A 69,940-nucleotide genomic window follows, 5' to 3' on the forward strand; every position below is an offset into this window, starting at 1 on the left:
CTTATCATAATTGTCAAACTACATTCTCATACATTTTTCCCATAATTTCACAACTTTATTCTTGTAAAATATTGACTTTTTCATAATTTTACAGCTGTTTCCTTGTAAAAATTTGAGTTCTTTTTTATCGTTTTATGACTCTTCTCATGATTTTACAACTTTATGCTCAGATGCTTATTTAGTTTTCCTTTATGATAGCCCTGAATTCCATTATAAGAATCCAAACCTTTTATTTCTTTTTACACTTCAGTTTGAAAACAAAAAAGCAAAATATCCTGCCAGGATTGATCTGTTTGCATCTGATCAGTTTGTCTTCATAAATCAATAAAGATTCATCTTGGTATTTTTTTTATATAGCTTTATGAAATAAAATCTCACTTTGAATTAAAACTAAATTGAGTTGGAATGAAAAATGTAACAAAATGGGGTGAAAGGAGCAGAAAGGAACTGAAAGGCTCGAATAGAGAATCCAACTTTAATCACCTAAAGATGCAAGTATACATTTCTTTATGTTCCCGCAGGTCCACATTATGATAATCTGTAAAAGATGTTTTCAGGAACTTTTGTCTTCATGTGAGGAGAGCAGATGGAGGAAGTCCTGAAATGCATCTCCTGATGGGTGGAATTCTATTGTCACTGATCTGGATAGTGGATAACGTTTTAAATAAATAGACTGGTTGGGGCAGAAGTCTGTTCACTGGGTCTTCTGGGTGAAGGACTCCCACAGAGCCGTCAGCTGAGTCTGCAGGTCCTGAGCGCCGGAGTCAAGCCTGGCCCTCAGCTCCTCTCCGCTCTGCAGCAGCCTCTGCTGGATCTCCTGGGCCTTCTGGTTCAGCTGGATCTCAAAGGTTTGGGTCAGGGGCACCATGTTTTTCTGAAAGTCCTCCAGGCTCTGCTCCATCTTCTCCCTCATCTCCTGGGTGTAGGGGGTGGCCTGGACGTGCAGCTGGCTCAGGCCCTTCTCCAGCTGGCCCTTCAGCTCCTGGCTTTTCTGCAGCAGGACGGCCTTCAGCGCCTCAGGGTTCATGGCCTCGGCCAGGGGGCTGACCTCCCTCTTCAGCTCCTCCACCCGACTGTGGAGCTGAGCCACCAGCTCCTCGGCTTGAGGCTGCAGCTTGTCGCTCACCGCACTCAGATCTTTGTCCAGACGGATCTTCAACTGCTCGGCCTCCTGGGTGATGCGGCTGATCACATCCTGGGTCACAGGAGCCGCCTGCGCTTGCAGAGAGGCGAAGTACTGGTTCACGGTGTCGGTGCTCTGAGAGATTTTGGAGCTGTTGGAGGAGAAGCTTCTGGTTACACAGGTCTGATTTCCAAATGAAGCGTTCTTTTTCGTGACTCTTACTTCAGGTCCTGGCCAAGATCCGACTGTCGGATCTGCTGCAGAGAGTCCTCAGCAGTCTGCGTCGCCTTGGCAACATAGTCCCAGAAAGCCTCCTTCACCACATCCAGATTGCTCTTGGGGGGATCAGGCCAGATGAGGTTTGCACTGCAAACTGTGGGAGAAGATTTGTTTCAGCTGGAGTTGAAGCAGCATTTGAACATTTTTAGGAGAAGGCAACTCACCAGAGATGAGAGCGAGGACCACCAGCAGCTTCATGACGGCTAACGTTTGGCTTCAGAGTAAACCACAGGAACTGGCTCCTTCAGAGTCTGACGATCTCCTGCTGCTCCTTGGCTTTTATAGCGGCACGGGGGGTTAAAGTCCTGCTGAAGCTGCCCCGCTGGACGCTTCCTGTCACCGCTGCCTCTCCACATCACCGTGAGTCATTCAACCCTGACTGCACCGGCGCTCCTTCACACAGGATCATAAAACTCTTGTTTTAACAGGCGCTAGTGCAATCATGAAGCTGGAGAGAAAGTCAGCACTCATCTGACACTCTAATCAGCTCCTTTTCCTCACTTTTATTTATTTGGATTTATTTATTTGGATTTCTTGGAGTTGTCCTGGCTGCTTTCTCACCTTTGACCCCCAAGTTTTACTTCCTGTTTTATTTTGAAAGTCAGTCTTCTCTCCGTGAGTTCACCTTCCACCTGTTCTCCAACCGTTTGTTCCTTCGGATTAGATGTTATGTCATAACATAAACAAAGATTAACCGATTATTTCACCTGAGGGGGTGAAGTGCCCAGGGTTGGTCAAAATTTGAACCCCTGAACCTCTACCCTCCACAGGTATGCAAAAGAGAGAATATTTATTCAACTAGTCTATTATTAAGGTTAAAAAAGGGCGCATGCCCCGCCCCTTACCCAAGATCACTTCAATTTCTCTGAAGGCCTGAGAGACAAGTTCTTTTAGAATCATCTTCACGCCACAATAACACAGACAAAAGGGAAAAAAACATCAACTTCAGCTGAATAAATCAAATCAAATCAAATCAAACTTTATTAATAAAGAACTTTTTAACAAAACATGCTTTGGTGAAGAATCTTTTTTTAAAACTAATCAAAACGATCAAATGGCAAAGGCATTTGCAAAAACTGAATTTTGTCATCTTTGAAATATTGCTTTCTTTCTCTCCAGAGCCAGTGCTAAAATAATAATATACGCTATTATAACTTCTAGAACAGATTATTGTCATCGGCTTGTCCATAACTCAGCTGGACGCCTTTGAACCAGAACCAGACAGAAGGAGCAATGTCTGCACTGGCTCTCAGTCAGCTTTAGGATCAGGTCTACAAGCCTAACTGCACTGAGCTGCTGCCATGTGATTGGCTGATTAAAATGAAATGTGCGTTAATGAGCAGTTAGACAGGTGAGGAAGGACCTGAATCGAAGGACGCTCTGTGTTAGTTATCCGTGAGAAAAGGCTTTGCAGGTCCAAAAATGATGTAGGAAGACATGAAAAGACAGACATGTTGCAATTAATGTTTTCTGAACACGCTGCAGCTGTGCTTTTTCTGTTTCCCCCTCCCTGTAGAGTTCACTGCATGTGTAATTTAGGGAAGATCCAACAAACTTAATAAAAGAGGAGGCGACAGAATATGCGCCAGGGCGGAGAGAGATTGTTGCTGGGTAATATCTCTGTCTGTTCTCTTCATACAAAGGTACCTTTGGTCTGTTGTCGTTCTTTCCTTATTTTGTTATTCTTATGTTGCAGGTTGTTTTAACCCAACATTAATAAAGTGGCCAATGAGTGTAATTTATAAAAATCAGAACTGCTTTAAGTTTTTGATCCCAGAACCCTCAGGTCCTCCGGTGCAGGTCAGCTGGTGGTCCCAGTATTTCAGGACCTCACCTGAAGACCTGAGGGCTTCATCCACTGTGGAGGTTCTTAAGAAAAACTTAAAACTCATCAATTTAAGGTAGCTTTTAAGTCGATTTTACTTTTCCTCATGTTTTTATGGGTTTTATGGACTGTTTTTTTTTCATGTTTATGTTTGTAGAATGTGTTTGTGTGTTGAGGGCTTTTAACATGATTACTATTTTTACCATTATTTTTTTATATCTATCAATTTATTTTATAGACAGGACTTTAAGGTGTTCTGTTGCAGGAAATATGCTTTATAAATACAGTTGACTTTGAATATAAAAATCCCAAAAAACAAAAAGATTGAACGCATAATGCCCTCAAACCCACTCACCCGCACAACATAATATGATATAACATATGAATACGATTGGAAATAGCAAAACGAATAGAAACTCGTTTATTGTGAACCAATTCATGTCATTCCAAACATCAGAAGTAATTATAATCCATATTAATTCAAATTGTTTGTAACTGCATTTTGATAACAGTCTACATAAACAACCGACACATTACATGGATTCTTCAGGACTCTTCAGAGAATTGAAATCTGTCGTCATAATCTTCCGGTTCAGAGTCTTCCTGTGTCTCCATCGAGGCCACGGTCCACGTCACATGAAAACAACGGCGCATCTATCAGCAGTTTCTTCGGAAGGAGACCTTAGCTCCTCTGCTTTATCAGTTTGTCGGGTTGTATCAGGACGCACAGCGCCCTCCATTTAAGATAACTCCTGGGTCAGATGGCAGGGCTGGTTCAAAGTCTGACTCTCCTCTCTGGCCCACAAAGGAACAGAGCTTGTGAGGAACTGTCGAGTGCAACGTCCATCTGAATCTGAAAAAAAAAAAAACAAACAAACAGCATCTTATCCTCTGGGCATTCTTATCTGCTCTCAGCTGTTTCTCTATCCGTAAATCCTTAACCCACATTTTCCCAAACAGATCAGCATCTCTTAGAGAAGGTTTCCCTCCATCAGCCCACCTCTGTCACCTCATGGTTGAGGTGACAGAGTACATGTTCTGTGTCTAAAATCTGTTTTTATCTGGTGCACAGAAGTTGGGCCTCTGACCGACAGGTTCCAGTTCAAACACCTACTGGATGTTTGGGAAGGACCCCTAACCCCCTTCCGTGTGTGTGTGTGTGTGTGTGTGTGGAGCTGGGAAAGGAGCTGTTAGGTTGTTCTGACGAATGGAAAGCACTTTGTGCTTAAAGATTGTTAGTGTTTTAAGATTGTTTTAGAAATAAAGTTTGGTTTGAATCTTTTGGTTCTTTTGCTCATTCTTAGGTTCTCTTTTCTCGTAGAGTATTTGGTCTTACTGCATATTCCTGCATATCTTCCATTGCAGCAAATGTACATCAGGACAGAATGGTTTAGTTTGGAAGTAAATGACATGAATCTGGCCTGAAAGTGTCAAGGCTGAGATATTTTTTAAACACTGTGACACAAATGACTCATAATAAATAAAGATAAGTAAATGTAAATCATATTTAATTCATTTTTTTCTTTTTGTTGTTTTATTCTGTTTTCACTTTTATCATATAATTTTTTAAGTAGTAGTTATTTTGAATAAACACTGTGGTATTTCCTAACCATTCAAAATAAAAGTACTATTAAAGGAAGAACAATGACTGAAAGGTAGCTTTTAATTCACTTCAACTTAAAAAATGTTCAGTTAATGTTGAAGTTATCTTGTTTCTGCTTCCTGAAATCCAAAACAACAAACAAAAAGAAAAGGAAAATATGTCAAATAAGCTTCAAAAAACAAAACAAAGTCACTTGCTTTAAAAATTCAAGAAACTTGGTGAAAACGTTTAAATGTTTGCAAACTTACAGGAAGGGTGAGAAGAACATCATGTTCTTAACCCTTGTGCTATCTTAGATGACCCCACTCTTACTTTGACGTGTTCTCCCTACCATGACAAAGGTGGATAAAGGTGGATAGATTTCAGATAAAAGGTTCAGAGCACTGTCTAGTGGGTCTAGATGACCCAACTCCCAACGTTAAAGTGCCTAGGATAGCACAAGGGTTACAGAAAGAAGATGATGTGAAAATGTGTCAGCAAAGCAAAGTTGAGTGACGGGATGGATGATGAAAAATGGAAGAGAATAAAGGAGATTATTTTTCTGACATAAGTGGAATTCTTGTCCCTTGATAGCTGAGTAACGTTAAACTTCCTGGTCTCCATCCATACATCCTATGTCCTTTCTTCATCCTAATTAGGAGATTTTTGGGTGAAGGTGGGGTTCAGCCCGGTCAGGTTGCCAGTTCATCGCAGGTGCACAACCCCACACCGCCTGAGGGGTTTTTAGAGTCATCAGTTCACATGTGTAATATATGTTTGGACAGAGTCCTGCAAAAAGACTCGAATGAACAGAGAGAACACGCAAACTCCAAGTTCTCAGATAAATAATCTATTAGGAGTCACAGCAGCAGAGAGACATCTCATCAGTTTGTTCGGTTAGTGAAGATAAGCATGATGTTCTGTAGGACCTGCATCAGAACGTCAGACTCCTGCTGCTATAAAAGCCGCTCTCACTTGGTGGGACAGACATTCAGCAGCTGAGCTCCTCGACGAGCCAAAGACTCAGGACCGACTTCTCCCAGGGGCGAAGCTTTTGCAGTAGGCACCATGAAGCTCCTCATTCTTCTCGCCATCAGCGTCCTCACAGGTCAGAGGCTCTTGTTGACATTCTGAACGCTCACAGGAAACAAAACGCTGTAACTGATGTTGTGTCTGCAGGCGTCTGTGCGAACCACATAATGCAAACCCAGAATGAAGCGATGCAAGCTCAATGGCACCTCGAGGACCATCATCCTGGTGACCACAATCATCACGGTCACCACCATAATGGTGGACACCATCACAGTCACTGCCATAGTGGTGAACACCATCACGGTCACCACCATAGTGGTGAACACCATCACGGTCACCACCATATGTTGGACATCCATCAGATCACAGAGATGTTCCAGTAAGACAACCTCTTTCTTAAAGATTTCCTCTCAACTCAAAGCTCAAGTCTATTTATGTTTCTTGTAAACTTTTTTGTTGTAGTTTTAAAAATAATCCTCCAGCGGTCAACCCTTTCACGCAGTATGATTTAGAATGTACTATTTAATCCAGGACTCTACTTAATTTAGCATCAAATTGAAAGACAGAAAAAATAATAATTTTTTATATAATTGAAAATAATATAGAGATGCTCACAAGTACCTTTTTGTGCAAGTTCAAGTCAAGCCTCATGATTTGAGCTATTATAAAAAGTCAAGTCTCAAGTCTTTCAACCGACAGTCAACCAATAGTCAACCCTTAGTCGACCCACAGATGACCCACAGTCGACCTACAGTTAACCGACAGTCAGTCCTTAAGCTGCATTCATGCAATTCGCACGTCAGGGGCATTGAGTTTCATTGATAAGTCAATGTACAGATGCGGTCTGAGGCACGTCGAGGTTGATGCGGCCCGTCAACCAATCAGGGACTCAGCTTTGGGCACGTGAAGTTTTCAGTGACTCGATTAAATCCAATATGGTTGCGCGATGCTTGGATTTTTGTCGGCAGATGGAGAGCACGTGCCGCAAATTTGATGCTCGGATTGCGTCCAGTGTGAATGCAGCTTTGGTCAACCCAAATCTACTCACAGTCAACCTAAAGTCAAAATGTATCCCTACACTACTTTAAAAAAAAAGTTGTGGGGGCACAGTAACAGGCAGCTAATGTTTCTGCATTAACTAAGCAAAATCATTGTAAAGGGACTTTACTTGCCTCAAGATTGGGAGGTTAAGTCTTGAGTCAAGTCTCAAGTGCTTGAGGTTGGGTCTCAAGTCAAGTTTTTAGTCCTTGAGATTGATTATCAGGTCAAGTTTTAGTCCTTAAAGTTAAATTCTAGTAAAGTCTCAAGTCTTTACATGTGCAGCTTGAGTGCGACTCAAGTCTTAGTCTCAAATCCAAGTCCCCATCTCTGTGTATAGGAGCTGCAGAAGGATGTGGGGTATCACCTCTGCTTTAAGTGTCAGTTCAAAGGTATTCCTTTTTTCATTTTGTTGTTTTTATTTTTGCAGGGCCTACCTGCAACAAGGCACACAATCCCTTGGCACGTTCTATCAAGATCTAGGGGAGCGGTTGAGTTCTTTGACCAAGAATGCCCATCAAACTTTTGAGGAGGAGATAGCTAATCTCAGCAGATACATCAATGAGAATCTGGAGAAATTTAGAAGACACTCCTTTTTCCACAAGCTGTCTGCTGAGGTCCAACAAAGACTGGAGGCCATCAGACACGACATTGCCCAGCACCTCAAGAACTTAAACCCCAGACTGCTGCAAGAGGTTGTGGGGGAGAGGATTGGAGAACTGAGGGACCAGCTGGCTCACACCTTCAAACACCTGTTGCAAAATAAGATCGAATACGCCCAGGAGGTGGGTGAGAAAGTGATAAATAACCTGGATGAATTCAGGGAGCACTGGGGATCCCTGGTGAACTTGTATGACACTATGCTGCATCATTATAAGAACATACAGGAAGTTGGAATAAAAATAAAAGGAGAACGCAAAGGAGTCATTAAAGGAGGACATGAAGGACACATGAAAGGAGGACGCAAAGGAGTCATTAAAGGAGGACATGAAGGACACATGAAAGGAGGACGCAAAGGAGTCATTAAAGGAGGACACAAAAGACACATGAAAGGAGGACACAAAGGGAGAAGATCCAGCGAACGAGACATGAGAAGACCTGTCAAGGGAAGTGTGAATATGTCCGGCAGAGGAGACATCAAAATATCCAGCAAAGAAGGTGTGAAAAGAAGAGGCAAAGGAAACAAGAAAGCAGACAAGAAAGAAGACTGTGATGAATCCAGCGAAGAACATGACAGACGACACACCCAAAGGAAAGTGCAAGCTTGGCTGAAGGCTTTTTCCAAATCCATTAATCAGCATTCCCACTGAGAACTTCCCCATCACAGAGCTCCTCTTCATCAACCTCAGACCTCCTTCTGAGCACAAGGAGACATCTGTCATTTTTATGCTTTTATTTATTTCATCTGACTTTTTCCCTCAATTAACTCTGCCGGTATGTGTCGGTTTGAGTCTGTGCTTCGTTCACTAAATGTTGGGATTTTCTTGCATGGTCAGATAAACACTTGAAACAAAAATCAGAGAGATTGTTTTTTTCTAGCAAAGTTTTTGTCTGGTTTCACTTCAACATCAACACTGAGAAGCTATGGAAGCATTTGTGTAGCATTAATAAAAATAAAAGTCAATACCGGAAATGCTTTTTCATTTTCAAAATGAAGCTGCATTTGTTGACTCAAAATTAAAAAGAAAAAGCAATCCGCCAAACCGCTTTTTCTTTTTCTTCTTTAACACCGCTTATTCTGTCACTCAATTAAAATGATAAAGAAAATGGTATTCGACATTTAATTTTCAAAAAGTTCTCTGGTAAATGTGTAGCAAAATTAAATTAGAAAAGTCTAATTTGACTATTAAAATGAATTAACAAATGCTTTATCATTGTCACAATGTAACTGCACCAAATGACTCACAAATAAAATAAAAAAATCAATCCTTCAAAATGCTTTTTAATTTTCTACTTAAAAACTGACTTATGCAACACCTTTCACAGGGTGGACATGAAAACTAACATGCAATCCCCTCTTTGCATTTTCGTTTTAATTATGACACAGAATAAGCGTTTTTTAAGTAGAAAATGAAAAAACATTTTGAAGGATTGATTTTTAATTTTACTTTTGAGTACGACGGAGTGTTAGGGCCACCAAAAAAAAAAAAAAGTAAAATTACGAGTTTTTATCTCGTAATTTTAGGAGATAAAAACTCGTAAATTTATGAGAAAAAACTCGTAAATTTACAAGATTTTAAGTCGTAAATTTATGAGAAAAAAACTCGTAAATTTTCGATATTAAGTGGAAGTGAGCATGCAGAGCAGCAGGTGAACGCCGCGCAGCAACAGAGTAGACCGACTAAACTCAGTTGAACAGGTGAGCTGAATGAGCTTGAACGTTCCAAATATCTGGAAGCTCATTTGTTTGATTTACAATTTATTCAAGTTTTATTTATTGATGGTTGGTTTGCAGGATCCCTGCAGCCCGATGAAGCCATCGGTGTCCCTGCAGCTTTCCACTTCATTCCGTTCTTCCTCCACCAAAGACAAGATCTCTACGTTTGTGTGACGCGTCCGTCTGAGGAGGAGGATCACTTTTTTTGGCATTTTCAATGTTCTAATGCTAATATAATAGACTTTTTTCATTCATCTTTGTTGTTTGATGATATAACGGGACGTTTACTTCCACATTGGTGTTCAGATCTGATGACAGGTTCATGACGTAAGGTGACAGATGAACTTCAGGGTTTGTGAATGAAAAGGAGAATAAAAGCTGCAGCGATCCTCTACTCCCAAACGTGTCTCTGAGCTCCTTATTTTACATTTGAAACTCCGCTTTACTGAACCCCGGAAAACCGGCTCCACTGACAATAATCTGATTTTGACTCGCCATAGGTTCAGAATCTCTTTGTTTTAAACTGATAATAAACCTGGAAATAAAGCTTCACAAAGGGCTCCACATCTTTCATCTTCAAGCGATGCTCAGATAAACGGACAACTTCGGTGTTTTCTCCTTGTTAATCTCTGAAAAAAACTCGTAAATTTACGAGGTTTTTTTTCTCGTCAATTTACGAGATAAAATGTCGTAATTTTACTTTGTATTTTGGGTGGCCCTAAAACTCCGTCGTATTTGAGTCAATTGATGCAGTTACATTTTAAAAGTGAAAACGCATTTCTACGTTGGCTGAGAGGTGCAGGACACGCTTAAGATACAACAACAACAAATCCCAAAATGAACAAATACTTTAATACACCACAGCAAATCACGAAACATAACAGCAATTCACGAAACAAATTACAGAGTCCAGAAACACAACAACCAATCGCAAAACACAACAGCAAATCATGAAAGCTGTTAGCAGCTGATCGCTTTTGTTAATTTTTTCTCCTTGTTTTGCTGTCGTGATTTTGCACTTACTGGCCATCTTAACGGAAAGGGAATACTCTTAATACTGGAAGTGATGTAAAAAACTTTACCTTGCTAAGCATTGTTGTATTTTTTTATTGTAGCAATACAATTAAAAAATGCTTTTGGACTGTCTCGTGTATCTAAAACGTCGACATCAAATAACAGTAATAATTGAATGTAAAAAAATCATAAACAAATAGATTTTGAGATTTTGAGGAAAATTAATTTTGCGATTAACAATTCAAAATACAAAAAAGTACAATAAGTTCGGGATATTGTGAAAAACTGAATGGATGTCATATACACAGTTTTTGTTTCACCTTGTTGAGATAGGGAGTTCAATTGTATTGGGGGAGTAGACACACCTCATTTTGTGCTTTCCACATAATGGTCTCCCTGTGTACAGTGTGTTACTTACTGGCCCAAAACCAACAATTTTGAAAACAATAATAATGGATTGGATTTATCGGCGCGTTTCCAGACGCTCAAAGCGCTTACAATGTGTCCGTTATTCATTCACTTCTCATTCACACTTGGTGATGGTAACTACTGATGTAGCCTCAGCTGCCCTTGGCAGACTGACAGAGGCGTGGCTGCCAGTTCCCGCCTACGCCCCCTCTGACCATCACCAAGACATTCATATGCAAGTGGAGCCACACTGGAGGCAGGGAGGGTGAAGTGTCATGCCCAAGGACACAACAACAGCTGGCTGGGGAGAGCGAACTGCCAACCCTTTGAACATTGGGCGACCTGCTCAACCGCCCGAGCCACCGCCGCCCAATCATAAAGACAAACCTTTTCAATTTCATCAATTTTAACAATCTGTAGATATGAAAAAGCTGATTTTGCCAGAAAGTTAATTTAAGTTAAGAGCAATGAATACACAATGTTGCTTAATGGACAAGCACCCCCCCTGGTCATGATGCACCTTCGGGTTGGTAGTAGGCAGTCAGATGTTGCAGGGTGAAGTTGTCTCTGAGTGTCATCAGCAGGCTTGCATCAAGACAGAACTACTGGCGGAGTTTGTGCCAGAGCCAGGAGTTACAGACCACAACCATGACTAGTACCTGAGGACCTAAATGCATTCAGACATGGTTTTGGAGGAGGTGCAAGTCAGTTAGCGCAATACCGATTTGGTCAATGTAACTGGCCCAGTCACTGCACGTTCATACCTCAGAGACATCATAGACTTTCTCATTAAGAATGATAACCCTCCACCACACTGTAACCAGAATTATCACTGATGGACTTCAGGAAGTGGGAGTGCCTCATATGGTATGACCCCTGACATAAACCCCACATAGCCCATTTGCGACCAGCTGAAGCAGGGACTGGATAACCCCCCCCCAAATGACCATGCAGAACTGCATGCACCACTTAAAGAGGGGAATGTATTGCCTCAGAACAACATTATGAGACGTCACTGTCAGTCTGTCATTGCAGCAAATGGTTTAAGTACCCTCTATTGACGTGGCCATTTGTTGTTTTTGGGGGGTAGTAAATATTCAACTAATGAAACCACATTTTTTTCTCAATCATTATTAGTAATATCAAAGGGAATTGTCATTCAAATTCAGACCAAATAGGAAGTATTGTGAGTAAATAATTCCTATACTTCTGAATGTAAACATTTTGGTTTTCTAAATGTGGACTCAGAAGTTAGTCAGACTTGATTGACTCTAATCCAGGATTAGATCTAAACACTGTGTCCTCACAGCAGATTGAAGTGGTTTCTAATCGTGGAAAGAGGACCTTGGACTCCTTCTGTCCTCCAGGTTCCATAAATGAAGCTCCTGTCCCAGTGGCTCATAAATCAGGCTGATTTGATAGCGGGTTAACCTCTGACCTCTCGCCTGCTACGCTGTCCTGCAGCCTGGTGACATCACGCCTCACCATCCCACAGTCGTCTCGTCTAGACCCGCCGTTCCTCCTAAGGTCCAACAAGGGAGGGAGGGGCTCCGCGGGAAGCAGGCGCGTGAGGCGCACTAGCATTGCTAAGGTGCAACGTGGAGCCAAAACACTCACGAGGCCATAAAATATGACAACAACGCAGTTCATGCGGGGAACTTCGGACGCGGGTCAGCAGCCGTCCCGACTTTTATCGGATCTAATCCGACTATAAAAGTGGAGAGGCGCGTGCCGATCAGCCTCACGTCAGATCACACCTTACACAGGTGAGGCGCGCGCGCGCACCTTCAGCTGCAGAATTTCTGAGTTTAAAAATAAAAACAGCAAATAATTAAGCGGATTTGCATCATTTCTGTCATGTTTGGTGTCCACACAGGTGATCGTGCTCATCATGAGGGTTTTTGCTGTGATCCTCGCTCTGGCTGTCCTCTCAGGTGAGTCCAGGTGATGAGGAGGGAGGGAGGGAGGGAGGGAGGGGAGGGGGGGGGTTCTGTTTTTAATTCACAAACAATAAGCAAAAAATTATCACTACTCTCAGGACATGATCGCTTAAAAATTATGATTATTGAGGCACTCTAACTCATTTTTTAAATTCAATAAAATTCAATTCAATAAATATAATTTTCTGTTTCTATAGAATAGAAAGGATTTCGTATCTAAAAATTTTATTTCGGGTTACTGTTTGGTAACTTTTGGCGTCCAACAGATAATGGATTTAAGTTATTCTCACAAAGAGACAAAGTTCTGGATCGTTCTTGTTGTGAATCTGGATCTAAATCACTTAATTCAAGCTTTTATTTTTATTTTTTTGCTTCTATTTCTGATCTGACTGCAGAGTAGATTCATCCAAACACATACTTGATGGTAAACAGTCTGCGAAGCTCCGTCATAGAACTGAATTACACTCTTAGGTTATGTCTTCAACCCTATTTTTGGGTAATTCATGATGGGTTGTCTTTATGGGTCACTTTTTGGATCAATACAAATTTTTTGGGTTATAGTGTGAAAATGTGAAAATTTTGTGGTAAAGTTTGAAGACCAGAAGTCTCGAAATCTGAGATTTTCTTTTTAGTGAAAACCTTTGCGGTAAAAACTGAAGATTCTTTCTCAGCTTCTGAACAACAGCTGCACCGTCTGCACACATAAGAACACCTGGATCTGTGTGTTTGAGATGTTCTCCTGTCACATGCAGGGTGCCACAGCCGCACTGTGCCTCTGGAGGACCTGAAGAACACGTGGGAGGTGACTGTGGAGAAGTTCCAGGATTACATCACAGACCTGAACACGAAGGCTGATGGCGTGCTGGAGAACATCAGGAGCTCTCAGATCAGCAGAGAGCTGGAGTGAGTTGCCCACCAGCAGGGGGAGCCACACCTCTTTCAAATCACATTTCCTCAACCCACTTGATTTTTTTAACCAACTAGTGTTCAGAACTCTGCGTTGCAAGCTTACAGAACAAAACTGTAGGTTTCTCACCCCATTTGAAACCCGTTTCTCTTAGGGCCACAAACTTCTGTTTAAGCTTCAAAGTCAAAATTCGACTCCGATCATTTTTTGATCTATTTTCAAAGCGTTCCCAGTGGTCTTTCAATTATGGTGATGTCATTTTGAGCCTAAATCAAATCTGTCATATAGGATATAGTGTCTTCCCAGCAGCAGTAATTCATTAGAAATTTGCCTCTGAGTTGTGGACAGGACCTTTGGGGCGGAGCAACCCCGCCTCCCTTCCCCTTCCCATTTCTGAGAGCTCTGAACAGCAAGCTTTTGGGGGTATTTTCTACGACACAAAAAGCTCTTTTTCCAACAGCATTTTTTCCTCTGCTCCTGATTCACTACAGTTTGAATTTAAAAAATGGTTAAAAAAATGAATTTTTAAACCTAATTTCCTATATGTCTTCCATCATCATGAAAATACTACAAGAACATGTTAAAAATATCCAAACACAATTTTCATTGGAGTGCATGTGTAATCCGGAAGACCTTAAAGCACGGAAGAAAAGAGAGAATTCTAAGAAAGTAATAAAACTTTTATGTAACTTGCTGAAGAAGTTGAACACAGCCATAAAAATAGAGAAAATTAATACAAAATCCAGATTTTTAACAGCAAAAGGTTCATCGAGAGAAAAAACAGTTTGGAGAAATATTAAATTAGTGATAAATTCTAGTTCTGAAGTAAGCTCATGTTAAAACAATATATATTGTTTTAAAAAAAGGCTGAACAACAATACTATAAACAATACCGTTGTTAAAGTGAAATCTTGATTATTGATCATATAGGTAAAGTGTAAATGGTTATCAAAAGCATGATGAATATGAAAAAGAGCTAAAATGAGTGAAAAGGGTGACATTTACTTGAATAATGAAGAGAGGAACTGCTGCGATTTCAATTATCTTAATATTTAGGAAAACCAAACTAAAACCCAGAAGAAGAGCTGGGAGCCTCCAGAAGGAGCTAAACACCAGAATAGTTGAAGCATCTGAAAGCATGGTTGAGATTAAACAATCTTAATAACTGGAAGAAGAGTCCAAATGATCCTCAGCATTTACACACACATTGTTTAATTAAAGTGCAGGTGGAATTATGGGTATTTTTCCTCTGACTGTCCCCCCTCCCTCCATTAAAACAGGACCCTGATCCAGGACAGCATGTCAGAGCTGTCCATGTACAAAGACGACCTGGAGACCAAGCTGCACCCCTTCACCCAGCAGAGAGCGGAGCGCCTGAGACAGGACCTGCAGCTGATGGCGGACAAACTGCGCGAGCACATGAAGGAGGCGCGCGAGCAGGTGGACCGCTACGTCCAGGAGCTGCAGACCATGATGGAGCAGAACGCCGACGACGTCAAGCTCAGGGTGTCCACCTACAGCCGCAAGCTGAAGAAGCGCCTCACCAAGGACACACAGGAGATCAAGAGGTGAGGAAGAGGAGGCAACTCAAACTTCCTGAAGCTTCTTCGGCCTTTAGGTTTCCTTACGTTTCGCACTCACTGACTCATGCATTTTTTTTGATTAAAAGAAAAGTTCAAATGTGAAAGTTTGAACAGGCAAAATAGATTAATGAAGTGTTATCTTCAGAAGAGCAGCTGCCTCTTAATTCTTCTTCAGCGCACAACAGGAAGTCCAAACACAAATGTTCCTGATTTAAGATAAAACTGCAAAAGCCTGACAGTGGTTAAAGAGTGAATCTGAGATGAAGAAAAGCTGAGACATTTGTTTGTACTCTGGACTGACCAGCAGTGGCGGTTCTACCCTGAATTACTCCCCGGGCGAGGCCCTCCTCTAGCGCCCCCCCGAAATAACCAAAAAAGCATGATTTTTTTATACTTTTTTTATACCCGCAGCCCCCCCCCCCCCTTCCCGTTCGTCAAACATTTCCAGCAGGAGCGCGAGCAGCTGCACCCAGGGGCGCCAATTCGCTACATGGCGGCGCAATTTTTATTTTTATTTTTTCATCAAGCACTGAGCCGCGGCCCGCGACCGTTGCCCCCCTGGAAGAAGATCCAGCCAGGTTTGCGCATGCGTTTTGTGCTCCGTGCTCACCTCAGCCTGCACCCTTCACCCCGCGCCCCCTCCCTTCTCCTTCTTCACCCCGCGCCCCCTCCCTTCTCCTTCTCACACACATTTGCGTCTACTTCTCAAAGACAGCAGGGAGCGCAGCTGCGGGGCGGGGGCGCCGCCAGGTTTCAGGCTGTTACAAACTCTGTGTTATAAGTAAACCAATAGTGATGCATAAAGTATTTTACAAAAGCTGAGCCGCTGGCGCCGCCCCTCCGTCATTTTTCCGCCCCGGGCGATCGCCCGTATGGCCCGTGCCTAAAACCGCTACTGCTGACCAGGACCAGAAAATCTGATAGATCTAAGTTTTAGTCAAAATGTTCTCCTTGTTCTTCCTATCCGACACACAGGAGGTAACTCTGACTCATTATCAAATCCCTGAATGGCCGATTTGGCTGATTTTTCCAGGTGGTGTAGTCTGCATCAGTCTTCAGTGCTGTACGACATCACGTTCCCGCCAGCAGTGACCAATCTGGTTGAAGCTCAGATGGATAATTTCAGTCCAACCCCCCCCTTCCTCCAGTCCTAAACCATTGTGCAGGTTCCCTAACAGAACTGCTGCTCATGGGGTTCCTCAGGGCTCCATGTTAGGCCCCGTCTCTGCTTTCATGAATCATAAAATCCCCCCATTGCCTTTTCTCCTCAGCAGTTACCTGGTGTGGGTCACTGCTCTGCTCTAAAGTCTGAATTCAGATCAGGATGGGATCACCTTCATCTGCTGCATCAGTAAATGTTTTTCCAAGAAGATCCAGCTCCACTGATGTACTGAGCTGAATTGGAAATCAATTCTGGATTGTAGGGCAATATTCTTGTTGCTGCAGATGCAAGCGCAAACCTTCAGGAAGTGTCTGACAAAGTGATTTTAAAGCAGATCCCGCTCGAGCAGAAATCTGAGCTGCTTTCTGGACGCTTGTTTCCTTTTTCCCTCTCAGGTACGTCAGCGAATACTTTGAGGAGCTCCACTCTCGCACCTCAGAGAACGTGGAGGAGCTGAAAGCCCGCCTGGATCCGTACTTCTCTCAGGTCCGAGACAACGCCCAGGCCAAGATCTCCACCCTGAATGAGCTGCTCCAGTCCCAGATTGAGAACGTGAAGACCAGGATGCAGACCACCCATGAGGATGTGAAGGAGCGCGTGAAGGTCGCCGCCGAGGAACTGCGCTCCGGTGTGGAGACTAGGATGCAGGAGCTGCGCAATTGGTTCCAGCCCTACGTGTCCATGGTCAGGGAGAGCCTGTAGACTAAGACTAGTGCGCCCCCCCCATGGAAACATGTTCAGACCGAAACCAACAAGTCTGTGGGGAAGCATGAAATATTAAAAGATCTAAAAGTCTGCAGTGTCCTTCTTTATTCATAACCAGTCACCACTATCGCACAATATCCCCCTGAGGACTGCCACAAACTCACAGCTCAGCAGTATGAACAACACCAATGCACAAATCACCCTTAAACCCAACAAAACACAACTCATCAAGCCACACATGAACAACTCAACTAAAGAAGGCCAAAAACACACAACTGACCACACTTTGAACCCTACGACTGTGTGTTTCACCCATTAGAAAGACACAAACACAGAACACATCCCAGGGAACTATACAAACACACAATTCAATGTACAAAACAGTGCAATTTATCCATGAGAAGGCAACAAATTGACTCATGAAAATGCAACAAAGCCGCATTTTATCTGTAAAAACACCAACACCGCACACCTTTGCCATGAGAATGACAAATACAAACGCAAGAAGAGGAAGTTAAGCTCACTCACAACTTGCACAAAAGAGTCTCACAAATATACAATTCACCTTGTAAAATGACAAACTCAGCTGTAAGAATGACAAAACACGCATCTTCGGAACACCAAACTGAACAATCTACAGTGGGAACTTATCCGGAGCACATTTTACCTGGAAAAAACACCACACACGTGCATTTCACTTTCAAAAAAAGGTCACAAAATTCACAATTTACACACAAGAAAGCCAATTAAAAACATGTAATCAACTTGGAAAAAACACAACAAATGCACTATTGCTAAGGAATAATGCCACAAATGCAAACCTTTTGAGGAAATATCCTTTAAAGTGGAAAGACAGAAGTTTTTTCTTTTTAAACTAAAATCCAAAGTTTGGTCCACAAATAAAACAAAAACTAGAACATCTGAGAATGCAAAATGATCAGATGTTAAATTAAAAAATACAAATATATCCGATAAATAAAATTAGAAATTAAAGACAAACAGGAAGATGAGCAATTTTGAAAAAAATTATTTTTTGGTACTTCCTGTTATAGTTTTAGATTTAAAAAAAATAACCCCTTCCACACCAGAACTGTTACTGAAGATTGAATAAAATATTTTAAATGATCTTTTTCTGTGCAGCCCGTTGCTGTTGGTAGTCACTACTGATAAAGAATGAAGACAATGATAGTAAAAAAAATCATTTTAATAGTCATTTTCATATTTTAAGCCACACATGTAAAAACAAGCTGAATAGTTAAAGTTGTACATTTTTAAAAAAGACATAAAAAGTGCAATATATATAGATGATGTGTTTTTCTGTTACAGCAGTAGGTTTTTATTTATTTATTTGTAAAACTGTTTTAAATTCATTTGATTTGAAATATGTTTCCTAGATAGAGAATAAAAACTTTCACAGCAGAAGCAAAACTTTAGGCCGTCAGTAGAGGGTGCTGTTTTCTCTTTTTGTCACATTAAACACTGAAAACCTGAACTGGTTAAAGTATCCGTGCATGTTCCATATAGTGTGCGTGCAGCTCCGAGAGCTCTGCGAATGCCGCCGTGCAGATTGCACAGCTGTGCATATCGTCCATTTGTGGCGAGACTAAAAGGGGCGGAGCTTTACTCTCACAACAGCTGTCTGACTCGCTGAAGTCTCTCTCGGGGATCAGGGACTGAATCAGGAGGTCCAGCTGGTCCATTTCTGAAACCTCTGTGGCCTGGGGTCTGCTCGAGCTAGCTGGTTTTTCTAGGGAAGATCCAGGTTCCGCTGAGGTTCCAACCTCATCTTCTGAGTCTGAAATCAGAAGGGCAGGCTCCGAGGGCGGCGCTGGGACGACGTACAGCCGGTCAGGATGAGGATACCTGAACAGGTGTTTCCGGGTGCTCACTGGTAGAGGGCGTGGTTCCTGCGGAGACTCGAGGGCGCCCCTCTGAGGGTCCTCCAGAGTTCTGCGGGTGAGGTAGGAGGCGGGGCTTTCAGAAGGTCTCTCAGACCTCTTTGCTGCTGTGAAGTGACACACCTGATGAGCCTGTAGGAGCTCAGCGCTGGAGAAAGTGGCGTTGCATTTCCTGCAGGGGTATGGGAAGCACAGCGGCTCTAGTAGGGGCGTGGGCTCGGGAACGCGGAGCCGTGCCTCGTGGACGTTCAGGTGGGCGGTCAGATCAGCGGAGGAGGAGAATGGCAGCTGACAGCGCGTGCACACGTAGGGTCTGACCCCTCTGTGCAGCAGCTCGTGCTTCTTCAGGTTCAACAGGCTGGAGAACGGTTTTCCACATCTGCTGCACGTCCTGCGGCGGCGCCGTCCGCGGCACTCTGAGACGTGGGAGCTCAGCTGGTGCTCTTCTGCAAACGTGGCGGGACACGCCGCACAGCCATGTGGCGTCTGAGCAGCGTGCTCCTGTAAGTGAAGCAGGTACGAACCCAAGAAGTGGAAGTCCAGCTGGCAGTTGCTGCAGCGGAAGGCTTTTCCTGGTTTCTGATGGAGACCCCGATAGACTCGGAGTCTGCTCCAGCGGGGGAAGCACCTCCCCCAGCGAGCACACATGAAGCGCCTCAGAAGGATCGCTTGGGGGCGGAAAAACAGCTGTCGAGCTCCCTGGTTGGACTTAGGGTTCACTGATGGATGACTGACATCCACCTGCTCGACTGAGGCAGAGCTGCAGGGGGAGGGAGAAGATAGTTGAACATCAACTCCTTCATCAGGTCCTCCTCCAAGAGAAAACTCCCATCCTTCTCGTGTTTGCTCCTCCTCTGGATGCTGGCATTCTCCTCGAACGGGTTCCGCTTCCTTCCAGGAGCCGCTCAGCATTCGCCTGCAGGTCTCTGCCTCGCCGCTGAGCTCACAGCAGGCGGAGCAGTGCTTCGGGGGCTCCTCGTCCTGGGGGTCCTGCTGCGAGCAGACATCGCAGCGCCGACACCAGCCAGTAGAGTGCGTACGCATGTGAAGGACAAAGTGGCACCAGTGGGGATGAACCTGCCTGCAGGTGGGACAGGAGAAGAGCACGGAGGCAACAGATCCAGCTTTGGGTTCACTGAGTGGTTTTTCAGACTTCAGAGTGTCTAGGGCCCCTGACTGGGTTTCTGGGGGCCCTAATTGGCTTTCTGGCGGTCCTGACTGAGTTACTGGGGCCCCTGACTGGGTTTCTGGGGGCCCTAATTGGCTTTCTGGCGGTCCTGACTGAGTTACTGGGGGCCCTGACTGGGTTTCTGGGGGTCCTGATTGGGCTTCTGGGAGTAGGCGCAGATCCAGGTCCTGAAAAGATTCGGTGGAGGAAGCGGTTCTTGTGTGAACCTTTCTGTGGAGGCTGAGTCCTGCAGGACTCCTGAAGGTTTTCTTGCAGGTGGGGCAGCTGTGCCTCCTCCTCCCGCGGGTGGGGAGATGCCCTGCAAAGGCGGTGATGTCACCGTGAAGCTGCCCCCCCTCCCTTGGTTGTGCAGTGCAGCTCTCAGCGTGGCTCAGGTGAAGGAGCAGCTGGGTTTTGCTGTTGAAGGCTGCGGCGCAGCATGGACAGCTCAGCTGGGGGGGTTTCAAATACCTCTTTTTGCGTGGGGGGCGGGTCAATGGTTTGCCCTCAGCGTGAATCGATCTGTGGAGCGTGAGCACGGACAGGTGGCGAAAGGAGCGACCACACACAGAGCAAAGGTGGCTCTGCACCTCGGAGTTCATTGTTTGATGAAGAAGTTCGTGGTTATTTGGTGGAGCGTTGACGTTGGGGGCCCCACCCTCCCCAAGACCACTCAGCCGGTCGGTTTTCTTCCCCGACTCACTGAGATCAATTGGGAGCAAGTTCCTGAAAGTGTGAGGCTGCTTCACCTTCCCGACAGTCCTGATGATTCCACTCGTCCGTCTCCTCCGGGGTTTCCTCCTGGGGGGCGCCCACTCCTCAGTGTGACATAAAAGCTGTGATGTCACACTGTCATCATATTCTTGCTTGATGGCTTTGAATTCGAAGATTTGAGTGTTTTCTGGAGTCTGACCAGATAATTTATCCATCTTTGACTTCTGTTCTCGTTTTTTCGCATTTTCTGGAGGTTTCGGGTTCAGATTTGAGTCCTCGAACTCCAAAGATGGTCTGGTTCGTGGAATATGAGATGTTGCTTCAGGCTGGTCTTTAGGTCTTCTTCCCCTCTTCTTCTTCGTTTTCACCACTGAATCTGCAGGTAAACTCGGGTTTAAAGATGAAGAGCAGAGAACAAGAGGAACATCTGCAACAGCTGCATCTAGCGGTACTTTCCATGTTTTCTCTTTGAGAGTTTCTGACATCTCTCCAGGTGGAATAGAAGGTCCCGGAAGGCTTAAAGTAATGTCTGCTGCAGAGTTTTTCCGTTTTCTCCACCTCTTCTTCATCGTGGATGCTGGATGTTCACAGTTCTCTGTCTTGGAGTTTAGGTCATTCAGAGTCTTCAGATGTTCTTCCCGAGTTTCCTCGGAGCGTTTCTCAGGAAGTTCTAGTTTTATCTTCTTCTTCCTTCCTCTTGGCTTTCTTTCTCCCTGAACTGCTGGTTTAGGCTGCCCCCCCTCAGCTGTATCAGCAGCAGCCGTCTTGTTGGTCGGCGGCTCTGAACTTTGCAGCTTGTCCTCTGTCCATTCCTCCTTTCTCTTCCTTCCTCTCCTTTTCTTGATCGTCTCGATCGGCTGCTCCCCTTCCTCCTCCTTCAGGCTGACAGATCCAAACCAAACTTCGTGTTGCTTCTTCTCTGGAAAACTTTCCAGGGCGCTGAATTCCGGCTCCGCTCTGCGTTTGCGACTCTTTGACTTTCCCATTTTGGCGGCGGTCCGTTGGACGCGGGTCTGCTCTGAACCTTCAGCAGGTGAACGCTCCCTCAGAAGACCTTCAGGTGGGGGAACCGCTTTATCAGCTATGCGTCTTCGGGGTTTTGGACGGTTGGACTTTACTGTAGTCCGACCCGGCAGAACAGCGCCTCCTGGTGGGAGCTCCTGCAGGTTTTGTCTCTGAGAGACTTCAGCATCAGCTTTGGTCTGAGCAAGCTTTGTCACTGTGCTGTTCCTCCTCTTCTTCCTCTTCTTTCCATGATGACCTTCAGCTCCGTCCACATTGTCCAGCTGCTTCTTGTTTCTCACCTTAGTGAGCGTCAGGATGGTCACTGTTCCTCTCAGACCTTCATCCTGCTCAGCTGATGCCACCTCCTCTTCACTCTGGAGCCTGACTGCTGTCTGAGCTCCATGATGTCTCTTCTGCTTCTCTGCAGATGTTTCCTCTGGAGGCTTTGGCTCAGCTCTCTTGTTCTTGCTGGTTCTGGAAGCTTTCTTCGTCCCATTCCTTGGTCGGTGAGCTTCCAGGACTCTGAATGTTCCTGGATTCTGTTCTTCATTGGTCTGAGTCATTAAACCTTCTCTGTTGGACCGGGAGCTGGTCAACCAGCTTTCCTTGTCCTCCTTTGTCCTGGAAGCTCCACTGGCCTGCTGGGATAAGTTCAAGTCCTCTTTTTGAGTTTCAAGATGCTCCTTGTGTAGTTCTTGTTGATTTAAAGCAGCCGTTGTTTCTACTAAACCATCTTCACCTGTGGCTACAGGAGCGTCTTGATTCAGGACGGGAGGCCCCGCCTCTCCGTCCCACCCTCTAGCGATGACCAGCAGTTTGGCCATCTTCATGAGCGTTTTCTTCTTGAACCGTCGGCCCGGTCTGTGCTTCTGCTGCTGCAGCAACTCATTCAGAACCAACTGAAGGGCCTTCTGCTCCTTCTTCTCTGAGTTCCTGGTGTCGTCTTCATTGGACGCTCTCTCTGTGGGGGTCTGCTCCTGAGGAGGGTGGGGGGCTTCCCCCTCTGGCTGTGTGAGGTTTGGATCCATGCCAGGTTCATAGTGATGATCCAGAACTTCAGGAGCTTCATCAGGACCTTCAGAGTCTCCCTGCATACTGCCAGCAGCTTTATCTCCAACAGAAGTCATGCCTTCAAGGGCGGTGGGGGCTTCTCCGCTCAGACATGAAGCAGCAGAGGTCTGCAGCTCGCCGCCAGTCTGCAAACGGAAACAAAAGGGTTAAAAATGCTGGTAAACAAAAGAACGTGTTTGTCTTTTATTCTAACTTCTGAGTTTAATCATAGAATCCATGTTTGGTCATTGAGGGGCACTTATGTTGGACCCAGGTGTTTTATGGAGGAAACATCTGGCTAACGCTCTTAATCTGAAAGGACTTCCTTTAGTTTACTTAGCGTAAGCTGCTAATTCTGACATTTTCTATGTGTTAAGAAACAACATCTGTTTATAAATGTATCAAAGTTTTTAGAAAGATTTCTACTGTTTATGATGCACAAAATTAGGAAAACACCAAAGTTTTGTCAATGAGTGCATTATAATGGTTACAATTCAAGAGCTTTAAAATACAACAGTTACAATGTTTGTTTATATTTTTTGAAGTAAACAAGATAGAATGACTTCAATAAGAATGTTTAAATGCACAAAGCCTTATTTATTTCTACAATGCTAATTTTATTCCATTTAGATGCATTTTCCTAAACAAATCCTTATATTTGAGTAAAATGCTACTTTTTATTCAGTGTTTAGCATTTGTATTAAAGAAATGTGACTGTATTTGTTCTTATTTAAAGTGTCTACGGCGTCATGACCGAAAGATGCTGTCAATCGTTTGCAGCTAGCTTAGCTAACTCAATACATTTTTTAGTTTCCAGTTTATAACAGGTTTCAAAAACAAACTAAATTCGTTACATTCCACATTCATGTTGTTTGAAGCTATCCAACAGTTTCCTGATGAAGATCACTCACCTCCTCTTCTTCAATCTTCATATTAGACCTGGAGGCGACCTGCAGATCCGGAATCGAGTGGCCCCCGCTTCCAGTTTCTGATTTCTCGTCTTCGGCGGATTTTTGCTGCTCGGCTGAACTCGGATCCAACACGCCACTATGGTCAGGTGCCTCTATGATGTCATCAGGTAACAGGTTTCCTCCTGAAACAACAAAAATGACACAAATTAAGACGATAAAGCAAGTTTAGGAGAATTAAACCTCAGTTGTAAAAAGCTTCTGTTTTTCATTTTATTGGTGTCGCTTTAGAATTAAAAAATACAACATAATAGATCAAATGTTGGCAAATAGCCTGTTTTTTTGTTTTAAAATGATCGGATGTCCTTCAGCGATGAATCGGAAATGATATTCTCCTTCCTGGAAGATCCAAGTGAAGGGGCCCCTCTGCTTTCATCTTCCTCCATAGTTTGAACCAAAGCAGTCATCAGAGGTGACGTTAGTTAACTTAGCCGTCACAAACACAGGAAACCTGGTTTCTGTAACCCGAGTTTAAACCTGATGTCTCTTGAAAAGTGGGGATCGGCCTGCCAGACAGATTCTTTTTTTTGCAAGTCTGCAGCTGAGGAGCAGCTACAGGAGCCAAAATGAATAAAAACGTCTTATTTTAGGGAGGACCATCTTCACCTGTGGCTACAGGAGCGTCTTGATTCAGGACGGGAGGCCCCGCCTCTCCGTCCCACCCTCTAGCGATGACCAGCAGTTTGGCCATCTTCATGAGCGTTTTCTTCTTGAACCGTCGGCCCGGTCTGTGCTTCTGCTGCTGCAGCAACTCATTCAGAACCAACTGAAGGGCCTTCTGCTCCTTCTTCTCTGAGTTCCTGGTGTCGTCTTCATTGGACGCTCTCTCTGTGGGGGTCTGCTCCTGAGGAGGGTGGGGGGCTTCCCCCTCTGGCTGTGTGAGGTTTGGATCCATGCCAGGTTCATAGTGATGATCCAGAACTTCAGGAGCTTCTTCAGGACCATCAGAGTCTCCCTGCATACTGCCAGCAGCTTTATCTCCAACAGAAGTCATGCCTTCAAGGGCGGTGGGGGCTTCTCCGCTCAGACATGAAGCAGCAGACGTCTGCAGCTCGCCGCCAGTCTGCAAACGGAAACAAAAGGGTTAAAAATGCTGGTAAAGAAAAGAACGTGTTTGTCTTTTATTCTAACTTCTGAGTTTAATCATAGAATCCATGTTTGGTCATTGAGGGGCACTTATGTTGGACCCAGGTGTTTTATGGAGGAAACTTCTGGCTAACGCTCTTAATCTGAAAGGACTTCCTTTAGTTTACTTAGCGTAAGCTGCTAATTCTGACATTTTCTATTACACGTCCTCCTTTTCCATTTACTAGCTAAAATATTTCACGTTTGTCTAACGTCAATGTAGTGTTCAGGTTTGACATAAAGCTGCTGTGTTAAGAACATCTGTTTATATGTTTATAAATGTATCAACGTTTTTAGAAAGATTTTTACTGTTTATGATGCACAAAATTAGGAAAACACCAAATAGTTTTGGGAGTAATCTCAGGTGATATTTGATCTAGTTTTGAATGTTTTATCAATGGGTGAATAAAATAAACGTAAAAATCCAACCGCTCTTTAATAGTTTCGCTTCTATTTGACGTCACTTCAATTCACCAAAAGTTAACATGCAGGAAAAATTTCCAATTTTGATCATGTTAATAAGTTACCAATAAGATTTTTCCCCCCCTTATTCTGATCGAAATGCGAGGTGATGAATCATGGATGATACCTCACAGCCAATTAATTACTGATGAACTTTTGGGGCATTTTTTTGTCGGACCTGGCGGTTTTTAGAGGACTTTTGGGCTGGAAAACCAGGGTCATCTGGAAACACTTGAAGTAGCAAAGGGTTAAAACCATATCGGATGGAAATCAGATTTGGAAGCACATAAAAAAAAAGTAGTTTTGTCAATAAGTACATTATAATGGTTACAATTCAAGAGCTTTAAAATACAACAGTTGTAAGGATTCAATAGTTTGGTTTTCTTTGTCCGTCACTCCACTTTAAGGTTCATGATCCACAGCTGTCTTCAGTTCAGTTAATTACCCTCAGCCTATTTAAGAGTCTTGGTTTCTGTTCATCCTTGTCGGGTCACCTGGGGGGTATTCCAGAAAGCAGGTTATGCTAGCTCCCACGGTAAGTTTGAGGCTAAGGAAGTTGATAACCTCAGCTTTCGGTTCCAGAAATGGAGGTATGTTTCAGGGTAGGTCAAGTTGCCATGGCAACTCGTGCTCTGAACATAACCTGGTCGGGAGCAGGTTTAGTTGAAGGTGAGTTTGTTTTCCGAGAGGTGAAGCAGCATGGCGTGTCCATTTGAAGATGATTCAGTGGATGAAGAAGCTCAGATAATACTTTTTCCACCATGAGAGGGTGATAAGACCACATATGGATGTTGGAAAGATAAACTTTATACTTTGATCTAACTTAATTATTTGTTTCAGTTAAAATAATTAACAATCTTTTTTTTGTTAAATCATTTTAAGAATAAAACGTAATTTTCAGACATTTATTTTTACTTTCATTCAAATTAATTCAATTAAGTAGGTGTAACTTTGGTGCTGCTGTTAGATCGGCACCGCAAAGGATTGTGGGATTTCATTCCCTTTGCATGTCTGGACAGATTTGGGTTTAACTGTGGCTTTTTGACCAAATGTGTTTAGTTGTTTAGCTGTTTTACTGTGTTTTGCCGAGTTATTTTGTCCTACTTTGCTCAAGTCTCTGCACCATGAGGGAGAGGAAGGGGGAGGATGATGAGTTTATATGGCAGCCCTTCATCAAGAAGTATGTTGACAATGTCGGAAAATTCCTAAATGAATGGACGCATGCACGAATGTGCACGCAGCACATGCTTTTTTAAATTTTTATAAAAATGAGGATCTGCCGGCTCAAACTTAGACATATGAGAGTTCAAGAATTTTAATTCATTACGATGGAAAAAAGATTACTTGAATTGGAGTAATATGAAAATTAGTTAAATAAATATGTAAATTTCAGTTGTATTAACAATTATTGAGTTTTATAGACGTAAAAAATTAGGTTGAATAAATTTAACTCAATTACTTGTTACCAATAGAAGTAATTCATTTAAGTTGGCAAAATTGGATAAGTTTTTTATATATATATATATATATATATATATATATATATATATATATATATATAACATGAATGTGGAATGTAACGAATTTAGTTTGTTTTTGAAACCTGTGTTATAACTAAAACAGAATTGAGCCTGTCAAGTACATAAAGACATTCTCAATGGATCGCCGATTTCTATATATATATATATATATATGCATATGCATGCGTCACAAGGAAAGTGGAAATAAGATCAGAAACTCGTGCGTTTACTTTGTCTGCTCTTCTACTACAAGCAGAAACTCTCTTTTGATGATGCAGCCGTGTTACTTTTTTGACGGACGCATAATCTTCATACGTCGTCATTAAGATCTCAGACTCCGTCCCACTGAAGTACAGCGCTTTCTTTTTTTCTCCACGTGTTTCCATGGTGACTCCAGAAATCGGCGATCCATTGAGAATGTCTTTATGTACTTGACAGGCTCAATTCTGTTTTAGTTATAACACAGGTTTCAAAAACAAACTAAATTCGTTACATTCCACATTCATGTTGTTTGAAGCTATCCAACAGTTTCCTGATGATCACTCACCTCCTCTTCTTCAATCTTCATATTAGACCTGGAGGCGACCTGCAGATCTGGAATCGAGTGGCCCCCGCTTCCAGTTTCTGATTTCTCATCTTCGGCGGATTTTTGCTGCTCGGCTAAACTCGGATCCAACACGCCACTATGGTCAGGTGCCTCTATGATGTCATCAGGTAACAGGTTTCCTCCTGAAACGACAAAAATGACACAAATTAAGACGATAAAGCAAGTTTAGGAGAATTAAACCTCAGTTGTAAAAAGCTTGTTTTTCATTTTATTGGTGTCGCTTTAGAATTAAAAAATACAACATAATAGATCAAATGTTGGCAAATAGCCTGTTTTTTTGTTTTAAAATGATCAGATGTCCTTCAGCGATGAATCTGAAAGGATATTTTCCTTCCTGGAAGATCCAAGTGAAGGGGCCCCTCTGCTTTCATCTTCCTCCATAGTTTGAACCAAAGCAGTCATCAGAGGTGACGTTAGTTAACTTAGCCGTCACAAACACAGGAAACCTGGTTTCTGTAACCCGAGTTTAAACCTGATGTCTCTTGAAAAGTGGGGATCGGCCTGCCAGACAGATTCTTTTTTTTGCAAGTCTGCAGCTGAGGAGCAGCTACAGGAGCCAAAATGAATAAAAACGTCTTATTTTAGGGAGGACCATCTTCACCTGTGGCTACAGGAGCGTCTTGATTCAGGACGGGAGGCCCCGCCTCTCCGTCCCACCCTCTAGCGATGACCAGCAGTTTGGCCATCTTCATGAGCGTTTTCTTCTTGAACCGTCGGCCCGGTCTGTGCTTCTGCTGCTGCAGCAACTCATTCAGAACCAACTGAAGGGCCTTCTGCTCCTTCTTCTCTGAGTTCCTGGTGTCGTCCTCATTGGACGCTCTCTCTGTGGGGGTCTGCTCCTGAGGAGGGTGGGGGGCTTCCCCCTCTGGCTGTGTGAGGTTTGGATCCATGCCAGGTTCATAGTGATGATCCAGAACTTCAGGAGCTTCTTCAGGACCATCAGAGTCTCCCTGCATACTGCCAGCAGCTTTATCTCCAACAGAAGTCATGCCTTCAAGGGCGGTGGGGGCTTCTCCGCTCGGACATGAAGCAGCAGAGGTCTGCAGCTCGCCGCCAGTCTGCAAACGGAAACAAAAGGGTTAAAAATGCTGGTAAACAAAAGAACGTGTTTGTCTTTTATTCTAACTTCTGAGTTTAATGTCACACAGAGAGGTCCCCCAGTCAACGAGAGCACTAACCACTGCGCCACTGTGCAGCCCGCCTCTAAAGAACTAAAAAGTCAACAGACATGAAGTTTGGAATCCTGGAAAAAATAAAAACAAGCATCAGAAACAAACTACGTGTTCTCTGTGGAAACTGGAAGGTTTGATTGCACATGATGGAGGAGAATCCTGATTAGTCCTCCGCTGAGCAGAGATCTGGACCAAACATGTTTCCTTCCCGTCTTTGGACCTGACTGACATTTATAGCTGTGTATTTTGCGTATTTCTTTATTCAAGAAAGCTCTCAGTTGTGACGCAACAACTAAAATGGGTGGGCCAAAGTCTCTGCTCCATTCTGATACATTCACTTCCAGACAAACAAATCCATGTTCCTCTTTGTTTTCCTCGTCTGAGCCGGCCTCCGGCTCAAAACTGTATGTCCAGATAGCTCATTTTTGTTGCAGCGCTAATGTTAAGTTGGAGGAGTAAGCTAGCAGGAGGGCGTGTAAACAGATGGATGTCGGGGAGTTGAGGCAGACCTACTCTGCGTCAACAATCAACTTAGAGGCAAATTTCTGCTGAACTACTGCCACTATGTCCTAGAAAAAGGCAGGTTTTCGTTTTTGGCTACAATCGATATAGACATAATTGAAAGACCACTGGGAAGATTTGACAATAGATCAGATGATGATCGAAGTCGAGCTTCAACCTCATGGATGGATGGGCGTGATCTGGACTTCCACTGACCCGGTTCCCAATGTTCAGAGTGGGTCAGCTTCATGGAAGGCAGAGCATTATCTTCTCTAATGGATCTACTCCAGAATCTAAACCCAAACCGTTCTGAGATGTTCCAGAGAGGACTCTCTGGGCGGGTCCAGATCTACCATGAAGCCAGCCTGGACATGTACCCAGCAGGGGTCCTCTATGTCAAATGGCCAACAGGACGCTTGCTAAAACATTTTAGAAGATGCTCATTATATTGTAGTAGACTGACTTGATTCACTGAATGTTTGTGCGCGTTAAAACACGTAAACGTGGTAGTAGTACGCGCACAAAAAGTTGCAACTAAGCGTTTTTCTTCTTAGTTTTTAAGTCATTTCGTCAGTTACGTCTAGATGTTATGATTTTTTGTTTTGTTCAAATGATTTTAAATAACGGGAATATAAAGGGGCTGAACTGCAGCTCCCAGGAGCCTCTGAGCTTCTTCATCCCGCTTTGTGTTCTGGGACCTGAGAGGAAAAGTTCGGCAGATGCCGACCGATGTGCACCGCGTGCAGAGAGCCGCGCGCTCCCAATCCAGTTACTCACGTAAACAAACTGCGTCTGCTGCACGGCGGTGACGTCAGAGTGTCGCGCAGCGCGGAGGAGTTAGCTTCGGTACAACCGGAGGAACTGAGCCGGGCCGGCAGCGCGCGCCTAGGTCCCCGCGCGCCCTCCGGGCTACCCAAACGGTAACGGCTACCAAATCTGTCCACGCATGCGCAAACGTGACGTCACTTCCGTCCAGCGATTTACGACGTCTTCGGATGTTGACAATACAAAAACTTCTTAAAATGTTTATAATGTTCAATGATCCCCAAAAAGTGTTTAGGGTCAGGACTGCACAATCTTGCAAATGACTATAAGTGGACTGCACATAAAAAAAACAAATTTGTATGAACACGGAGTATTTCACTATTTAAATTTAACTTTTGACATATTGATGATCCCTATTTCACAGATATGGTTTTATTTGTAATACATTTTGACAAAATATGATATATATGGGGGGGGGGGGGGGGGGGGGCTGTGTAAATTGGGTAAAATTGTTACGTTATTTTCACAAGGTGAAATCTTTCATTTGGCGCCTCATAAAAGTAGACATGTGGCTACTTTTAGCTAAAATCTTCAACTTCAACTCCAGTCCATAACTTTCAACCCGTAACCCAAAAACTGTTACAGGACTGAAGTTTGGACTTGGAATGTAAAAAAAAAATAGAATAAAATATAAAATACTTACATAAGGGACAGGTGATTTCCAAAGAACTGGAAGAATGTGTTTCAATTACTTTCAGAATAATCATTAATCATGCAGAAATCAGGTGAAGGTGAAGGTGAAATGGGAATAGAGCGCATCGCTCCATGTGTCCCCCCCCATGACATCCCGCACTGACTGGGTGTTTAGGAGGAACCCGCTGCTGCTGGGACGGTTTTTGGCCTTCATTTGGGAGTGTTTAATAGTTGTTTTTCACGGGTCCCTCTCATCCACTCCGCTGGTCCGACGGGTCAGCCGCTGACAGCGGCGTCTCCTTTCCCACCTCTCTTGCGGCCGACCACGTGACTGCGCAGGTGCTCCTAGGACCTGGAGGCCTGTTTGGACCCGTGACCACCTACCCCCTATGGAGAGAAATTAGACTCAGTCGGATTTGTGCGTGCGTAATTCTTGATTTGTGCGTAAATTAGGATTTGTGTATGCATATTCTTGCTTTTTTCTCTCCATATACCCCCCCCGGCCACCTGCAGTAGTGGCTCTGGTACACAAGTGGGAATTCACTTGTTTGTTGTTTAATTCCCTTTGCTTTAATTTTCACAATGTCTACCTGCATGTGAATGGGGTGTTCTGTTCTGTTTTGGTTTTTGTGTGCCAGCTCTGCTTGCAGGTGGGCTTGAGGCCCCTCATGTTTTTATTGTTTTAATCTTGTCTTTTATTCTATTTATATTTTTAAACGTTGGAACCACGTCTCCACTTGGCTGAATCCCCTTTGATTAGTGTGCCTGAACCACTCGTGTTGCCACACAAAGAAAAACGATTTGGGGATTTTTTTTACAGCTTCTGCTGTGTGAGCTCCTCCAGTTTTGAACACCAGGTGGCAGTGTTGCACCATTCAGGAGAAGGTAACAAAAACCTGAGCTCTGGTATGAAATACGATTCGTTGTTCTTTGATGTCTTGATGAACAATGCTTTTGTAATGGATTTGTCTCCATTGAATCCATGTCAATCAACAGTCTTTTTTTATGAGCGGTTCTTTATAGATCAATGTCTGCATATGAGGATGTTCCTATTGTTCTTTTGAAATCTGTGAGCTCCACTCCAGAGTTGAGTCTTTGATTGGAAGCTGTGTAGCTGCAGGATCCTGTCTGACCAACCCTGAGACAAAAATATCTTTAGACCGTTGAAAAGTGTGTTTTCTTTAAAGACGTTTGGTGGTGGAGGAGTTAAGCTGCTGCTGTTTGCATCCCTGGTTGAAGTCGCTTTGGCATGATGTCAGATGAGGGTAACCTGCAGATCAGTTATTTTGGTGTAAAAGAAACTCATTTCTAGCACGTTTTACACTACTTTTGTGTCCCTTCTGTAGCTCAGCAGAATCAGTTTCCAGGCACAAACCTGCTGTGTTTGACTGCGCAGTCATGGTGTCTGTGTCTGCAGCCTTCAACTGCAGGAATCCTTCCCCTCTCTGTTTCTGTCTGCAGCTTTCTGAGAGACCACACTGAGGCTACAAATACTTTCAGGAAATGTTTGTGGCAAGCAGAGGAAGTGGCGGACTGTGCACGACTTCTCTGCAGATGTGGACCTTATGAGTGGTACTCTCTGCTGCTCACACATTTCCTCGCCGACTTGTGAGCCCTGATGAGCCCCTCCTGCAGGTATTGAGAGGATGTTTACCTGCTGAGAAATTGGCAGCTCTAAAATAACTTACCGGTATCTGGTTTGAAGAAGTTCAATGACGGAGATGACTCTCAAAGTCCACAGAAATTAAATTCCTCTGAAACAAATGTTTTTCACCTTCATTGAATCCTCACCTCCATCGCAAAAAAACGGCTTCAGTAATTTGTCGTTTTTCGTGCAGTGATGAATCATGTTGAACGCTTTAAAGACTTCAGGGAAGCTCTCCGGTCTTCTCAGGCTGCAGGATTTATGCTCACATGACGGCTTCACTGCACCCCAAAGAACAGAAAACCTGCAGCAGATGACACGCTTTTTTGGGTAAGGGGCTTTTCTCACGCTGCAGAGGACATCTGCTCTGCCTCCATCTGAAGGCCAACTCCATCCAGCGCTGCATTCACAGAGAAGCTCCAAGCGGGTTTTTTTCAGCCTGAGCTGAGTTTCAACCTCCAACTATTCAGGCCGATCTTTTGTCAAACTTCAAATAATGTCGCTTTTCTTAGACCTGCAGGTCCTGACATGATGTAACTCTTTTGTTTTGTATGGTCTGACTTAATCATTCAACCTTAAGTATTCAAACAGGAATGATTTAAGTCCAACATTGTTAGAATAAAGTATTTGAGCGAGATACGGGAGAAGAACAACACTGAAAAGATGAACACGTTTCAGTCTTTTACTTTTTGGCAAGCGCCACAAACACAGACACGAGTTACAGGCAAATTTACGGTCACACGTCACACTATGACACACCAGCCTCGCTCCACAATGGACCACAGCTCATAAGGTGCTTTACAAATACAGGAATGTCATGAAAAAAAATGTCCGGCGCATCCTGCAGCAACACAAGTTCAGAGTATAAAACCATCTACACAAAAATAGAGCGGGTTTTTACAGAAGAGACTATGTACAGGAAAAAAGCAAATATATATAACCCAGCAGACAGCTGTACAGGAAATGAGATGATGGATGGTTAGGGCTTGGCCATGTGCAGCAGCTGCTCCTTAAACTGCTGTGCGTGGTGAGACAGGTCGGTGACACGGTCCACCATGTCCTGGACGGCGGCGGTGTTGGGGTAGTTCAGAGCGGCCGTTTTGGTTGCTCCCACCACCGTTTTCAGCAGGTCACACAGCACATTACTGGCGTTCATCACCCTGTTGGCCACCTCGGGGGACGAGGCTTGTCGGGACAGGGTGTCCCCGATGAAGACCAGCTTATGGGCGCTGAGGATGACAAACTTGCTGTGAGCTACAAAGATGCGAGGGGGCTGGCCGGCGCCGACGCAGCCGAAGAAGGCGTCGACGGCGCTGAGGAGCGTGACAAAGTGCTGCTTGCACTGCTCGGCGTAGAAGGCGAGCAGCTGGCGGTCCCGAGTACAGACGAGGGCGGAGGAGGAGTCAGAGGGAGAGGCAGATATCCACTGAGGCACATCGTTCTCTACCGGCTTGATGACCTCCTGCTCCAGCTTCTTGAACTGATTGATCTGTGGAGAAGCAAAAATTTAAGTCAGATGGTCGGCTTTTATGTCTGTTCAGCCCAAGTTCAGGGAGACTGAGCTTCATCTCTGCATGGACATTCATGAAGCTGCGTGAGAGGAGAACCTCTTCATCTTCCTCACCTGCTCCTGACCCAGCTGGACTTGACTCTGCTTGATGATGTTCTCCTTCTCCAGAAGCTCCTTTTGCTGACGCTCAAAGTCTTCTTTCCCCTGCAGGCAAACAGAGTTAAATGAAGCAGAAAGATCTCATATTCCAGCAGAAGACACTAAGCAGCCATTTGTACCTGCAGGTGGACGTAGTCGTAGTCTTCCATCCAGCTCTTTACGCACTTCTCACTGTTGTTCAGGTTGTCTTTGTCCTGGGGGGAAACGGGGAAGGGCTTGGTCCGGCCCCTGTAGTTGTCGTTGTCTGCAGAGGGGGAGGTCACCTGATGTGTGGGGTTGTCCTCGGGCGTAGCCCGCCGGAAAAGCAGCTCCATGTTGCTGCTGATGGAGGCAGCGAGCTGCTTGGCGTCGTCAGGAACGCTGCGGGACACCATGACGAAGCGCTCCACGTCGTCGCTCTTGTTCAGGTGTTTTCCGGACGCCGTCAGCGCGTTCAGACTCCAACCGCTGGCCTCCAGGGTTTGGTTGATCTGCTGCAGGATCTGCTGGGAGTCCTCCAAGCGCCCCAGCTGCCGCCGCAGCTTACAGTGGAGGCTGGAGTCAGATAGGGAGGCGGCGTTCACCGCAGCGCCCCTACCAAACACAATGAAGTCCCTTATAGCGGCCCGGACCCGATCCAGCACAGTGCGGAGGTCATTGGTGTGTTGCTCCATAAGGGGAAACGTCCTCCAGTGCGGGGAGGCTGCCATTGATTGCAACGCCCCTACAGAAAGCTCCACCCCTTGCTGCAGGCGGTACAGCCGCTGCACGGCGGCGTCTGCGTCCAGCGCCAGGCGGCCTTCAGGGGCTGAGCCCGTGGAGGATGAGGAGGTGGACATGCTGCTGCGCGAGCTGCCAGTGCTCGAGAACGACAGCCGGTTCACGCCGTCCGTCACGTCCGTCACCGCGCGCACTTCCTGTGCCGGGACGTCGTAGATGCCGTTTCCGTCAGAAGCGGAGTCTCTCAGCTGGGAGGGCTGCATATTCCGGGGGAAGTCATAAATGTCCTGCTGAGCCCCCGCCCCAGACTGAAGGGCAGACGGGGGCACGTCGTAAATTCCTTCATTGCCATTGGAGTTCAGGTGATGGGGCGGGGGCTCATAGCTGAGGGGGAAATCATAATGAGACTGGGGGCTTTGAGTGGCCTTGGTGAGGGTGGGGGGTGGAACGTCATAGATGCCTTCTTGTTTGTGCTTCAGGGACTGTGGGAAGTCATAGTTGCCCTCCTGGAGGCCAGCGTTGGTCCTGCAGGGGCGGACGGAGTACACCTGTGGGGGGGAGGACTCCTGTTAGTGCTCTGCAGCAAATACAACCCTAAAATAGTGCTGGGGAGGGGGGTGCAGCACGCTCTGGTTTCATGGGAACAAACCTTTAAGTAGTTTGCCTAAAAAAACATTTTATTCCTTTTTATCCTCCCCCTCCCACCTGAGGCAGACTGGCCCCTTCAACAGGGAAGTGGACAGTGAAGTGAGTTTTTTTTTTAATGTGAGGATCTTTTAAAAATCCTGAATTTTCCACCTTTGTTTCCTCATGTTTGGGGACTGTGACGTCCCTTTGGGGGCGCACCCCTCAGAGGATTACAGTTCTGGACCTGATCTGGGCCCTCTACGTCTTTTCTGCAGCTTAGAACAGAGATTTGTTCACGTAGAGATGATGCAGAGCAGAGACAAAAATCTTCCTTCAGACTGAGACAGGTTAGGATGGAATCTCTCCTCACCCCCAGAGCGGAAGGAGGGACGTCATAGATGCCTTGTGCTTTGGAGTCCAGCTGTGGTGGGGGGACGTCGTACACACCCTGGTTTCTGGCTCCGGCGTACTGCGCGGGGTACATCTGCCCAGGTGGAACGTCGTACACCTGAAAAGAAGAACTTGATTTAGCCTCTAGTTTCCAAAGATTGACCTGAACAGCAGCAGGATGACAAACGACAACAATAGCCTCATAAACTACACACACTCCACATCAGTCCACACATCTGCAGGGGTCTGTATCTAACACAAAAACTTAGGCTTGGCTGGAGATTTGAGCAGCAGAACCAAGTCCAAATAGAACCCTGAGGAACTCCTCTATCAGGTGCTGGAGGAGCCACCAGGCGAACAGAAGAACCTGCTCAGATCTTCCACTCTGAAGTTGGAAACCAGCAGCTGCTTTAACGTTTTCCACTGAAACTTCCCATTAGTGGTTTGGTGGATAGTGATGTTCATGGTGTCTGCTCCTCAGTGGGTCATGACTCAGCAGATTCTTGTGATGACTTAAGATCTTCCTCAGTATTCAGGCTGTGGTTTGTTTCCAGATGAGTCTTTTCTGACCAAACTAGGTCACAATTCTGCTTCACACTCATATTAGACACTGTACAAAACCATCATCTGATTCCAGTCCACAGGGCTGGATTATGATGAAAGATTAGAGGTGGAAAACGGGCAATATGAGGCACCTACCCCCTGGGACCTGATAGGGGGTACGTCATAGAGGTCCTGCTGGTTGTGCTGTCCAGGACTGTAGACGTAAGACTGTCCCACCCTGGTTGGGGTCACCACCTTTAAGAAAACAGAGACTAAGGTGAGGTCTGCTGTGTTGATCCTCAAACCATTTTCCATGGCCACATCCCCCACAAACCCACCCACTCCAGATAAACCAGGAGCAGGTAACCAGGACGCTTTTTTAGAAAACCATAAAACAGAAAGTGGAAGCTGGAGATTAAATACAAAGTTTTAATGATAAATCAATTTCATCCATTAAAATCAATCACAATGCATTGATTGGTTTTCCTTCAATCCCATTTTTTGTGGTTCTAAACTTGAGCGTTTGTTCAGTTTCTGTGACTAGTTTCTGAAAAAATAAAGAAGTTCTGTTTATTTGAAATTCCACTCCAATCATCTTTTGATCTATTTTTCAAAGTATTTCCAGTTTATTTTTATTATGATTATGCAAGTTTTTTCCAAAATCACATTACCTGTGTGGATTTCTGGGACTTGGGTTGTGTCCGAATTCCCTCACTACTCACTATATAGTGTGTTTGCCATTTTGTAGTGCTGTCCGAATATACACTTCCAAATCGAGGGCCCTAAAACTTTCCCAGAAGTCTATGCACAAAACCAGTGAGCATCAATGCTCACTAAACTGGCGAATGCAGACCACATTGCATTGCTTTTGAATTTAAATGTATTTGTTTGATAAACCATCAACGTTTTCCTCATCAGAACACAATGGATTCATAAATCATAAAGTGTCATAAAATGCTCATATTGATTAGATTTTTTCTTTTCTGAAATGAGTGAAGACATATTTGCCGTTGTGAGCCTGATGTCCAAATAGTCTTTTATTATCCAGGGCACTAGATAGTTTCCCATTATATCGTTTATCATTTAGGGAGTAGTTTCTGCAGAGAGGCTGAATGTCATTAGAAATTTACTTCTGAGTTGTGGCGGGACCATTGGCCCGGAGCAACTCCGCCCCCAGAACTGCTCAGAAATGCAACTTTAAGCTTAATTCTTTATGTCCTCTACCATCAGAAAAAAGCCACAAGACACAATGAATCCATTTTGTTTTTCAAAGAAAAGAGGATGTGAACTTCCAGTTCTCTGCGCTTGAATGCACTTTCAGGTTTCGAACCCTCAGGTCACTGAGGAACAGCAGAAGCTTTCATGCTTCAGGATTTAGGACGACTTTGAGACATTTCACAGCGTCTGGAGAGAGCAGAAAACAAAAACTCACTTTCTCCCTTCAGTTTTTTATCCCAGCTCTCCTCCCCCCCCCCCCGTCACTTCCAGAGACCCCCACCACCCCCAACCCTCCAACCAGCACGTCTGATAGCTCCTCACAGGAGCACCAGAGCTCTTCGCTGCGTCAGGCCGTGGAGAGGAATGCTGGGAATGTTCCTCCGGAGCCCAGACCTGGAGCCGGGTTCAACAGCAGGGCTCGAAAATGGGAACCATACGTTCAACTTCCTGGCACAGGCGGAGGGGGAAGAGGGGTGCTCAGGCTTTTATTGACTTCTGATTCCACGTCCTGACACCACCCCCGCTGCCCCAGAGGCAGATGAATGAGGAGAAAAACATTATGAGAAAAGGGAAAGCGGTGGAGTCTCCTTGTATGGAAAGGAGTGCTCTTCATTCATGTGGGTCTAACAGCAGTCCACGTGTTCTTCATTTAGGGGAAGTGGCCTCAGAGCTACATGTTGTCGTGAACCTTTGGTTTTGGGAGGGGAGAGATGGCAGGTCCCATCAGGTGTTGTTAATTGCTGCTGTGATTCAGGGGGAGACATTTTACTACAGAGGCTTTTATTCTGATGGGCCAGCCGGCTATCGAGCGCCTTTGGTCTGGTCTTCATCGTTTTCAAGGGTCCTCCATGAGGATGACTCACCGTGTGTATACTTCCACAGCTGCACCATCACGGCTACTAAATTTAGTTCCACGCCACTCAACTGGCGCCGAAAGCTTCCTGCAGCAGACCCCCCTCCCCCCAACACACGCACTTTGTGTTATGTTCTTCATGAAAAGTGCTATCTAAATACGGATTGATTTGATTTACGAAAAGGCACCCTTCACCTGTGCAAACCCTCCTGCAGGTGAATGATTGCCCCCTCCTGTGACTGCAGACAGGTGAAGATCTATTGCATCCCTTCAAAAGGCAAAGAAAAAGGGGCGGAGTTGAGCAAACAAGGGAGCCAAACCAAAACTCCTGTGTTGTGTGTGGAGGGCGGGATTTATGGTGTTTATCCAGCATCCAGGTGAGCTCAGGTGTTGGCGTGTCCCGCTGTTTGAGAGGGGTGGTTATGACATCAGCGAGCGACTCATTGACCTGTTTCACAAGCTAATGATGGACGTGGAGCAAACCTGGAGTATGCTCCGACTTCATGGCTCACTGAAGCTTGCCCAAAGAGGGAACAACCAAGCAATCAACCTAAATCAGACATGTTTTCGCAGGAGAGCATCGTTTCCACCAGAACAGAACAAGAAGAACACAGCGAGGAGAAACCATGATCCAGAAAAGTTGGAAAGGTTCGGACAGTGTAAAAATGAAGGCGCTCACAGCCAATGCATGCCAATGACGTGAGAACATGTCCAGTCATATCAAAGCTGAGGATCTGACAGACACCTACCAATCACAAAACCACATCCTGATGGAACGCAAAGTACGATTACCTTTACAGTTTGATTACAAAAAATGATTAATTTGTTAGAATCATTGACTGTATAAAAAACTAGACTAAGCCAGTGAGATTTCACCCATAGGTTCAAACGAAAGAGAGTCAATTCAGTAGGTTTTTTTTTAGCGATACGGACGCAACGCTGGAACCAGACGACATCATTATTGGTCAGAGCTGATCTAAGTCAACATTTCTGTCAACCATTCCCACCAATCAGGAGTGAGCTTCTTGGAAGTCCACACCCCTTCCACTCGAAAGCAGGCTAGACGAAATCAGTCAAACGTTTGGAATGTTCGACGTGAGACCACAAACTTTTATTCAAGCATCCGATTGGCTAAGATATAACTTGACCTCCAAAAAAAATATTAGCATTTGCAAGTGATGAAAAAGATAAAGGCGAGACATTTATTAGCATTCTACACACAGTTACACCGACTATCCAAGTATGAAGACCGTCTTTTTCTAAAGGCCATGTCACACAGCCACTACGTTGGACAACATTTTGCGCATTTTCCACGAATGAAATTTCTTTCTATCATGATCCTTGTGAATTATGCAGTTTGTGTAGTTTACATAGTTTATACGCAATTATAATCTAATTCTTACGCAATTGTGTGTGATTTTTGCGAGATGCATAAGCAAATTCGTGGCTTTCCATGACCGTTCCAGGTATGTCTGACGGACTTTCATGCATGTACAGCGGGGAAAATAAGCATTGAACACGTCAACTTTTCTCTCAAAAACCATATTTCTAATCGAGCTATTGACATGAAATTTTCACTAGATGTCGGCATCAACCCAAGTAATGCACACATAGAATGAAATCCAAACATTTATGTCCATAAATGAAGTTATGTGTAATAAAGTGAAATGGCACAGGGAATAAGTATTGAACACATGAAGAAAAGGAGGGATAAAAAGGTCTGGCAAGCCAAGAAAGCAGCTGGAGTTTGTCTGTATTCAGAAGGTTAACCTGCCCCTTATTGGTGCAAAGTAATATCAGCTGGTATAGTCCTGATTGATGCCTTTTAAAAAGGTTTCTCACCAGCAAGGTGTTAGACAAGAAGCATTGCATGATGGGTAAAAGCAAAGATTTGTCCAAAAACCTACGCAACCTTATTGTTGCAAAACACACTGAAGGCATTGGTTACAGGCGCATTTCTAAACTTCTGAAAGTTCCAGTGAGTACCATTGGGGCCATCATCCGGAAGTGGAAAGAACACGGCATTACCATAAACCTGCCACGGCCAGGTGCTCCTCGCAAGATTTCAGACAGAGGAGTCAGAACAATCATCAGAGGGGTTCTCCAACAGCCCAGGACCACTCGTGGAGAGCTTCAGAAAGACCTGGAATCAGCAGGTACCGTTGTTTCAAAGAAAACAATAAGTAATGCACTCAACCGCCATGGCCTCCATGCACGCACACCACGCAAGACTCCATTTTTGAAGAAGAAGCATGTTGAAGCTCGTTTGGAGTTTACGACACAACATTTGGATAAACCCATGACATTCTGGGAGAAGATACTCCTGTCAGATGAGACCAAAATTGAACTCTTCGGATGTCATAAGACACAACATGTTTGGAGGAAAAATGGCACCGCACATCACCCCCAAAACACCATACCAACAGTCAAGTTTGGAGGTGGGAGCATCATGGCGTGGGGCTGTATTTCAGCATGTGGTACTGGTAGACTTCATATCATTGAAGGAATAATGACTGGAGAAAAGTATCGAGGCATTCTTGATCAGAATCTGCTGTCATCTGCCAGGCTGCTGAAGATGAAGAGGGTGGATCTTTCAGCAAGACAACGATCCCAAGCACACAGCCAAGGTAACACTCAACTGGTTGAAGAAAAAGAAAATAAAGCTGCTAGAATGGCCCAGTCAATCACCAGACTTGAATCCAATTGAAAATCTTTGGAAAGAACTGAAGATCCGGGTTCACAGAAGAGACCCCAGGAACCTTGAAGATTTGAAGGCAGTTTGTGTGGATGAATGGGCCAAAATCACACCTGAGCAATGTATTCGACTGGTTTCTCCATACAGGAGGCGTCTTGAGGCTGTAATCACCAACAAAGGTTTTTGCACTAAGTATTAAATAAATTTCAGTAAGCGTGTTCAATACTTATTCCCTGTGCCATTTCACTTTATTACACATAACTTCATTTATGGACATAAATGTTTGGATTTCTTTCTATGTATGCATTACTTGGGTTGATGCCGACATCTGGTGAAAATTTCATGTCAATAGCTTGATTAGAAATGTGTTTTTTGAGAGAAATGTTGACGTGTTCAATACTTATTTTCCCCGCTGTATCACCGATGTATAACTTTGATATGACATATTCAACGCACATATCATGTAAAAATTACAGAATTGACGCACTAATTCTGGGCCCTATTTGGCTTTTACGTTGATTTACATGTTCTTTGCGTTCATACTTTTTCCATGGTTTTAATGTGTTTTATTCGTTATACATCTGTGAAAATTTCACGTGAAAGACCACGTTTATTCACGTATGACCAATTTTCATCCGTGCAACATACGCAAAATGTACGTAGTGGCTGACTGAAATAGCCTTAACCACAGAGGAGAAAAAAGTTCTGGAACCAGACTGGTAGCATGGGAGTGGGCGGAGCCACCATCGTCCTTTCACACCTTTTCATCGATTTTACCCACAAAGCACTTCCTCCTGCTGATGACTTGATGATTTGAAACCCATGAGCCAAACAAAGTTTCCGTTCACACCTCCTCATCTTTCTCATCAGTCTGTCTGCATGTGCCTGCAGCGCCGTCAGCATGCCGCCATCAGGTCACAGAGTCTGAACTGCTTTCTGCCCTAAACCATCACACGTGTGTTTTACGTAAAGTCTGGACTTCTTGTCTTTAAACTGTTTCTTTCGCTCTGCTGCATCAACGCAAGAGAGCCTCTATTAGAGACAATGCCCTCCCCCTCCCCAAACTTAAAAACCCCACCAGCCCATTAAAGAACTAATCAAGTCCTGAATCCCACGAGGACGACACCATCTCTACTTCACGGACGGGCTTTCAAATCCAAATAGACGTCAGCTTAACGATGATCCTCTGTGATCAAAGCAGCGTTTGAGCGCCTGCAGACGAGCCAGACTATCTCTTAAGCTCCGAGATGAGGTCCTTGGGGGGTGTTCACCCGCCTGAAAACCCTGTATGTGACCACCTCTCAGCAAACCCTCCTCTGGCCACAAAATCCATACCTCTCCCCTCGCGTGATGTTGCCATGGAAACTAGGATAATCATGGAGCAACAGGAGCATTTCTGGTGTTCTGATTGGATTTTAGGTTCAAAATCACAGACTAGCATAGGACTTCTAAGGTCTATGAGTGATTCTTATTATCCTTCATCACTCTCTAAACTTCCCAGTGGGCACTTGGAGCAGCTCTCACCCACCAACAAACCAGATGATGGCAGCCTGGACACATATGAGTGAGGAGATGCACGCCAATAAGAACAGCGTCAAAGGAAGCCATCCAGGTTTCCTGCCTCGAGGCGGACTTTTGTCACCCCCCCCCCTCCCATGCGCTCCCTGGATGCTTATCAGCACTTCCTCTATCTCTTGAGCTTTTGTTAAAGCAGAAAGTCTTTATGGCACCAATAAGCAAACCGATCTTTGAGGAGGAGACCAAACAAGGAGCAGAGGTAGGAGACCAGGGGTCAGAGAGGGGGGGGTCTGGAGGGAGCAGACAGGACCGGCTGTCATTGTCATCGCCTCAGTTAAAAAAAGAAAGAAGGGTGGCCAGATAGCCTAGAATTACACACCTTTCAAAGCTGCAGACCCCCCCCCCATCCCCATCTCTCCAAAAGGGGAGGAGTATCTCTCTGTGCATCCAGAGAGTGGAGCTCAGAGGGGGGGGGGCTGTTACATCAAACCCAACAAGCTGAGAGGCGGCGAGTGCCAAACCTCAGATACCTCTGTGTGCTAGAACCTCTGCCAGGAAGAAAAATAAGCAGGCGGGGGCCAACGTGTGACCTGGAGGACCCAAGAGCATCACGTCACAAAAGAAACCAGTTTTTGAGGGAGGGAGGGAGGGAGGGAGGGAGGGAGGGAGGGAGGGAGGGAGGGAGCACTGTGGGTCCGGTAATGGGACTCAGAAATCAAATCAAGAAACTTAAAAAACAGTGAGCAGAGAAGCTCAGAAAAGTCAGAAATGTCTGGATGGAAAAAAGAACCATCATTTCCTTCCTGGAGATCAGATGAGCTCATGCTCTTTGAATGTTGCATCTTGGGCAATCAAGATGAGGCGCTCCTGCCAGAAAATGGAAAGTTTGTCATGCACCTCCCTTTTTACAACTTCAGTACGTAGATGATTGGCCCTGCTACCGCCGTGACGAAAGGCTGTTTGGACATTAGGTGTACGGGTTACCACGTGACTTCATTCATCTCCTGAAGGCTGATCAGCAGGAAACACACCTGCTGACAGCATGATGATGTCAGCATCAATAGATCATCATGCCTCCATAATTAGTTTTAGAGCTGACTCAGGGAATAGCAAAAAAAAAATCATTTTTTCTGCACCAGGTGAGGCAGATAAACATCTGGATTGGAAAATTCCACATATTATTTACTTTGTAGCCAAAATTTAATGTTAGTCTTTTTATTCATTTACATCTGAGCCAGTTTCCTGTAAAATTTGACAACACTATTGCCTCAAAGCAAGCTCTAAACAGGAAGAAAATACAAAAAAAGCGACTTGTCCTCTGACCAGCATACAAATAAGAGCCTGCAGCATCTCGCTACACCAGTAGAGATTACACAGTAGAGATTTTTAAACTTTTCTATGACTCCTGATTCTTCAGATTCACACTGTCGTTGTTTTTTGTGTCCTCCAAAGACACAAAAATGTCTCTCTTTGGTTCAGTGGAAAGTCTGCTTGCATGAACCAGAGACGTTCGAAGGACTCAAACCAGGAGTCTAGCATGATGCATTCATAGATCAAAAGCTTGAACCAGTTTAACATTTAAATTCTTTAAGGAAAGTGACATCTTTACACAGGAACTCTGGGAAATTGGAGTTTCCTTGCAAGGTTCTCAGGATTGAAGAAGCCTGAGTAGAGAGAGGGGGCTCTGCTTCACCAAACTAAACAGATCTGCTGTTTGCTTTTCCACAGCTGCCGCTCACATTTGCTGCCTCTCTGCAGCTCAGACTCGCTCTGCAGCGCACAGGGCGCCAACGCACCACCACCGGAAACGCCGCTGTGGTGAGTGTTGGCCCACAGCTTCTGCCTGGTCACAACTCCACCTCCCTTTATGGCCAATGCAGAGAGGGAGGCTACGCCCACTATGTTTGTTTGCCCACTTTATGCAAAAAAAATTCCAAGTTTCAGCAAAAAAAGCAAAAGAATTTTAGGTTCTGTCCTACCTTGTTGGGTGTGTTCTCGCCGCAGAGACCCCCTCGCGGTGGGACCTGGTAGACACTCTGCTGCTCTTGTGGGACCTGGTAGACATTTTGCTGCTCTGGTGGGACCTGGTAGAGCCCCTGGGCCCCTGCCCCACCTCTCTGCTGGTGGCCCTGAGGGGGAGACGGAGTGGCTGACGACGGGGCCTCAAACATGGGTCCGATGAGTAGCTTCAGGCGGTTTCCGGGGGCAATGCCCTGGCGGCCGTGCAGGGAGCAGAGCCACCAACCCTCAAGTCCCCCTGTGTTCTGCTCAATGACAGTCAAGATGTCCCCCTTCCGGAAGGCCAGCTCCTCAGGGGACTCCGGCACGTTGTCGTACAGCGCTTTGGCCATCAGATTCTGCAGAAAGGGGGAGGGGCTTAGTTTTTGATGCAGTTTACAGACTTGGATCACAGCCCGAGGGCAGCTCAGCATTCTCAGTGAACATGTGACTGGCTGCTGAGATAATCACCACAATCTGCAGATACCATGATGATAACTCTGGAGCCACCATCATGAATTCTCCTTCTTCGGCTCATTTCATGCACGCTCCATTTACCACCATTAGGACATAATTGACTAGCTCAAGGGTACATCAACATGAGGAGCAGGAAAGTGATCTTTCAGCAAACAACCAACGACTCTGCAGCAGCATCGACGCTAAACCGACACCCGCCTCTCCACAGAGGTCTTCATGGTAGAAAAATCCAAGGTGAGGTGACGGATGCAGATGAAACTGCTCACTTTTAATCCCCAGCAGCTGTAATCTCTCAGATGGATTAAAGTCCAGCATAAACAAACTGCAGAAAAACAGAAATGTAATTCCATTATAGACTCAATGCCTGTTCTACTTAGTGCACAGACCTGCTCATACGATTGAACCTCTGACACAGACACTGAACAATTGTTTGTGTTTCCTCAAAATCCTGCCATGTTTGTCTTTTGTTAACCTTTGGATTTATGTTGGCTGACTATACAGCACCTGACAGGAAAACTGGATACACCTGATCTATTTCAGAAAATACTGCAACTAAATTCAAGGTGGAGACTGTGCCGACTCTCTCTGTCCAACCTCCTGCCAGTACGAACTAGGAGAACTTGCCCTGCTGATAGTTTTACAACAAATTCATTGTTTGATGAAAAAGTGCCAAAATCAGGAGACCGGTTCTTTGGTTTGACATTCGGTTAAAAACATTAAAACAAGACTCAAGAAACTTATAAGAAAGTTTGGATCCATAAACATAAAACACATCAACGTCATCTGGAAAGACAGTTTGATGGTTTATAAGAAAATGTTGGTTCACATTTTCCTATGGATTAAGACTCATCGTTGTGTTGGTTTGAGGGTTCATGTAGAACCTAGAATCCCAAACTCAAGTCTAGATTGAGACTCATACTTCTGTTGGTTCAGATTCATGTAGATTCAGACTTATAGTTCTGTAGCCCATGGGTCCGTGGGTTCGTCTGTGTCTCTCGACAATCTAGATCAGGGAAGGGCAACTCCAGGCCTTGAGGGCCGCATTTCTGCACGTTTTCCAACAAACCTTGCTCTTGCATGTTCCAATTGGCTGGACACACCAGGTACCAGTCATAAGTAGGGGATCGGATATCTTGAAATTATGCAGATACACTGGCCCTCGAGACCTTGAGTTGCCCATCCCTGATCTAGATTGAGACTCTTAGTTTTTTCGTCTATTGGTAAGTGGCGTCCCTCTAATTGGTAAATGGCGTATGCATCCACCCACACAAATTTACAACACTGATTTACACTACACTGCCGAACACTGGCAATGCTGGGTTCAGTGTCTTGCCCAGGAACACTTGGACACATGGGTGGGGTAGGCGAGAACCGAACCTGTGATATTCCAATGAGAGGTCAACCGCTCTACCTCTGCACCGCAGCCATCTCTAGACTGAGAATCATAATTCTGTCTGTCCATGTGTTCCTCTAGAAGTAAGGTTTGAAGACTTCACAAGTTTCTTCATAATTGAAATCTATCAGAATAATCAAATGAATTTATGTGAAGCTCATTGGCTGATGACAGTCAGCTCTCGCCTGGAGGAGGTCTAACTGAAGAGGGAAAGTAACTGCACAGGATGCCATGTTGTGTTGAATCTGAGGACCGTGGATAAATCCCAGAGGAAACAGATCTGCTCTCTGTGGTTCCGTTTTTTATAGGACCACTCAGGTACACAGGGATCCTCTCGGTTTTACAGCGTCTGCAGACACGGAGCTGCAGGCCTCAGAGCTGATGATATCTGAGAGCTCAGTAAAGTTGTAAACACGACCTTTAGCAGCGAGCAGGCTGTTAGCTGTAATAACAGCCATGAAACTCGCTATCAGAAGATCATTACGCACATGCCAAAATGGTGACACCACAGACAGAACAGGGGCTCTCAGACAGGTCTCTAAAAGTGAACCCCCTGTTGAATTTTTGTTTCTCATCTTCAGATCTTCATCTTACAGTTGATCAGGGTCCCACTGCAGAAGTAGAGCTCCTAGAGGTCATACTCAATACTTTCTGAAAACTTTTGAAGTTCTTTTATGGAGGTTTTCTTGTCCTTTTATCCAAATATCAATAGAGGATTTAAAGAATTGAGCTTCTGTTTGGTGTGGACACAGCTCTGGTTCATCTGTGAGTCAGTCACCTTCTCTTTGAATCTATCATCACTGAGAGTTAAGAATCTTAAATCCTCAGAGCAGCTTTAGATGAAAGAAGAGTGAGCAGGAGGGGGAAAAAAACAACTTTAGGAGACTTTCAGAGAATTCCTGAACTGAACCTATTTGAAACACGATAGGAAAGTTTAAATCTCTGGGAGAGGAGTTGTAGAGTATTCACATTGAGAGGTTTGGTCCTGGTCTGATCCAAAACTGGTTTCCCCTGATGCTTCTCTTGTTTTGGCAGTTGAAAGCTTACTTGAACTCTGGTTTGGACCAAACAAGAGAAATGTGCTATTCCAAAAACAAGGATTTCTGTTAACATGCAAGTGAACTCTGGTGCAGTTCATTTCAGTGTAAATGCAAATGGGCTTTCCTTTTTTTTTTTTTCCATTTGATATTGGTCGGGCAATAGCACCCTCTAAAAAATAAGCAGTAGTGGGAATAGTTTATTTTTTGTTCCAAAGTGATTAAATGTGACACAAACTTCACAGTCACACAAATAAACATGACAAAAAAAATATCTGCAGCCCCACAAATGTTTCAGATTCAGTTGGTGGCCTGAATTCCTTCCGTCTGAACCCTCACTGACTCTCAGCTCTCACCTGACAAACCGCCTGAACGCCATTTTGGGGCTGACCTATCCAGGAACGGAAGGGCCCTTCCATGAGGTCGGGGCCTCTCCCCTGCCTGCAGTCAGAACGCCCTGGGTGGGTTTCATCCTCTCTGGGGCGCTCATCAATCTAATAATGATGAAGGCAGCTTAGCTTAACAAGCCAACAAATACTGCGAGTCCCCTGTTGCAGAGGCCAAACACACAACCACACCGAGGTGGAAGAAACCCACATTGCCATGGCAACCAGGGCCCTCCTGTTTGAAGCCCAAACAAACAACCTGCTCCCGAAATAAGCTTGACTGTGAGAAAGTCAGGACAATGTGGGCCACAGTGCAGCAACAGGAGTCCCGGGGCGGCTCCAGCAGGCTCCTGCGGCCTCGATTCATGATGCTAAATATAGAAAATAATTATAGTAATGACGGCAATGAGGACCTGATGGCTTCCCGAGCTGCTCCTTGGAGCGCGGCCTGCTGCGGGTGAGAGCCAGTTCAGAGAAATGGGCCGTGGAGGGTTCTGGTAAAACGGCCACATAAGAGCCTGGTTCCTGCTCCACGTCAGGAGGCGGCACAGCGGAGGTATATGTAACCGTGTCAACCCAACGTGAAAAACCACATCATGACTTACGCAATCGGCTGGTGATGAAAACGATCAAAGGCTCCGCTCTTTGTCCGTCAGCACAGACAGAGCTGCTGCTGAAACCAGCGGGAAGTGATGCTGAATATAACCTCAGTCAGGGAGGGGCCCTGTCACCCCGGGCAGAGTTTCTCCACAACAAATCAATAAAGTCGGTCCACGTCAGAGGGACCGAATGTCCACAGTAAAGGTTAAATCCGTCAGCAGCAACATTTACGGCTCAATCTCACAAGCGTCAGCTGATACTTCATCTTGGACTGCAGTCTGATGCAGGATGACCTTACAGAGGTGTGTTACCACGGGTTAGAGACCCACTCTGATAAAAAAATATGTTTTTGGTGTTTTACCATGTCCTTGTGATATTTTTCTGAAAATGGAAGACATATATTAGCAAAATTAACCTTACAATTGTATTTATGAGTATTTCTTTATTGAAATTGTTGTGATTCAGGAACAGACAACAAAAGGCTGTTTGTAAAATATCGTATTTGTAATGAACTCTTTTGTAATGAACTTTTTTTTTATTTTGGCTAACAAAACAGCATAATCAGAATTAAAAAAACCTAGGAACCCTTATTAAAATACCTCAAAAGATGATCAGAGTGGGTCTTTCAGAAATCATAAACACTTCTTCATTTTGTCTCTGATGTCTTTGACTATAAATGTTAGTCTGAATTCTAATCAGAAGATCCAGATCAACAGAGACAGAACAAAGCAGAGCTGGAAGCACCACTTTCCAAAAAAAGCCTCTTCACCCGAGTTCAACTCAGGACCCAGGACTGCTTATGGTTCCTTATGGTTCCATCTTCTTCACTGTCCCTCACACGAAACGCCATTTTAGAACTTCTTCTTACAGTAAGGACAGGCTGATTTAGCAGGTCTCTCCCCCAGCAGCTTACAAAACCTCCTGCTCGTCTTTGAACTCCTGTAATCAGACTCCGAGCAGATCATCAAACCAGGCAGCATCACTGTAACCCTCAGAGACCAGCACTAATACAGTCAAAGGGTGGGGGGGCTCAGACTTTCTCTGTGGGACAACGTTGGTTATTTTACATGCCAGAATCGCAAATGAGCTGCAGATTCTCTTCAGCGTCCGCCTGATTTCACGCTGCGCAGAGACGAGGATCCAGGATTAGCGGAGAGTATGCACCTCCCATACCAGGCAGCACCTGGGGGAGGGAGGGGGGTGGGGGTGTTCATGGAATGACTGGTGAAAATCTGGGAGGCAGAATCACACACTTGCACCAAGGTCCAACTGCAGCTCAAACTGTGACCCCCCCTGAAGGGGAAGGACCCAAAACCAGATCACTTTTTCCTAAAAGAGGACTACAGACTGTCTGGGTCCCTGCACCCCCCTCACACTCCACCCCACAAAACGACTGTTTTCTCATGTTAATAAGGGCGTCTCATTTGAGGACACAAAGTGTGTGTGTGACTTGGGGGGGGGGTTCACTGTCGGCCTGAGAGAAGTTCCCACAAAAAACCTGCACAGGGGTAAAAGTGGACAAGAGCGTCCTGCAGCACAAGACGCCACTTCACAGCGGGAGTGGAGGTGGGGGGGTCATGACTTTTGGCAGAGACACAAATTATGTGCTAAACTTGACAGGGGGGGGGGGGAGGCGTTAGCCTCATGCTTTCACTGTTTGCACTTTTTGAGGAAAAGTATGCTCGCTTCCTGTAAACACACACACACACCACTGCATTTGCCCTCTCATTTCCCCATAACTTCCGCTCTTTTTCATTTTCTACAAGCCTTTCTGCTTCACAGCTCCTCCTCCTCCTCCTCCTCTTCTTCTTCTTTGCTCTCATAACAATGCTACCCCCACCTCCCCTGGACCTCACTGCTTTGCAGTAAACCACGGGCGGTGCACCCGCTGACTGCTATAGCCTTAAATTCCTGCCTGGGGTCCAACCGAAAGGCATCTGAAGCAATGTCTGAGCGGAACCTCTTGATGGTGTTGAGACCTCAGGTAACCGTGGCAACAAGAACCACCACTCTGCAGCCCTTCAGCACAGTTTTACAGATGCAGGATAGAAGTGGAGGAGAAACACTTTCGTGTCTGCACTCCTTTTTCCTTTCTGCTGAATGTCACTGGCTGCTCAATCCTCATTGTTTACATGTCGCTGTAGCCCCTTGCCACCTCCTTTTGGCTCAGCTGACTGTCAATCACACTGTCTGAGTCGGATTATTGAGATTTAAAGGAAGATTTGGATTAGATTCTTTAAGGAAGAAAGGTTTGGGCTTTCAGCGATGGACCACCTTTGGTCATGTGACTGGTCAGTTTGTTTGGGGCTCATTTAAAGTCAGTTTTAGCTCAGAATCATCGTCATCTTGGCTGGGTACGAAGAGCGAGCAGGACAAATGAGTTAGTTGTTGGAGCACGCTTAGTAAGATTCCAAAATCTCCTGGGAATCAAAAAGGAACACCCCATGTTTTGCCCGAATACTATCTCAAATTTAATGGACAGTGCCCCAAGTGGTGACCTGGTGAACTGACATGGCTCCAGTTTTTAAAGAACACGAGCACGAGTGGCAGCTCAAATGTTATGACTCGAACCAAACTGAACTTTTCTAGAAAAAAAACGGAGAACATCCGTGGAGAAACTTCTTGAAGGAAACAAGCTTTTTTTCCCCCTGGTTCATATTAAAGACACTTCCTGAAAACATGCTGGGGTAAACTTTAGAAAGCTTCTCAGATGTTCATTAACTGGGTTAGTAAAAGGTCACCTCCCGCCCCCTTTAGACTGAGCGTGCTCTGTTGCTCTGAGTCGGTGGGAACAGAACAAATGTGATCCGTGTCAGAGCAGTGAGACAGATCTGTTTCCAGGCTCTCACAGAAGCTCCTCTCAGCCCTTTCAGTGTTTTTCTTTCCTTGGATCATGTTTCTGCCTCTGCTCTGCGTGTGCGAACTCATCCGGGGGATTAGACGCATCATTGTGCAGTGCGTACGGCTCCTGGCCGCACCTGAACACCTGCTGGAAACAGTCTGACATCAGCTACGTGCCGCCGGAGCCCAGCTCGCTGTAAATAACTGACAGACGCAGTAAACCCTGCCACAGCCAGGAACTCGATCGTCTTGCTGTGACGTGACCCTGGTCCTCAGAAGGGCTACTTCAAAGCTCCAGCCACCCTCCACTCCCAAAAGGGATGTAGTAAACATAGGTAGACGTGTTTATTAATAAGCAGAATCCGTATGTAGAAGGGAGGGAAACCAGGGTGTCAAAGTACTCCCTGGAGACACCATTGTGGGTCACAGACAGTTGCTTACTGTTTATCTAAATGCAACCATGGAGACCAGGGCCTCTTTGTTGATGATGACTCAGTGAAGGCCTCAATCACAGCACTGACTAAAAAACTGAGCGTGATATTGTCCAATCAGTGACACCTGCCTGTCACAGCAATAACGCCAGATTATACACGAATGTCACAGCCATCAAAACCACCATCCTTTTTCCACACGTTCTATTAATATATATTATTGAGATGATGAATGTGGTGGATTCATTGAAGGATGCAACTTTTACATTTTTCTGAACACATCTTGAATAAATATTGATAATATGGAGAGAAATAGCAGAACAATTGACAATAACTTGATGTCCCCAAAGTATTTTTTTGCTTATGTTTTCTACAATTTAGAGTTTATGTAGGAGTTGATCATCTTCTTTACTTTTTTCCCCCCAAATAAAAAAGTTGGTAGATTTCAGGGGGGCTCAGTGGCATGGGGCGCAGAGGGGACCGCCGTGTTCTTGTAGACGCCCCTGCGCATCTTTCAAGATGAAGTTAACCGGATTCTGTACAGCTGAACCTCTGCCTCTGTTAAAAGACGTCCCCCACGCAGCCTCAGTCCGGATCAGCACTTTGAACAAGTTCCTGAGTTAAAATAAGTTCTAAACAGAACGTCGCTGACGGTAAAAAGAAGCCAATCCCGCCACTTACTTTATATTTCATCCCGCCGTGCGTGTCTGAAAATCAGGGGAAAAGTGACGGAAATCCTCCTGGACGCGACACAGGACCACTCATCTGAAGAACTGCCGATCCAGAGAAGGTTCCGTTTGGATTAACGATCCATCCGGCATCGGAGACAGAAGAACAACTCTTCCGAGAGTCTGTCCACCGACGTCTGAGCCGCTTCAGCAGACAGCAGCGGCTCTGCACCGCTCACCCCCAAAGCACGTCGTTGATTGGTCAGAAACCCACCACGGCCCCGCCCCCGCAAATCCCGTCCTCAGATCCGTGACGTCATTGCATGGATTTAAAAAAGTAAAAGCCGACTCACTCATGTAAGGAGGGTGACGGAGTCAAATCTGTCGTTCAGGGTGAAAGAGGGTAATGTGGTGAACCCTGGACGGGTCACTAGTACACCACCAGACATTAGTTTAGCACTAAGAAAACCCACACATGCGCAGAGAAACCACTCCACGCACGCTCAACTCGTAACAGGTCTAAGGTAAAAGTGCAAACAGCACCCTAAAGCAGCTGACGTCCCAATAAGGAGTCATCAGTCCGAATCATGATATATATGAATAATATTAATGAATAAATATTTTAAAATTTAAAAAATAGCTTTATAGTTACTCAAATTATTTTTTTAGTCCAGTTAATATTTTTAAATTCCCTCCAACACATTAGATACTTCTTACAAAACTGCATTAGTCAGTTGAAAATAATATCTTGCTATCTCTACAGGCTACATTATCCCATTTACTTATTCATCCTATTTGTAGTTCTTGAGAAGACCTGAGACTATGGAAGTTGACCTGTCTAAAGTCAATTTATAAAAAATCGTAAACATTTTTAACACAATATTTAATAAAATATTGGCCCCTTTAGAAAAATTTTGTTACCCACAATGGATGGGAAGTGACATCTTTCAAACCTAGAACCAAACAATACTATCTGGAGCCAGGTCAATTCAACAGGTAACCACTAGAGGGCGCGTTCACATCCTGTGGTCTCCAGTCCAGAAATAAAGTATTCAACCCAAAACAAATTTGTCAAACTCTCAAATCCAGAAAAGTAAAAACAACATTTGTGAAAAACTGATTTAAACAATAAAGTGGCATTCATTTGTGAGATGTACTTAGAACATGGACAAACACATTTTCAGGCTAAACTGGACAAAACAAAATCGGCATTTTTTTGATATTTTTGTTCTTTAGGAACATAAAACGTTTAGCTCATGAATCTCCAGTAAAGATAAACAGTCCCAAAACCCAAACCTGAGTTCAAATTCAAAAAATAAAACCATGCAGGGATGTTTTAGTCTTTGTTGACCTACAGGATTTAAATAGACAGGAATAGATCCAAACCTTCTTTCAGGACCCAAGAAAAACATAAACACATTATTACTTCAGTGAGGGGTGAAAAAATAAAGAATTAAAATGTGTGTGTGTGTATAAAAACGCCCCTCTCAGTCTCCGCGGGTGGTTTCTCCTCCAAGCTCGGGTCCTCTACCAGAGGCCTGGGAGCTTGAGGGTCCTGCGCAGTATCTTAGCTGTTCCTAGCACTGCGCTTTTCTGGACAAAGAGGTCTGAGGTCTTTCCAGGTATCTGTTGTAGCCACTCCTCCAGCTTGGGGGTTTACTGCCACATCCACCACAACGGCTTTCCTCTGTTCTTTGTCCACCACTACAATTTCTGGTTGGTTTGCCATTACATCCTATTAGTCTGGATCTGGAAGTCCCACAGGATCTTTGCCCTCTCATTTTCTACCACCTTCGGAGGTGTTTCCCATTTTGACCTTGTGGTTTCCAGTCCATATTCTGCGCACATGTTCCTGTATATTATTCCAGCCACTTGATTGTGGCGCTCCATGCATGCTTTCCCTGCCAGCATCTTACACCCTGCAGTTATGTGCTAGATTGTTTCAGGCGCCTCTTTGCACAGCCTACACCTTGGGTCTTGTCTGGTGTGGTAGATCTGAGCCTCTATGCTCTGGTGCTCAGGGCTTGTTACTGAGCTACCAGGATGAGTGCTTCGGTGCTGTCCTGTAGGCCAGCCCCTTCTAGCCATTGGTAGGACTTCTTGATATCAGCCACTTCAGTTGTGGTCCGGTGGTACATCCCTTGCAGGGGTTTGTCCCCCAGCACTGTATCCTCTGCTCTCCATTTGTTGAGACATTCACTGAGCACACTGTCAGTTGGGGCCTTGAGCTTGATGTAATCATGCATTTTGGATATTTCATCCTGGATAGTGGCTTCTACGCTCACTAGTCCTCGGCCTCCTTCCTTGCGGCTAGCATACAGTCTCAGGGTGCTGGATTTGGGAATGAACCCTCCATGCATGGTGAGGAGCTTTCGTGTTTTAACATCCGTGGTCTGTATCTCTTCCTTTGGCTATCTTATTATTCCTGCAGGGTATCTGATATCTGGCAGTGCGTAGCTATTTATTGCCCGAGTCTTATTTTTGCCATTGAGCTGGCTTCTCAGGGCTTGCCTTACTTGTTGGAGGTATTTAGCTGTTGCAGCTTTCCTTGTTGCCTGCTCCAGGTTGCCATTTGCCTGCGGAATTCCAAGTTACTTGTAACTGTCCTCAATGTCTTCCATTGTTCCTTCTGGGAGAGACTCCTCCTGTGTGGACTACCTTGCCTTTCTTTGTCACCATCCGGCTGCATTTCTCGAGCCCGAATGACATCCCAATGTCAGTACTGTAGATCCTGGTGGTGTGGATCAGGGAGTCAATGTCACGCTCGCTCTTAGCATATAGCTTGATGTCATCCATGTAGAGGAGGTGTCTGATGTTGGCCCCATTTCTGAGTCGGTATCCAGTCTTGTTGATTATTTGGCTGAGGGGGTTCAGACCTATGCAGAACAGCTGTTGGAACAGAGCGTCACCTTGTTATCTCCCACATTTGATGGACACTTGTGCAAGTGGCTTCCCATTGGCTTCAAGGGTGGTTTTCCGATTTCAGTGATCCATGTGTGTGGCATTGAGTCAACCTTTGTAATCATTGTAATCAATCCAGGCTGTGCACAGGTTGGTGTGTCGTGACTTACAGTCTTGAGCGTCTGTTCTGTCGACCAGGAGTTGGTGTTTGGCTCCTCTGGAGTCTCTACCAATGCCCTTCTGTGTGTTGCTCATGTATTGATCCATGTGCCTATTTATCTTGGTTGCAATGATGCCTGACATGAGCTTCCATGTTGTGGAGAGACAGGTTATTGGCCGGTAGTTGGATGGGACTGCACCCTTTGAGGGATCCTTCTGGATCAGGATCATTCGCCCTTCCGTTAGCCATTCGGGGTGAGTCCCATCTCTTAGCAGCTGGTTCATTTGTGCTGCCAGGTGCTCGTGGAGTGCGGTAAGCTTCTTTAGCCAGTAGGCATGTATCATGTCAGGGCCCGGTGCTGTCCAGTTCTTCATACCTGAGACTCTTTCTTGGATGTCTGCCACTGTGATGGTTACTGGATTCTGTTCAGGGAAGTTGCTATGTTCTTTTCTCAGAGAGACCAGCCACTGGGCATTGCTGTTATGTGCTGTCTCTTTTTCCCATATACTTTTCCAGTACTGTTCCGTTTCCAGCCTTGGTGGGTCTGCTTGGCTGTTTTGACCCTGCCACTGAGCGTACACTTTCGCAGGTTGAGTTGCGAATAGCCTATTTATTCGTCTGGCTTCATTGTCTCTTGTGTACCTCTTTAGGCGGCTGCTCAAGACTAGGAGCCTTTGTTTGGCAGTTTCCAGTGCTTCAGGTATGGGCATCTGGCTGTAACTTTTAGGTACTTGTTTTCTCATTGTACCTCTTTGAGCCTCTGTCAGCTTACTCACATCCCTCCGAGTTGCCTTGATTTTGGCCTCTAACCGTTGCTTCCATGGTGGGTATTGTTTTCTCCCATGGTTACTCTTGCTGAAGTGTAGACCAGTTCATTGGTTTCTGTGATGGTTGTGGTAGGAATTGCCCTCAATGCTTAATTCACTGTTTCCACTAGTCTTTCAGGCGGTGCATCACTTAACCGTTGTAGCTGGTGTCGGGGTTGCCTAGTGTGCATTTTAGACACGATCATGTATTTCAGACAGTCCTGCACCTTACCAACCGAGCTACCCAGCCGGTTGTAAGCCGGTATATATATATATGTGTATATATATATATTCTAAAGTTCTACATAAAAGTTTAAAAATGATATTTTCAGTCACACATATATATATATATACAGTATATACCGAAAGATGCTCTAAATCTTTTTTTCTTTGTTGAAGAAATTATACTTTTTCCCCCTATTTTTACAAGCAGTTTTGAGTCTGAAATTCCTGTTTGACTTTGCCACACCTTGCTACTGCTTTGCAAACAGCAAGGTTTGCCTCTGACATTTCAAAACACCTCCACACTGAAGACGTCAATGTTCGCCGCTGATCTGTTTATTTTGGTTGCATAGTAAAAAGACGATCTTTATATTGGCCAATAGCATTTTCATTTTTATGCAATCATCTGCTGATCCTAAAAAAGGCGTTTCATGTATTTCTAGAACAAAAGATGCACGTGTAACAAACAATAATAAATAAATAAATACAGTCCATTTTAACAGGTAGGTGGGTTTGCCCCACCCATTTGTGGAAAGATAGGACCTTGATGACATCATGTAGGCTTCAGTGGAGCCCAATGCAAATTTAAGAGTCACATGACCACATGGGTTGACCCACTCATTCATGTCTATGCTCAGAAAACATTCATTAGTCCACCACAAACCAGGGGATGTGAACACAGAGCTTAGATTCTTGCTTCCTTGATCATTTAAGGGTTTTACTGTTTGTTTTTTAAGCAATAAATGGATTGAGGCGCCCCTCTCCCCTACCCAGTTTGTGTCTGACCTTTTAATTTACACAACGGTGTGATCGACAAGGTCAGAGGTCGGCTCCAGGTTCCTAAGGTGGGGCCTAAAATCAACAGAGGCTAGCCCTTCTTTGCAGCTGCCCCCACATCTGAAGCCCCTTCACAAGAGAGCACGAAATCTGGGGTGAGATATTTTCTTTTCTGTACTTGTATCTTCTTGAACAGAATCACAGCATTTGGAAGCATCTTACCTTCTGATGAAGGAGTTGATTCCTTCATCTGACCCTTGGGTTGTAAAAATAGGTTTTAGAATTTGCAAGGGGCAGAGCTGGAACAGTAAGAGGAGTTTGATGCTTCATGCTACATCAGCTGCAGCAACAACAAAACAACCTAAAGAGATATGAAGTGCCAGGATGTAGTGTTACAGTAAGTACAAAATGATGCATATTTGAAAATAAGTGAGTTAGTGTGTGTGGAAAAAAACAAGTACATCATTTTGAAGTGATGTCGAGACCCGGGGCAAATTTTTTCTGCGCTTTTATTGCGAATTTGACCTTTTTGTTTGTTTGTACAATTTGGGAAGTAGTAATTAAAGACAGCCAAAACAATAAAAATAAAGAAAGTTAAAAAAAAGGAAACATGTAAAAAAGGAAAATATAAAAAATATTAAAATTATTTTAAAGCAATTACAAACATTTTAAAAGATAAAGCAGATAAAAACAAACAAAATTAAACAAAGAATAAAATAATCAAGAATTAATAAATAAAATAATGAAGAAAAGAAAAGTATTAAAAAAAATAAAAATTGTTGAAAAATACAATAACTTAAACATATAAAAAATGACAAAAAATTGAGAAAAAATGAAAAAAAAAGGAATTTTTGAATATTTAAAACTAATAAATAAAAAAATGGATGCCAATGCTGACCCTATTGGTTCTCCAGTTAAGTTGAGCAAATCCTGACATTGGAATGGAAAAATGTCTGTTCTGAAGTATGTAAAATAATTTTTTTTACCCCGTGTTTTCCACAGACACATGTACATATTCTGAAAATCTTGTACATAATCTGTTGGATTATAATCTTATCTGAAGTTGAACTGGCACATTGACTGTAGATTGCTCCGCCCACCACACCAGAGTTGAAAAAAACAGCAATTCATTGGTTTGTAGCTGGTTTTGGTCCACCCTCCTGCCAACTAAAAAAGGCTCCTATAGTGTGAGCTCTAATAACACTTTAGAAATGAAACATTGGATGCAACCAGCATCCAGTGGTCTTTTGAGAAACTACAATGTGGCGCAACCCAAGCCTTTTTCACATTTAAAGAACACCTTTGCATCTAAAAGGTACACAAATCCCAAAACTGCACTTTAATCTCTACATAAAATGGACAGTTCAAGTTTTAAATCCCAACTCTATTTTTACTATAATTGACCAAATTTAAAATAACAATTTTAAGATCAATATTCGTCAAATATGTCTTCTGTCAGAAATTTGCCATAAGGACGTGTTAAAAACGCAATTTATTCTCAATAAATATTATTTAGCAATAATGGAATTGTTACAATGTTTCAATCTGATTTTGTACAGGTTATATCAGTGAGGCCAAGCAATGTCTATATTTTTAATAGTAGTTTCACGAACAAACATGTGGGATTCAGTACTTAGAACTGAAGGCCTTCGATAGAAAAGTTAGTGAAAACATGGCGGCAGCTTGTTTTTTTTTCTTTTTCTCCTTTTTTGTGAAACATATGATCCTGAAAACCTTGAATTCTGACGCACTGTGAGTTTGGGAGGGACCATAGATCTTCTTCAATGAAAAAAATCAGCGGAGCTCTAAAGGTGGAACCAAACTAGAAGAAGAGTGAAGTCTTGAAAAATCTTCCCTTTATTTTCTCGCCTTGGCCATACATTTACACTTCCTGATGGCCAACCACACACAAGAGCATTTCCTCTGGTGAACAGTGTTAATTCATCATGTTGAAACTACATCCCTGGTGAGTTTCTATCAAACATCAAACTCTGAAGGAATATGTAATATATAGAATATATTACTACATTTATCCCCATTTGAGATATTTTTAAATGGTTTCGGCTTTGCCAACATCATTTGTGCTCCACAGAAACGTCTGTAACCGCCTGCACCCGTTTTCTTCATAACATTACAGAGCAGGAAGTAAAACTTTGTTTCTGGGTGTGATGGAAGTGCCATTATGCAGCATTTTTCATCAGAACGGAAATGTGATAACTCAACTTTCACGCCTGCCTGCTCTTTTGAGCCCCAAACTGCCTCTGTTCCTTTCTGCTTCTCTCTTTCTACCCTTTTTATACAGGTCAGGTTGGAGGATTTTATGTTCCATTTGAGGTCTTTTTCCAGGTTTTGCCAGCATTCCTACTGCTTACAGGTTAGAAGAGCAGTTTTTTTTCCTAGCAATAAAAAAGGGGGTTAAAAATCAGACATTTTCAAATGTCATATTCCATATTCTGAAACATATAAACTTTTGATCGGCATTTTCAGACGGGTTTCCCCTACTGTAATTAAAAACTTCAGCATCATTGCCATTTGTGGCAAAAAAAATGACTCATCTTATCCAAATAAGGTTTAAAAAATGAATTTCATGGACAAGAAAATGCACATTTCAAAACAGAGTGTAGGAGCTTCATTTTATTGCCTGTTCCACTTTTTCACATAATCCCTGGTGCATATTGGATATACTGCATGCACAATACCTATGATGAGTAACTGTATTCAATTACAGTTACAGCAAAGGTGGTTTTGCAACACAGTAACCTTGTCTTGTTAAAGTGGAGGGATTCCACACAGTTTTTTGTTTTATGTGTCTCTTCCACCCCTTTAATCCATTTGAAAGGATCATTGTCGACAAGGCAGCACCCCAGGGAGCGTGATCCCTAAATGCCAACCACATTTTCCCACAAAAGTGCTGAGTTTATAAAAATGCAAAAAGGATATAAAGGCCCTTTTCTTCCAGGATGGATTGGGATACCCCTTTAAAACAAGGGATAAAGTTGGGATTCAATGTGTCTTTGAGAATGCGAATGCACATGTTTCTGTAGCAACCACATACAATGCCAGGATCCTTAAAAAACTACTCCGATCAACTTTTGAGCGATGTTCAGTGTTCCAAATGGTCTTTTAAATATGAGTGTATTTTCTACGTCAAAAATACAATCTTTTTCCAAACTGCATTTTTTTGTCTGCTCTTGATTCACAACAATTTTAATGAAGAAAGAATCAAAAATGCTATTTTAAGCTTCATTGTCTTTATATTTGTCCTTTATTGCAGTGTTTTTCAACCAGTGTGCTGCCGTGGGAAATTGCCCATTAACTGATCTAAAAACATTTACCATCTCCAGGATATCAACTCTTTGTTCATCCAAACAGGCCCTGATAAAACACTGAGTTGTTAGGAATTTGAAAGATCATAAAATACTTTTTTCTTTGTGTTTATTTGATTCTATTAAAGACATTTTGAAAAGAATGACGGTACCGCGATTTAGCTGCAGCTATAACTGTTGTCTGAAAAGTCCCACCCCTTTAACTGTCTCCACCAATCATTCTTGGAGGCTTAATCACATGTCATCAGTCTGACCAATCAGAAGTGGTTAAAGTCTTCACTTCCTTGTTCTGATTCTGCTCATAAAGTCGCTCAGTTCTAACAAAAATACCAGCTAAAGTTTTTCTTTAGTGGTGTAGCTTTCCATGGGATCTGGTATCAGACCGTGGAAAAATGAACAAAACCATGAAGCTCAGAGAAGCGAGTCTGTCTGCGTTCGGCGGCTGTTTGCACTACATCTCCCATGATGCATTGGGTTAAAGTGACAGCGTCTCAGCACACAATGAATCTTCGTCGTTAAACGTCTTGAAACCACAATGAAGACACATCAAACAGTTTTTCAATCTTTTAACTTAACTTTTATTACATCTTTTAGAAAAAACAGCAGCAGCTTCCAGCTTTTTCTGACACAACTATCACAAAAATGCATGTGAGATTGTGGAGGGGCTGTAGATCAATACAGATTATGAGTTTCTCTTTTTTTTTTTTACATTTTTGGATGCTGGTGTGCTGGTGGGATTTTTGTCAAGGTTAAAGTGTGCCGTGGCTCAAAAAAGTTTGAAAACACTGCTTTATTGTCTTTTATTTATGTTCTGTATAATGAGAAAAATGCCACAAGAACATGTTTAAAAAAACAAAAACACAATTTTCAGGAGGAGGAAAGGGCTCAGCTAAGCACCTTTGGGGGCATAAAGTCGTTTTGTGGGGTTGAAGTCTTTCCTGTGTCTTTTTAATGAGCACATTTCAGTATAATGTTTCAAAAAACCACAAAAGTGAGACAAAGTTGCACACACCTCCACACACGGAACATTGCGCATGCTAGCCGTGCACGCCAGAGGCCTCAAATTGTGTTTTCACGTTCCCTGACAGGCTTGTTCAAGCTCCTCGTCTCCTCTGAAATGTCCTGTTTTGACAGCGACTCAATGCTCAGCTGGAGGTATTTTCTGGGCCACCAGTGGGTACTATGGGGGGGGGGCTCTTTGTGTGCCACGTGAGCACCTGTTTCATACAACAAACATGAATCATTCTTCCATCTGTTGTATCACAGACAAAAGCATTATCAATCACCATCTCAGAGACCCCAGCATCCACCAACGGTGAGCGGGTCACCAACGACCCCAGAAACTTAATGTGGGGCACCTGCCATTGAGACGTTTCAGAGGGTCAGAGTTTGTCAGGAGCTGCACACCATCATCAGTTCAGAGCAGAAACCAGGAGGAAAATTCTGACAAACTAAACTTCATCTCAGCCTCTGTAGGCCTCAGCCAGCATGTTCATTCACATCTATAGAAGCTGCTAGAACAGACTCCAGGCCTCGAGGCCAAACATCCTGCTGATTTTTAGGAAATCCTGCTTTATCTGCCGCTGATTACCTGGAAAAGGTGTGTTCAGCTAATAAGGAGCTTCAATAGCGGGTTGTTTAGAAAACATGCAGGACACCAGCCCTGGGGGCCTCCAGATTGAGATCTATGTGCAAAAAGTGGAACACAAACCTCTGAGGTTCACTAAACTGCATGGGAACTAATATCAAGAATTTGGGACAGAAGTTCATGAAAGAACGAGACTTAAGAGCAGCTGTGAAGTATGGCGGTGGAAATATGATGTCAAACAAAAGAATTAAAGAGTTGTAATTGAAGTCCAGACTTCAGATTGCATTAGAAGCTGTTATAGACGGAAGGATTTTATTTTCATAAAAATGTATTATACATTTTTCTAATAAAATGAGTTTAAAGACCTGAAGCTTGCATATAAACTCAAATATTACCCCATAAAAATGCAGAGACAGCTCTAAACTGCAGTTCTTTGTTAACCGAAGCGGGAAGACACCCACCCCCCCCCCCCCCCCATTTGTCCTCAGCTGCTGACTTAAAGCACAAAATCCGGCATGAGTCCCCCAGCAGGGACGTCAGCAATCTGTGGCCAAGACAGGATTTCTGCTGGCATCTGAGAGGCAGCGAGTTGCTGTGACAGACTCCCTCAGAACTGTTCAGGCAGATGTATGGACCCCCTCCCAAACACAACAGTTCTCTGGTTGTCTGGGTGTCTCCCTGCGACTCCCAGGGACTGCCAGGAATTTGTGGGTCGCTCCGCTTCAGTGTTTCTTCAACTTCAGATGTCAGGCGTGAAGCTGCAGCTCCACCCACCAACAATTCAAAAACAAGGGAATGATTTCCTTAGAGATCCACTCCCATGAAAATTGTGTTTTTAACGTGTTCTTGGGGCATTTTTCTCACAATGGAGGACATATAGGACAGGGAGAAAGTTGGGCTCAATATTGCATTTCTGAGTTTTTCTTTATTCAAATCGTTCTGAATCAGTAGCAGAAGAAAGAAACCATACGTAAAAGATCGTGTCCGTGACGTAGAAAATACGCTGGGTGGGCCACATTCTCCCTGCTACACTCCATTCCGATGCATCCACTAGATCCATAATAATAATAATAATAATAATAATAATACATTTTATTTGAAAGTGCCTTTCAGATCACCCAAGGACACTGTACAGATACACAATAAAATCACAACATGCTAAAAACAATAAATAAGTTTAAATCACTAATAAAATCAGATAAAAGATGAGAAATTGTGATCTGGAAAAGCCAATTTAAACAGCTGGGTTTATGGATTTAAAAATTGTAAAGGAGTCACTATACGGCCCGGAGTAACGGAAAGCTGAAGGGAAGAAGAAGACTGGAGAGAGCAAGAGGGAGTGTTTATATGGAGGAGATTAGAAATACAAGAGGGAGCCAGGTTATGGAGGGCTTTGAACGTGTGGAGAAGGAGTTAAAATTGAATCCTGAAAGCTACTGGAAGCCAGTGCAGCTGTTGGAGAACGGGAGTAATGTGATGGAAGGAAGGAGTTCTGGTGATGATGCGGGCAGCTGAATTCTGGACCAACTGAGTTTATTAAGTTTTCTTGGGGAGACCAGAGAGAAATGCATTGCAGTAGTCGATGCAAGATGTGATCAGACTATGAACTAAAATGGAGGCGGAGTGGACGGTCAGGGAGGGGCGGAGACGGTTAATATTGCGTAGATGAAAGTATGCAGACCGAGTAATGCGGTTGATGTGAGACTGAAAGGATAATTTACTGTCAAGGATGACACCCAGACTCTTTACTTGGGGGGAGGAAATAACTGGAGAGGAATTAATGGATAGTGTAAAATTTGAAACTATGAAAAGGGTGGATTTGGAACCTACAAGGAGTAATTCGGTTTTATTGGTGAACCAGGTTTTTATTTCAGACAGGCAGGAAGAAAGGGAGGCAGGTGGAAAAGAAGAGTTCGGTTCACTCGATAGATAGAGCTGAGTGTCATCCGCAAAACAATGGAAAACAATGTTGTATTTCCGGAATATATTAGCAAGGGGTAGTAGGTAGGTAATGAAGAGGAGGGGACCGAGAACAGAACCTTGAGGAACACCAGAGAAAAGGAGTGAGGGTTAAGATTTAAAAGAATTCAGTATGTATGTCTTGATTTTCTGCATCAGAGCTGGCATACAACTGAATAGCCTCAATGCTGCTCACCATTTTTGTTGTACTGCTAATGTTAGGTGTGGGGTGTGAGGGGCTGTAAGCTAGCAGGAGAGCACGTAAACAGAGAGGGGTTCAGGGTTGCTTCTTGCCAACAATTCCGCCCACAGTTCAGAGGCGAATTTCTAATGAGCTCCTGCCACTCTGCAGAACATGCTCTAGAAAACAACACAGGTTTTTTTTTTATTTGAGCTAAAATGGCATAATCATAATTAAATAACCAGTGGGATTGATTTTAAAAGAGATCTAAAGATGATTGGAGTGGGGCTTTAACTGCTGCAGTCATGGTCATTTTTGCCCACAAATCTTTGCTCTCTCAGACTCCTCCCCTCTGGTCGCTGCAGATTCCTCTCTGTTCACTCCTATTTGTTTTTTTCTGCTTTAAAATGTACATACATTAGTTGTTTTTTTTGTAGTAAAAAACAACTGATTAAAAGATCATTGATATACATGGTATCACATTTTGAGGACATCTGTGCCCAAACTGTTTCAATGTCTCTGTAAAAAGACAACATGTCCTCCCTGCCGGGGGCCGTCTTGAAATCTAATCAAGCTAAATAAAACGATGAATGATGACATTAACCCACACCTTAGCAGCAGACCAGACTTTTGATAAGTGATGACAGGAAGGAAAACCCCTCACAAATGTTAAAGTGTATCATTTAGTGCACATTTCTTATTTGAGACCAAAAAGTGCTGAGCGTGTCCAGCATCACTGCAGCATGAAGCTCCTGCGGATGCTTTGCAAGACGAAGTTCCCAAAATGTCGGGAAAAAGTCGAGATGTCTTTCAGAACGGTCATAATCTACTTAGACAGATCTCGAATTAGGTAGGAGGGTATGAGATAATTTTGTAAGACTTTTGTCGTGTGCGGGACCAAACTGATCAAAAACTAAAGTGAGAATCAGACATTTCGGGTGTTCGATGGTCACATTTTGCAGCCAAACTTTATCAGACAGTGAGATTTTAAAGAGCCAATGCCATAAAAATCATGTTTTTGGTGTTTTTAATTTCTTCATTTTTCTGACCATGGAGGACATTTATTAGGACAATTAAGAAACAAATTGCATTTTTGAGTAGCTGTTCAACAATTCAAAGTGTTGTGAATCAGGAGCAGACAAATACTATTATAAAAACAGTAACTTTGCTACATAGAAAATACTCTGAGCAGACCATAAGCTTCTTGCTCTGAGGTCTCAACAACAAGAAGGGGAAAGGGGGCGGTGTTGCTCTGCAGCAATGGTCCCACCCACCACTCAGAGGTAAATATCTACAGAACTTCTGTCGCTCTGCACAAACTATGTCCTAGAAAACTTGTATTCAATTTTGCTTAAAAACAGCATAATCATAATTAAAAGATCACTGCAAACGCTTTTAAAATAGTTTAAAAGATGATAGGAGTGGACTTTTGGCAAAAACATCACATTTTCCTACATTTCTCTATCCAGTTATGAGTTAGCAGCTATTAACTCTGCTCCGCATTGCTTTTTCCTTCCTTTTGAGCTCAATTTGTCTGTATTATAAACTATATGTAACAATTGTGCTATCCTAGGCACTTTAACGTTGTGAGTTGGGTCATCTAGACCCACTAGACAGTGCGCTGAACCTTTTTTCTTCAATGTTTTATGATCTTCACTGGTGTCCATGGATTATATGAAATCTCTTCACCTTTATCCACCTTTGTCATGGTAAGGAGAACACGTCATTGTACAAGCACAAGGGTCAAACAGTCGGCTTTGGGTGTCCCTTGGTGGGTAAAACCTGATGATTCCTGCAGATTTTTAAGATTATACACTTTTTGTGTCCAGTTATAGATCTATTTGAGTGTCATGAGTGCTCCTAAAGAAACTCGATGATGGAGTTTTTTGCTGCTCAGGTCTGCTGCAGCTCCAGGCTGATGGCGACTTGATGTCTTTCACTAATGTTGGGCTGTTACAATGCAACTCAGAAAGCCTCCTAGGAGCAGCTAAAGCTTTTCTCTGGCTTCAGCTTGGCTGTAATATTAGTGACCCACAGGTCTTAAAAACAAGGCCATAAAAGTCTGTAGACTGCAAATTCACAGGGCACCAAGGACATCTTTAAAATGCTCGAGTTAAATGTTTGTAGCCATGTCTCTTGTTCATTCAGCGCTCGTTGCCCGGTGCTCCTTCCCCGGCGACTTATTCGCCTCTGAACGGCTCTCATATTGGGGTGCAGAGCCAACTGTTCATCATTCTGTCAGCAGCTGCTGCAGCATAATGCCTCAGTGTCAGAAGCTCCTTTAGGATTCAGGCGACACTCTGATCCTGCAAACAGCCAGCTCCACACAGGGAACCGAAACAGTGCCCTGCTGACGGGACCATCCCCAAAATTCCTGAAGCAAGCTCTGCTACCTCACTAAGCAAGTGCCCAAAAATTAGTCTTCGTCTAACATTTGAGATTTTCTTAGTCAATAATCTTCGGATTTCATCTATTTGTAATTTCTCTACTAGTGACTGTTAGTGAGTGCTGTTAGTGCTCAGGATGCAAAACTGAGAGAATCAGGACACTGAAACCTCCAAAATAAAGGTTCAATGGATGAACCTGAGCTGAACCTGAAGGTTTGGTGATGATCCAACACGGAGGGCACACCTGTTCTTCTTATTGCCTCTTCTGTGTGTCATATTTTGGTCATTTTAAATCTTAATTTCAGTAAAACTGTTTCTCATGAGTGGAGGGTGTCCAAAATGTCTTGGACCCCATGTGGGCGTGGCCATGCCAATTTCTTCTTTTGAGAAGCCATAAAGAATCAAGTCGTGAGGGATTTACCTCACATGACCAGGGCACCAGAGGCTCTCAAATGGGGTCCAGGGTCAAGATGACTGTTGTTGTAAATATTGGGCTACATAAATAACATTGAAAATTGAAATTGAATTGAATTAAACAGCATTTGTGTCCGAATTCCTTCACTACTCACTACTTAGTGCACTATACAGTGCGTTCCCCATTTTTTTAGGGCTGTCTGAATCTGCAATTCCTAATTTGCCATAGAAATTTTCCAGAAGTCTCTATGAAAAACCATTGTCCATTATTTTTTCTTGCTCTGGTCACGTCTTCATCTGCTAAAATGCTGTTGTATTTTTTTTTGACTGGATTCATGCTCTTTAATATGCCTGAGAGCTCGGCTCCACAAACACAAACAATCGCTGCACCGTTCTTTAGGTCCGACCCGCTTCATTTTTCTCCTCCAGCCATCTGAGTGTGCCTGAATCAGGGTCGGCAGACACTTCTCAAGATTATGAGCTCCTCCTCCCCTAACCTGAATGTGGATGAAGCTCCAAAGTTGACAGGGAGTGTAAGTGGGTTGTGTGTCTGTGGGTTGTTGTTCTGAGGTGTGAAAACATGCCTCTTTAATCAGGCCACTGATCGCATGCAGCTCACAGACGGCAGCTCTGTGGGGCTGAAATGAGGCTGGGGAAGGAGATTGAGACGATAAAAAGGAGTGTGCGTCTTTGTGTGTGTGAGTGAGTGCTTGTGATGCAGATTTTTATTTCTTGGAAAATCAGAGAGAAGATTGTTTTCTCAATAATTTCGGGTAAAATGTTTTGCCCAAACGTCCACCTTCCAAAGCAGAACAAAACCTCATCCAGGCTGTTTGCCATTCTGCTGTTCCTGTTTTCAACGTGAAGAATCCATTTATGACTGAAGTTTGTGTGACTCTCATTTGTAGAGATTCCATTTCTGTCGTTTAAGCACAAAAAGAAAAACACAATTCCTGCGAGTATCTCACTAAAGAAACCAATGGATCAGCTGAGTGACAGTTCTCATTTAAATCTTTTCTGCAGTGCAACTTTAAAGGGGGTAAGGTTAGAAAGGACAATAATAGATAATCTCCAGCAGCATTCTACATGATTAAAACTCTGGATACATTCACATGGTTTTAGGGAACCAGGTTACATTCCTGCATGACCACATTTTCCTCCAGTTAAGGGGGTCACTTTTATTTGAAGTCAAAATTGAAATAAAAACAAAAGTCGCAAGTAGTGTTGTATGGCCGCCCCTGGCCGCCCCCTTTTAGCTGCCCTCTCTGGCTGAGCGGCTGCTACATGCTCCTCACTCTCCACAAAAAGAAAATCACAAAAAACCCCACTTTTTTCTGAATGTCTGCTTTTCTATTGGTCATATCTCCATAGCAACTATTACGTTTTTTGGTTGCCTGGGGGTGACGGAAAGGTGTATGTAAGCTTTTCAATTCAAGATGGCGGCCTCTTCCTGAAGGTCAAAGGTCAACAAAAAATTGAATCTGGTTGTAGACTTAACCATATGGTATGCGTGTAAATTATCGTGACGAACAAAAGTTTTTGTTCCCATATTTCGCAAAAATGTGAAAATTGCTAAATTTCCCACTTTGCCTCAAAATGGCCGCCAAGCCACAGGTCCTGTGGCCATCCCATAATAATTTCAAAACTGTCTTTTGATACCCAGAAGCGTGTGTTTTGGTTTCATTTGTGGACTTTGAAACATTTTCAAACCTCACTATTCCACCACATTCATTTTTTGGATGGTCTCTCTAGCTGTGATATAATTACTTTTTTCTTCTGTGTGTGTGTGTGTGGGGGGATTCACTTTATCAACAATTCATTCTCACCAGGTATTAGGTTTTGTGCAAACTTTAATGACTTTGTGATTACATTGCGGGGCAAAGTAACACTTGCTTTTCTCAAACTTTCTCCTTTTCTTGAGGTGGTTGAGGGCTTAGGCCCCGCCTCCTCAAACGGTGATCTGAGCGCGCTCCATAGTCCTGCAATTTGTCATATTTGTGGCTCCCAAAGAACTCCAAGTTTCTCCACCGTTCAGTCAGATGAAAGAAAGCTCCTATAAATTTCTCTAACTCCTCTCCTCTCAGGGTCTCCTGCCTGGTCTTCATCTCACAGCGAGACGTCTTGACAGTTTTACTCTTCTTCTCTCAATTTTCAGACTCCACTATTCAGATTTTCCATCAGCTGAGTGCGTTCCAAGGATTTGTGGGCCCAGGCGCTGGGTCCAGCCGGCTTGGACCGCTGATGCTTTCAGTCCCAAGCAAAGCATGGAGAGAAAACACAGTGGTTTTGGCTTCGCTCTGCTGGGTTTTCATGGAGGGGATCCATCCATACCTTTGAGCTGTGTGGATGATGCGGGCGGGAGTTCTGGGAAGTGAGGGATGTGAAAAAGGAAGAGACCCCCCCTCCTCCCATCATGGGGGTAAAGGTCTTTGAATAAAATCTGAGGGTACATTCCCACTGGCAGGTCTAGTCCTGGTCTGATCCAGATTTGGTTTCCCTTGATGGTCCTCTTGGTTTGGCAAGTGTTCAGTCAAAATGGATAGATTTGGGAGTTTTTAAAATTTTTTTAATGAATCCAAGTCAAAATCAGATGAATCTGGGGTAAAAACTGGACAGGACTCAGCCACATCTCTCACAGAGGAAGAGCGCTGCTTTACAGAATTCAACACTTACCTGTAGCTGACTGTGGAGGATGTTACCATTTGATTGGTCCTTCTTTTTAGAGGGTGTGGCCTTTCCTCTTCACTGTCATTGGCTGAACAGGTTCAACTCTTCTTCTGACTGTTTGAGTCACATGTTTAACCCTTTACCTAAATACACACAAGAAAGCTCATGAATACAAAGTTTAAATACAAATGTATGAATGTTATGTAACATCTTATTAAAAAGGATGAATTTAAATGTTAAA

General features: G+C 44.0%; 4 protein-coding genes and 1 long non-coding RNA gene across 8 annotated transcripts; 2 read left to right on the top strand and 3 right to left on the bottom strand.

The window, feature by feature from the left end:
• Positions 1-456: 456 nt before the first annotated feature.
• Positions 457-1,700, bottom strand: LOC101161170 (apolipoprotein A-IV). The gene is made up of 3 exons (XM_004074122.3): positions 1,567-1,700; positions 1,346-1,496; positions 457-1,274 (listed from the first exon to the last, which is right to left on the bottom strand). The coding sequence occupies exons 1-3, from the start codon at positions 1,598-1,600 to the stop codon at positions 695-697; spliced, it is 765 nt and encodes a 254-aa protein (XP_004074170.1). The 5' UTR covers positions 1,601-1,700; the 3' UTR covers positions 457-694.
• A 10,637-nt stretch (positions 1,701-12,337) lies between these two features.
• Positions 12,338-17,065, top strand: LOC101166399 (apolipoprotein Eb). The gene is made up of 5 exons (XM_023960024.1): positions 12,338-12,444; positions 12,555-12,612; positions 13,371-13,521; positions 14,806-15,093; positions 16,666-17,065. Exons 2-5 carry the CDS (start codon positions 12,570-12,572, stop codon positions 16,970-16,972), a joined length of 789 nt encoding a protein of 262 aa, XP_023815792.1. The 5' UTR covers positions 12,338-12,444; positions 12,555-12,569; the 3' UTR covers positions 16,973-17,065.
• Positions 17,066-18,161: 1,096 nt separating this feature from the next.
• LOC105355114 lies at positions 18,162-30,122 on the bottom strand. Of its 3 annotated transcripts, XM_023959998.1 has the most exons (5): positions 28,094-28,511; positions 27,433-27,614; positions 24,385-24,841; positions 23,722-23,903; positions 18,162-22,956 (listed from the first exon to the last, which is right to left on the bottom strand). In XM_023959998.1, the coding sequence occupies exons 1-5, from the start codon at positions 28,479-28,481 to the stop codon at positions 18,472-18,474; spliced, it is 5,694 nt and encodes a 1,897-aa protein (XP_023815766.1). In that variant the 5' UTR covers positions 28,482-28,511; the 3' UTR covers positions 18,162-18,471. The 3 variants fall into 3 exon arrangements, with proteins under 3 accessions (XP_023815766.1, XP_023815767.1, XP_023815768.1); XM_023959999.1 differs by lacking the exons at positions 27,433-27,614; positions 28,094-28,511 and adding an exon at positions 29,943-30,122; XM_023960000.1 differs by lacking the exon at positions 23,722-23,903 and having other exon boundaries at positions 18,162-22,499.
• LOC111948202 lies at positions 27,459-28,768 on the top strand. Its single transcript, XR_002874161.1, has 2 exons — positions 27,459-27,599; positions 28,078-28,768. It is a non-coding gene; the product is annotated as an uncharacterized LOC111948202 (long non-coding RNA).
• A 2,814-nt stretch (positions 30,123-32,936) lies between the features above and the next one.
• Positions 32,937-52,528, bottom strand: nedd9 (neural precursor cell expressed, developmentally down-regulated 9). Of its 2 annotated transcripts, none has more exons than XM_023960021.1 (7): positions 52,325-52,528; positions 44,460-44,837; positions 36,353-36,451; positions 35,634-35,771; positions 34,057-35,184; positions 33,893-33,982; positions 32,937-33,757 (listed from the first exon to the last, which is right to left on the bottom strand). In XM_023960021.1, the coding sequence occupies exons 1-7, from the start codon at positions 52,334-52,336 to the stop codon at positions 33,248-33,250; spliced, it is 2,355 nt and encodes a 784-aa protein (XP_023815789.1). In that variant the 5' UTR covers positions 52,337-52,528; the 3' UTR covers positions 32,937-33,247. The 2 variants fall into 2 exon arrangements, with proteins under 2 accessions (XP_023815789.1, XP_020562903.1); XM_020707244.2 differs by lacking the exon at positions 52,325-52,528 and adding an exon at positions 48,377-48,489.
• Between the last annotated feature and the right edge of the window lie 17,412 nt (positions 52,529-69,940).

The sequence above is a fragment of the Oryzias latipes genome, chromosome 11, assembly GCF_002234675.1.
Source record: "Oryzias latipes chromosome 11, ASM223467v1".
NCBI classification, from domain to species: domain Eukaryota; kingdom Metazoa; phylum Chordata; class Actinopteri; order Beloniformes; family Adrianichthyidae; genus Oryzias; species Oryzias latipes.

Coding starts and splice junctions, on each gene's coding strand:
- LOC101161170 (XM_004074122.3), bottom strand. CDS start 1,600: ATGAAGCTGCTGGTGGTCCTCGCTCTCATCTCTG. Junction 1,497..1,566: donor GGTCCTCGCTCTCATCTCTG/GTGAGTTGCCTT, acceptor CTTCTCCCACAG/TTTGCAGTGCAAACCTCATC. Junction 1,275..1,345: donor GATCTTGGCCAGGACCTGAA/GTAAGAGTCACG, acceptor CTCCTCCAACAG/CTCCAAAATCTCTCAGAGCA.
- LOC101166399 (XM_023960024.1), top strand. CDS start 12,570: ATGAGGGTTTTTGCTGTGATCCTCGCTCTGGCTGTCCTCTCAG. Junction 12,613..13,370: donor CGCTCTGGCTGTCCTCTCAG/GTGAGTCCAGGT, acceptor TGTCACATGCAG/GGTGCCACAGCCGCACTGTG. Junction 13,522..14,805: donor CAGATCAGCAGAGAGCTGGA/GTGAGTTGCCCA, acceptor CCATTAAAACAG/GACCCTGATCCAGGACAGCA.
- LOC105355114 (XM_023959998.1), bottom strand. CDS start 28,481: ATGACTTCTGTTGGAGATAAAGCTGCTGGCAGTATGCAGGGAGACTCT. Junction 27,615..28,093: donor AGACGCTCCTGTAGCCACAG/GTGAAGATGGTC, acceptor TTGTCGTTTCAG/GAGGAAACCTGTTACCTGAT. Junction 22,957..23,721: donor TGAAGATTGAAGAAGAGGAG/GTGAGTGATCTT, acceptor TTCCGTTTGCAG/ACTGGCGGCGAGCTGCAGAC.
- nedd9 (XM_023960021.1), bottom strand. Junction 35,772..36,352: donor CCCCTATCAGGTCCCAGGGG/GTAGGTGCCTCA, acceptor TCTTCTTTTCAG/GTGTACGACGTTCCACCTGG. Junction 33,983..34,056: donor ACGACTACGTCCACCTGCAG/GTACAAATGGCT, acceptor GTTTGCCTGCAG/GGGAAAGAAGACTTTGAGCG.